The sequence below is a fragment of the Amblyraja radiata genome, chromosome 3 (genome assembly GCF_010909765.2).
Source record: "Amblyraja radiata isolate CabotCenter1 chromosome 3, sAmbRad1.1.pri, whole genome shotgun sequence".
NCBI lineage: Eukaryota > Metazoa > Chordata > Chondrichthyes > Rajiformes > Rajidae > Amblyraja > Amblyraja radiata.
In genome coordinates this window covers 125,854,780-125,926,868 of record NC_045958.1, presented here as the reverse complement: position 1 = coordinate 125,926,868, position 72,089 = coordinate 125,854,780, and the positions used below count along the sequence as shown (strand labels likewise).

The window sequence follows — 72,089 nt, the reverse complement described above, 5'->3', positions numbered from 1 at the left end:
GTTACTCCTCATAAAATAATGATCAAACTTCAAACTGGTAAATTCTCGTTTAATCTTACTATTATATTGTACCTGTATATCTGATCAGATAGCATGCAAAACAAAGCTTTTGACTCTTAGAAAGGGTCCCAACTGGAAACGTCACCTATCCATGTTCTCCACAGATGCTGCCTGACCTGCTGAGTTACTGCAGCACTCTGTGAAACGTCACCTATCCATGTTCTCCACAGATGCTGCCTGACCCGCTGAGTTACTCCAGCACTCTGTGAAACGTCACCTATCCATGTTCTCCACAGATGCTGCCTGACCTGCTGAGTTACTGCAGCACTCTGTGAAACGTCACCTATCCATGTTCTCCACAGATGCTGCCTGACCCGCTGAGTTACTCCAGCACTCTGTGAAACGTCACCTATCCATGTTCTCCCCTCCCCCGTGTCTTTGTGCAGGATAACAGCAGCAGAGAAACTGAGAATCCAGAGACGTTTGATGTCGTCAATACTGGTCCATCAGGGAATGAGTTGATAGTTTCCTGATCGTACTCCACCTCTGTACAAAGCCAAGCTGGAGGAAATACCCTGGTGATCTCTGTCTGGGCCTGATTGCAAGCCGGCCCTCTGGGACAATGCTTCACAAACTCTGCCAGACGGCAATAGCAAGCAGCTTTACAGCAGTGAAGCGCAATAAACGGTGCAGACAGCTCGCAAACACCTCTTTACCATTCACTGGTTGGGGAAATATGAATCGGGTTACACCAGCGTACAGAGGAAATATTAAACACAGTGACTGAGGGCGGACTGGACACTAATGTGCCCAACAGCAAACATTCTTCACTGTGCAGGAACGCTAGATTCATAATGTGTATTGATTACTTTATTAATCCACTGGGGTCTGGGAGCTCAGTGGAACATACACTGTCTGCAGTCTAACTGAGGATAGACACAGAAAGCTGGAGTAACTCAGAGGGACAGGCAGCATCTCTGGTGAGATGGAATGGGTGACGTTTCGGGTGGAGACCTTTCTTCAGACTAATATGCTGCAGAAATCACTGGAGTATTTTTAGCCGGTCAACAATGGTATGCGGCTCTCTGACCTTGAAAGGCTGCCGGGTCTCCCCCAGCTCTCCATGGTCCACAACAGCGGCCGGCTGGTGTCTGCTATAAACACCTCCAGCAGCATGTGTACGGAGCAACAACCCGCATTCTCTTACAGCAGGGGAATTACAGGGACATTAGTATCATCACAAGAAAATATATCGGCATTAGTATTATTCCAGATTCACGGACAGTTTCTTCCCAGCTGTTATCAGGCAACTGAATCATCCTACCACAACCAGAGAGCGGTCCTGAACTACTATCTACCTCATTAGTGACCCTCGGACTATCCTTGATCAAACCTGGTGCAGGCTGCAAGGGCCGAATGGCCTCCTCCTGAACCTATTTTCTACGTTAACCTTTCTAGCTTTACCTTGCACTAAACGTTATTCCCTTATCATGTATCTGTACACTGTGGACGGCTCGATTGTAATCATGTATTGTCTTTCTGCTGACTGGATAGCACGCAACAAAAGCTTTTCACTGTACCTCGGTACACGTGACAATAAACTGAAGTGAACTAGATAAAGTAAACATGCTCTGCGTTATCGTGGCTGAGATACGTGATGTACAAGCTTGCTGCTACATCAGCAAAGTCGAGGTCAGGGTGACTTTCAACTTCCTACCCGATGGGTTATGAAGACCACAGAAGTTGCCATCACTACAATCTCCTGATCCCCTGCCCATAGCTACACAGGCAAGCTGGCCGCCACCCCCCCCACACACAGGCACCGCCCCACACACAGGCAAGCTGGCCGCCACACCACCCCACACACAGGCAAGCTGGCCGCCACGCTGCCCCACACACAGGCAAGCTGGCCGCCACGCTGCCCCACACACAGGCAAGCTGGCCGCCACACTGCCCCACACACAGGCAAGCTGGCCGCCACACACACAGGCAAGCTGGCCGCCACACACACTGCCCCACACACAGGCAAGCTGGCCGCCACACACACTGCCCCACACACAGGCAAGCTGGCCGCCACACACACTGCCCCACACACAGGCAAGCTGGCCGCCACACACACTGCCCCACACACAGGCAAGCTGGCCGCCACACTGCCCCACACACAGGCAAACTGGCCGCCACACTGCCCCACACACAGGCAAGCTTGCTGCCACATTGCCCCACACACAGGCAAGCTTGCCGCCACATTGCCCCACACACAGGCAAGCTTGCCGCCACATTGCCCCACACACAGGCAAGCTGGCCGCCACACACACAGGCAAGCTGGCCGCCACACTGCCCCACACACAGGCAAGCTTGCCGCCACACACACTGCCCCACACACAGGCAAGCTGGCCGCCACACACACTGCCCCACACACAGGCAAGCTGGCCGCCACACTGCCCGACACACAGGCAAGCTCACAATAGACAATAGGTGCAGGAGTAGGCCATTCGGCCCTTCGAGCCAGCACTCCCATTCAATGCAGTGACGGAAATCACTATCAAAATATGGAGGGGACCGGGGGACAGGGGGGACACAATTTCTTGGTGGCCGCGCGCGCATGCGCACACTCACACACACACATGTGAGGCTTCGGAGGCTCAATCCAGCGCTAAATGCAGCTCAACTCTGCCTGTCTCACCGGGTTAACCTACAGCTCTGCCTGGACTGACGGGACACCAGCGCTGCTTCTCCGCGCTGGCTGGAAACCGGGGCCATATTTCCCGCAAGTCCAGGTAGGGCTGTAGGTTAACCTGGCGGGACAGGCAGAGTTGAGCTGGGTTTAGCGCTGCTTCTCTGTGCTGGCTGTGGGCCTGGGGGCACCGCGCCCGTCAGACTCCTGATCTCTCTAGCCACTCCCGGGCGTGGGGCACTCGGGTGGAGGCGGGGATGATCCAGTGGCAGTTTGGCAGCGATTGCAGCGCCGGAGACCCGGGATTGATCTTGGCTGCGGATGAGACGCAGGTCTGTGTCCAGGACTGCCGTTTTAACCCTATGACCTGGGCACTTCCCCCTCTTCCAATCACCGCGCTCTATCCTCAGTTCCACCCCCCTACCTCCCTCCTCCAATCATCGCGCCGAATCATCATGTCCCGCCCCCATTGCCTGCTGACCGACGTCTCTCTAGTCCAATCGGCGCCCTCGATCATCAGTCCCACCCCCACTGTCTCGCGGAAAGCGAAGATTTCACCGGGTTTTAAAATCCAGATTACAAAAAATGGGGATGATCGTCCCCCACCTCTCAAAACATGGAGGGGGGACATGTCCCCCCTGGCCCATCCGGGATTTCCGCCACTGATTTAATGTGATCATGGCTGATCATCTCCAATCAGTACCCCGTTCCTGCCTTCTCCCCATATCCCCTGACTCCGCTATTTTTAAGAGCCCTATCTAGCTCTCTCTTGAAAGCATCCAGAGAACCGGCCTCCACCGCCCTCTGAGGCAGAGAATTCCACAGACTCACAACTCTCTGTGAGAAAAAGTGTTTCCTCGTCTCCGTTCTAAATGGCTTACTCCTTATCCTTAAACTGTGGCCCCTGGTTCTGGACTCCCCCAACATCGGGAACATGTTTCCTGCCTCTGGTGTGTCCAACCCCTTAACAATCTTATATGTTTCAATGAGATCTCCTCTCATCCTTCTAAACTCCAGAGTGTAAAAGCCCAGCCGCTCCATTCTCTCAGCATATGACAGTCCCGCCATCCCAGGAATTAACCTTGTAAACCTACGCTGCACTCCCTCAATAGCAAGAACGTCCTTCCACAAATTAGGGGACCAAAACTGCACACAAGACTCCTGGTGTGGTCTCACTAGGGCTCTGTACAACTGCAGAAGGACCTCTTTGCTCCTATATTCGATTCCTCTTGTTATAAATGCCAACATGCCATTCGCTTTCTTCACTGCCTGCTGTACCTGCATGCTTACTTTCATAGACTGATGACCAAGGACCCCCAGATCCCGTTGTACTTCCCCTTTTCCCAATTTGACGCCATTTAGATAGTAATCTGCCTTCCTGTTTTTGCTGCCAAAGTGGATAACCTCACATTTATCCGCATTAAACTTCATCTGCCATGCTTCTGCCCACTCCCCCAACCTGTCCAAGTCACCCTGCATTCTCATAGCATCCTCCTCACAGTTCACACTGCCACCCAGCTTTGTGTCATCTGCAAATTTGCTAATGTTACTTTGAATCCCTTCATCCAAATCATTGATGTATATTGTAAATAGCTGCGGTCCCAGCACCGAGCCTTGCGGTACCCCACTAGTCACTGCCTGCCATTCTGAAAGGGACCCGTTAATCCCTACTCTTTGTTTCCTGTCTGCCAACCAATTCTCTATCCATGTCAGCACTCTACCCCCAATACCATGTGCCCTAATGTTGCCCACTAATCTCCTATGTGGGACATTATCACCGCCACACCGCCCCCAGACACAGGCAAACTCATCGCCGCACCCCCACCTGAACCGTGACCTCATCTCCATCTCTGGGCCTTTGCAGGTCTCTGTAAAACACACACAACTATTCACTGCATTCATGGGCTCATTCAAGCTCCCTTCACAGAGCATAGACATAGAACACTGAACACAGATCATAGAACATAGGACAGTACAGGAACAGGCCCTTCGGCCCACAATGTCCGTGCCTAACATGAGGTCAAGACCAATTCTTATCTGCCTGCACTTGATCCATATCCCTCTATTCCCTGCATATCCATATGCCTATCTTAAACACCACTATCGTATCTGCATCCACTACCACCCCCGGCAGCACGTTCCAGGCACCCACCACCCTCTGTGTAAAACACTTGCCCCGCACGTCTCCTTTAAACTTTGCCCCTCTCACCTTAAACCTACGCCCTCTAGTGCTGGACATCTCCACCCTGCTGAAAAGGTTCTGAGTGTCAACCCTATCTCTGCCTCTTATAGTTTTAAATAATTCTTTCAGGTTCTCCCGCTGACATTCCAGAGATATATTAGCGTGCTGAATCTGTTGCCCAAAACACAGCCGGTCATCCAACATGGCCAGAATATGGCGATGGTCAGTTCTTCAATCCTGGAACATCTTCAACCCCTTTGGCCTGAGGGAGTCTGATTGCTGGATCATTGTAGAGCCGCACTGACCAGGGGGATGGGATGTGGACTGGACACGTGGACCACACTGGCCAGAATGATGGGACATGGACTGGACATATAGACTGCACTGGCCAGGGGGATGGGACCACGGCTGCACTCCACTGTTCCGGAGTCCAATCACCACATTGGATCAGTGATGAAACAAGGGTCACATTAATATCAGGGTCATCGTAGGAAACACCCACAGGTTTAGACTTATTATGCTCACATTATTCCCTTTAACCTGTATCTGTACACTGTGGACAGATCGATTGTAATCATGTATTGTCTTTCCGCCGAGTGGATAGCACGCAACAAAAGCTTCTCACTGTACCCCAGTACACGTGACAATAAACTAAACTGAACTACAACTGAAGTGGAGATGTGAGAGGGTGGAAGTGCAAAGGGACGAACAACGAGCGAGGTACACGTGACAATAAACTAGTCAAACTCAACTCAAGCCTTAACTTACCATGACAGAGTCATACAGGTTGGAAACAGGCCTTTCGGCCCAACTTGCCCACACCGACCAACATGTCCCAGCTACACTAGTTTGGGCCACATCCCTCTAAACTGGTCCTATCCATGTACCTGTCTAATTGCTTCTTAATGGACCAGTCCCACAGGTGATTTTTCAGTGGACTGCCGGCAACTGTCAAACACACAAATCGCTTCCTTCATCAGCCCGTTATGCAGGCGGGGGCCAGGGCAAGCGCGGTGAGCGCTGTCCGTGTGAAATTCACACGGTGCAAAGCCAAGGTGATACAGACACACACCACGATGAACAGGTAGGTTGGCGCTGTCATTAAGACAGCTAAAGCACAGTTTATGGTAAGTCCTTGAGAGGGGGGGAGAAGGAGTGGAGACAACTTTTAAGAAGCCAGAGATACACGGCTGTGAAGCTCGGCGGACATTAACACTCTCGGTTATCCTTAATTCTGAAAACTACTGCTTACCTTTTTTTCCCAATGAGCCAATGAAATTCACCGGTCAGCACCGGCTACAACCTACGAGAACCTCCGACCTCCTGGCGACCCACCTACGGCTCGAGAATTCTCGCTGCTCTCCATGGCGGCTTCATTCTAGTCGTCGCTAATATTTCAACATATTGTAAAATTTGCGGCGACCACAATGAGGCCGTGACTAGTTCCCAGAATGCGGGAACTCCTCACGACCGTGAAGGCGACTCCCCGGCAACCACCCGCGAACATGTGGCGACTGCAGTCTCCTGCTGTCGCCTAAGTGCGACAGGCCCATAAACGTCACGATAGTCCTCAACTACCTCCTCCGACAGCTTGTTCCATACACCCACCACCCTGTGTGAAAACGTCACCCCTCAGATTCCTATTAAATCTTTCCCCCCTCTCCTTAAACCCGTGTCCTCTGCTTCTCAAATTCCTTACTCTGGGCAAGACTATGTGTTTACCTGATCCATTCCTCTCATAGAAACATAGAAAATAGGTGCAGGAGTAGGCCATTCGGTCCTTCGAGCCTGCACCGCCATTCAATATGATCATGGCTGATCATCCAACATGATTTTGTACACCTCTATAAGATCACCCCTCATCCTCCTGCATTCCAATGAAATCCCAGCCTAATAACCTCTCCCTGTAGCTCAGGCCGTCGAGTCCTGGCAACATCCTCGTAAATCTTCTTTCCAGCTTGACAGCATCTTTCCTATAACGCGGTGCCCAAAAGTGAACACGATACTTTAAATGCAGCCTCAGTAACGCCTTGAACATGAGTGTTATACTGACCAACTGGGACATGAGTCTTGTACTGAACATTCCTGAGACATTTCCAAAACGTAGAATAGTCAAAACAAAAACATCAGGGGAAGACAAGAAGTAGGAAGGGGAACAGAATCTGGTTGGAAGCCTGTATCCAAACATGTAGTCAATGACACAACTCAACTTGCCTCAAGGACTATCAACTAACTGGCAGATCATACAGTGGCTAAGGTACTCATTCTAACATAAAATCTTTGTCATACATAATAGATCAGGTCCTTCAGGCCCACTTGCCCACACCGACCTACATGCCCCATCTACACTAGTTCCACCTGCCTGCGTTTGGCCCATAGTCCTCTCTGACATTTACAGACAGCTGTTGTCCACATCCTTCTCTCTTCAATCGGGATGCCTCAGTGGGGAAAACATTTTTCTAAAGTCTTCTCCTCCCAGGTCTATATGTCCAGAGAGTTTGAATTGGAAGATGCTGGTGCCTGCAACCATTTCCCAATATTGGTGTTCCAAACAGGTGATGTATTGGGTCGAGACCCTTCTTCAGACTGAATGTCGACCCGAAACGTCGCCTAATCCTTCGCTCCATAGATGCTGCCTCACCCGCTGAGCTTCTCCAGCATTTTTGTCTACCTTCGATGTTTCCAGCATCTGCAGTTCTTTCTTAACATAGGAACCTGAGGGGTAACTTTTCCACACAGAGGGTGGTGAGTGTATGGAACAAGCTGCCAGAGGAGGTAGATGTGGCAGCTACTATAACATCATTTAAAAGACCTTTAGACAGGTACATGGACAGGATAGGTTTAGAAGGGATACATTTAGTTTAGCGATAGTTTCAGCCCAAGGAAACCTCGCTGACCAGTGATTACCACACAAAAACTATCCTACACACACCAGGGACAAATTAATAATGATAGCAATTAACTTACAAACCTGTACGTCTTTGGAGTGTGGAAGGAAACCGGAACATCTGGAGAAAACCCACCAAGGTCATGGGGAAAATGTACAAACTCCGGCTTGAGATCTAACTATTCCTTTGGTTTATGTTTCATTCGCAAGAAGCTTATTGGGAGGGACAGAGCAGGCAAAGGCTGATACAACATCAACAAGTGTGCAAATCGGTCACCGCGGGATCTTATGAAACATTATGTGACAATAGACAATAGGTGCAGGCGGAGGCCATTCGGCCCCTCGAGCCAGCACCGCCATTCAATGTGATCATGGCTGATCATCCCCCATCAGTACCCCATTCCTGCCTTCTCCCCATATCCCCTGACCCCGCTATCTTTAAGAGCCCTATCTAGCTCTCTCTTGAAAGCATCTAGAGAACCGGCCTCCATCGGCGGCAGAGAATTCCAGACTTACAACTCTCTGTGAGAAAAAGTGTTTCCTCGTCTCCGTTCTAAATGGCTTACTCCTTATTCTTAAACTGTGGCACCTGGTTCTGAACTCCCCCAACATCGGGAACATGTTTCCTGCCTCTAGCATGTCCAAACCCATAACAATCTTATATGCTTCAATGAGATGCCCTCTCATCCTTCTAAACACCAGAGTGTAAAAGCCCAGCCGTTCCATTCTCTCAGCATATGACAGTCCCGCCATCCCGGGAATTAACCTTGTAAACCTACGCTGGGCTCCCTCAATAGCAAGAATGTCCTTCCTCAAATTAGGATGTGGGTGCAGTTTTCCTTGAACTGATACGCCCAGTACCATCTAGCCGCCGGGTTTGTCTGTGAAATAATCGCACCACCCACTGGAAAATCTACCTCGCATTTAAGCATTTTAATTATTTATTTGCCATATACCTTTTGAGGTGAAACGGGCAAAGTTTAAAGGAGATATGGGAGGGTGTTGCAGGGACTGAAGGGCCTGAACTCCAGGGAGAGGTTGGGCAGCATAGGACCTTATTCATTGGAGCGCAGGAGGGTGAGGGGTGATCTTATGGACGTGTATAAAATCACGAGGGGAATACATGGAGCCTTTTATTTCCACAGTAGGGGAATATTGAACCAGAGGACAAAGGTTTATGGTGAGAGGGAATTGATTTAATAGGAGCTTAGGGGCAATTTTTTCCACAGGGTGGGTAAATGGAGCTAGCTTCCAGAGGAGGTAGTTGGGGCAGGTATTATATCAACATTTAAGACATTTGGACAGGTACATGGATAGTTCTGTTGGGTTTCAGTGTAGTTTATTGTCACGTGTACCGAGGTACAGTGAGAATTTTTTTTTGCGCGCTATCCTGTCAGCAGAAAGACAATACATAGGAAAGGTTTAAGGGCCTGTCCCACTTAGGCGACTCTTGAGCCAACTGCCAGGGACTAGCTTTAATGGAATTCACCTACAACAACCCACAACACCTGCGTCAAACTACGACAGCAAAAATTGTCACCACTGCCGCCGAAAGTTTTTCAACATGTTGAAAATATTGCGACAGTTGCCTGTAGTCACCCCAAAAATCGCCTAAGTGGGACAGGCCCTTTAGAGGGACAGGGGCCAAGTGTGGGCAGGTGAGACTAGTGTCGAAGGGGCATCTTAGTCAGCGTGGACAAGTTGGGCAGAAGGGCCTGTTTCCGTGCTGTATGACCACAACACTGTTGTTTTTTGCTGCAAGTGAATGCCTTTCCCAAAAGTAACATCATTCTGTCACGTTCCTTGCATCCGAGGGAAATAATTTGCATTCTTCATAGGTTTTCTTTCATAACACAGTAAAAATAATGAGCGCTAACAGCCTCCTTTGTGCCAGATTGCAACGTTACACCTCCGCCTGTAAGGTATTATTATTCAACATTGAACTTCAGCCAATTTTTCTTTGAGAATAAAAGTGAATGAATGCCTCAGCACTTGGACTGACTGCAAATCAACAAATGGCAAAAGAGGTGCACTAGTTTAGTTTAGAGATTCAGCACGGAAACAGGCCCTTCGGCCCACTGGATCATCCCGTGACCAGTACTCACCCTGCACACTCACACTATCCTACACACTAGCGACCATTTATAATTCACCTACCAACCAGCACCTTTGGAGTGTGGGACGAAACTGGAGGGTAAATGAAATAGCTTCCGGAGGAGATACGCTGAGGGAACCCACGCAGTCACGGGGAGAACATACAAACTCCGTACAGACAACACACGTAGTCGGGATCGATCCCAGGTCTCTGGCGCTGGGAGGCAGCAACTCTACCGCTGCACCACCGTGCTGCCCATCCCGCTAATCTACAGTGTAATCTGAATGTCAGAGTTAACCTGCACTCCACTTCAATCATCCCTCACAACTCTTCTTGCTTTTGCTTCAAGATTTAAGAGCCAGAATAGACTAGAATAAACAAAGTGATATGGTGGATACCAAGGGGTGAAATAGCCTGCTTCAAATCCCAGCATCAGATAACTACACGAAAGCTTTCTCCAGATGCCAAGTGGCTTATCTCAAACAGATTTGCTCTTGTGATAACACACTCTACCGACAAAACTAAGGAGAAAATGATTGGAATTCCAACACAAGTCATTATCAGCATCTTACAAACTACCTCAAGCCACTGGAACATAGATCAGTACAGCACGGACACACTGGCCCAAACTCGGCCATGGTCCATCAAGCCCCATCCACGCTAGATTCAGTCATTGAGTTAAACAGCACAGCAACATGGCCTTTGGCCCACCCTGCCTAAAGTGCCCCATCTATACTACACCCATTTGTCCCATATCCCCCAGCTTTGGACAATATTCCTCTACATCTTTCCTATTCATGTACCTGCCCAAATGCCTTTTAAATGTTACAATACTTGCCTCAACTACCTCCTGTGGCAGTTCATTCCATATGCCAATCTAGTGATGCTGGGTGACCCACGGAGTTACTCCAGCACTCTGTGGAATGTCACCTATCCATGTTCTCCAGATGGAGCAGCTCCTGAGGACTGGAGGGTAGCTAATGTAACCCCACTTTTTAAAAAGGGAGGGAGAGAGAAAACAGGGAATTACAGACCAGTTAGTCTAACATCGGTAGTGGGGAAAATTCTGGAGTCAGTTTTGAAAGATGGGATAGCAGCACATTTGGAAAGTGGTGAATTCATTGGACAAAGTCAGCATGGATTTATGAAAGGTAAATCATGTCTGACGAATCTTATAGAATTTTTCGAGGATGTAACTAGTAGAGTGGATAAGGGAGAACCAGTGGATGTGTTATATCTGGACTTTCAGAAGGCTTTCGACAAGGTCCCACATAAGAGATTAGTATGCAAACTTAAAGCACATGGTATTGGGGGTTCAGTGTGGATAGAGAACTGGCTGGCAGACAGGAAGCAAAGAGTAGGAGTAAACGGGTCCTTTTCAGAATGGCAGGCAGTGACTAGTGGGGAACCGCAAGGCTCAGTGCTGGGATCCCAGCTATTTACAATATATATTAATGATCTGGATGAGGGAATTGAATACAACATCTCCAAGTTTGCGGATGACACGAAGCTGGGGGCAGTGTTAGCTGTGAGGAGGATGCTAGGAGGCTGCAAGGTGACTTGGATAGGTTGGGTGAGTGGGCAAATGCATGACAGATGCAGTATAATGTGGATAAATGTGAGGTTATCCACTTTGGTGGCAAAAACAGGAAAGTAGACTATTATCTGAATGGTGGCCGATTAGGAAAAGGTGAGATGCAACGAGACCTGGGTGTCATGGTACACCAGTCATTGAAAGTAGGAATGCAGGTGCAGCAGGCAGTGAAGAAAGCAAATGGTATGTTAGCATTCATAGCAAAAGGATTTGAGTATAAGAGCAGGGAGGTTCTACTGCAGTTGTACAGGGTCTTGGTGAGACCACACCTGGAGTATTGCGTACAGTTTTGGTCTCCTAATCTGAGGAAAGACATTCTTGCCAGAGGGAGTACAGAGAAGGTTCACTAGACTGATTCCTGGGATGGCAGGACTTTAATATGAAGACTGGATAGACTCGGCTTGTACACGCTAGAATTTAGAAGATTGAGGGGGGGATCTTATAGAAACTTACAAAATTCTTAAGGGGTTGGACAGGCTAGATGCAGGAAGATTATTCCCGATGTTGGGGAAGTCCAGAAGTAGGGGTCACAGTTTAAGGATAAGAGGGAAGTCTTTTAGGACCGAGATGAGAAAATCATTTTTTACACAGAGAGTGGTGAATCTGTGGAATTCTCTGCCACAGAAGGTAGTTGAGGCCAGTTCGTTGGCCATATTTAAGAGGGAGTTAGATGTGGCTAAAGGGATCAGGGGGTATGGAGAGAAGGCAGGGATGGGATACCGAGTTGGATGATCAGCCATGATCATATCGAATGGCGGTGCAGGCTCGAAGGGCCGAATGGCCTACTCCTGCACCTATTTTCTATGTTTCTATGCTGCCTGACCCGCTGAGTTACTCCAGCACTCTGTGAAATGTCACCTATCCATGTTCTCCACAGATGCTGCCTGACCCGCTGTGTTATTCCGGCATGCAGTTCCTTGTGTTTGCTTTTTAAAAACCCTTCGAACATCAACGCCCGCCCCATGTTGTGTTACTAACCATAAAATGAACACACCACGAGGAGGATTCCATGTATTCTGTTCCACAGAATATGCACATTGCTGTATTTGATGTTACCATTCACAGTAATTATAAAAGCAAATGTGCTGCAAGGTACAAGCAAGGCTTGGTCTCCACCAGAGGACATCTCCAAAACACTTGGTATAAATACTCATGCTTCAATTCACTGTGTGTGGTGTTTTAAAGGTACAGCAAATAATAAAGCCAGAACAAAAATAATCAATGGAACAAGCTTGCTGACATTAGAGGAATAGGATGGGATTCTTTTGCATAGTAAATAAAATCTTGCAATGAGCATAATAAATGTCATGACTAAGGCTTTAGCAGTTGGAGGGGGAATTAGTAGCATAATTAATAAGGAGACCATCATTTTCTTCAATGATACAAAGAGAGTGAAGTGACCTTTAGATTCAGGGCAGACACAGCAGGGTAGTTCACACATGGTTTGTCCTCACAGTACCATCAGACTGCTGTTGCAGGCAATGTAGTAATGTAGAAATAAATGATTTTAAAAAGACTAAAGATATGGCAGTCATAGTACAATCCGTACATTGCCAGTGTAAGGGGACAGCAAGACAACACCTTATGGACAAGGGGGGGAGATTTCCCGGGGATCAGGCAACATCTTCACATGTCTCACATCGCATGTGGAGAGAACGGTTTCTCTGCTCAGCCCAAATAATCCAACACATCATAGAACGGGTTCAAATACAAACTCAAAGAGACAATTACAAAGCAACATTTCCTGTGCGCCCATTAGAAAAAAATACAAAAACAGTCACCCATTTTTAATTTCAATCGGGGCAATGTTCAGATTGTTTCCCCCCAGCCACGCAGACATGATACTTGGATATAAAAATACCTTCTGAGTTATCAGCTTCAAATTACAATGACAGTAAAAGGGAATATCACAAAGGCAAGAGTCAAGAGTTCAGTAGCTTTTGGTCATCTCGTAGGATTGTGGGAATGCTGCGGAGTAGTGTCCTGAGCCCATGATGAGAGGCAGGATGCCGGCGTTGGGGACCACGTTCCACGACAGCGACAGGGTGATGTTCTCATTACCCCTGAAAACAGAGAGCACCACGGATCACTTTTACAGCCAGACAACCACTCACATACAGATGATTAGAATCATATAACCTTAGTGTGGAAACAGGCCCAACTTGCCCACACGCCCCATTTACACTAATCCCACCTGCCTGTGTTTATCCCTCTCAACCTGCCCTATATCCCATAAACCCACATCCCTCTAAACCTGTCCTATCCATGAACCTGCTTCAATGTTTCTTAATAGGTCCTGCCTCAACGACCTGTCGCCAGCTCATTGTTACCCCTGTGCAAATGTTACCCCTCAAGTTCCTATTTCATCTTTCCCCCCTCACCATAAATCCACGTCCTCTTGTTCTGGATAATCCCCACACTCTGGGCAAGAGACTCTATGCATCTACCCAATCTATTCCTCTCCTGATTTTATACACCTCTATAAGATCACCCCTCATCCTCCTGCGCTCCAAGGAGTAGAAACCCAACCTGCTCAACCTCTCCCTGTAGCTCACACCTTCGAATCCTGGCAACATCCTCGTAAATCTTCCACTTTCCAGCTTGACAACATCCTTTTGGTGCCCAAAACTGACCCCAATATTCTAAATGTTCCCCACCGATGTCTGATACAACTGCAACATGGCCTGACAGCGTCTGTACTCAACACTCTGACTGATGACGGGCAATTATGACCACCCTATCTACCTGTTGATGCCACTTAACAAACTATTCACCTGCACTCCTAGACCCCTCTGCTCTACAACACTACACAGAGGCCTGCCATTCACTGTGTAGGTCCTGCCCTTGTTAGACTTCCCAAAATGCAACACCTCACACTTCTCTGTATTAAATTCCATCAACCATTCCTCCGCCCACCTGGCCAATCGATCCAGATCCTGCTGCAATCGTTCACAACCATCTTCACTATCTGCAAAACCACCAACTTTTGTATCATCAGCAAACTTGCTAATCTTGCCCTGTATGTTCTCATCCAAATCATTAATGTAGATGACAAACAGTAACGGGCCCAGCACCGAACCCTGAGGCACACCGCTAGTCACAGGCCTCCAGTCCAAGAAGCAACCTTCCACCATCACCCACTGCTTCCTTCCATGGAGCAACCTTCCACCATCACCCTCTGCTTCCTTCCATGGAGCAACCTTCCACCATCACCCTCTGCTTCCTTCCATGCAGATCATTTTCCATCCAACCGTCATGACGGAACCGTTAACACGGTCAGTATACTGCTCACTCAAGCCCTTTTACTCACCAATCAACACTGGGTCCCAAACCAATAACACATTTTAGGTAACCTCGAACACCCCACCATTTCTCCCCCCACACCCCACTACTCTCTCCTCTCACCCCCCTCCCACCCCTGTGTCCCACCAGGACTGCCACCTATTGCACCCCTACTTTCCTCCCTCTGGCTTCAAAACCCACTACTCTTCAAACCTGTCTCACACATTATGTTTTTACCTCTGGCCTTTATTGTAACCAATAAAATATTGTAACCCTCACCTGTGACGACCTATTCCCTGCCACACGTTGTCCTGCCTCTCGCCTTTTCCAGCGATCTTCTCCTCTCCCCCCCCCCTAAATCTAAAGAAGGGTCTTGACTGAATCATCACCTATCCATGTTCTCCACAGATGCTGCCTGACCCGCTGAGTTACTCCAGCACTCTGTGAAACGTCACCTATCCATGTTCTCCACAGATGCTGCCTGACCCGCTGAGTTACTCCAGCACTTGTGTTCTTTTGTGTATTAACCAGTATCTGCAGTTTGTTCTAACACTTTGACTTCACATTTCTTGTGTTCAGGGTCAGGTTTTTTATCGTCAAGTGTACTGAGGAACAGTGAAAAGCTTTGTTTTACACGCTATCCAACCAGATCAGATATGCCATACAAGTAGATACAATCGAGTCAAGCTCAAGTACAAGAAGCAGAGCAAAGGGGAAGAAACAGAGTGCAGGATATAGTTGCCAGCATTGTAGAATATTCTGATGTGATACAGTCAAATGTTCTCATGGTGGCACCGTGTGGCGGATGGTGGAGCCGTTGCTTCACAGCATCATAGATCCGGGTTCACTCCTGATCTCGGCTGTTGTGTGGAGTTGCACATTCTTTATATGAACTACTATATGGAGTCTGCACATTCTCCCAGTTTGAGCGGCACGGTGGTGCAGCGGTAGAGTTGCTGCCTCACAGCGCCAGTGACCCGGGTTCAATCCTGACTACAGGTGCTGTCTGTAGAGAGTTTGTACGTTCTCCCTGTGACCGTGTGGGTTTTCTCGGAGATCTTCGGTTTCATCCCACACAGACGTACAGGTTTGTAGATTAATTGGCTTGGTGCAAGTGTAAATTGTTCCTGGTGTGTGTAGGATAGTGTTAAAGTGCGAGGGTCGCTGGTTGGTGCGGACTCGGTGGGCCGAAGGGCCTGTTTCTACCCTGTATCTCTAAACTAAACTAGACCAAGTGGGTTTCTTTTTGGTGTTCATACGGTCATGTTCTCGGAGCAGAATTAGGCCATTTGGCCCATCGAGTCTACTCCACCATTCAGTCATGGCTGATCTATCTCTATCTCTCAACCCCATTCTCCTGCCTTCTCCCCATAACCCCCGACACCCGTACTAATCAACAATCTGTCAATCTCCACTTTTAAAATGGCCATTGACGGCCTCCACAGCCGTCTGCGGCCAAGAATTCCACGGCCGCTCCGTTTACCTCCCACATCCCACGAAGGGGCACGGATTGGCAGGTTAGTTGGCTCCAGGTGTAGGTGAGAGGTGGAATCAGGGGGAGACTGCAGGAATTTGGGGAGAATGGGATTAGTGTAGGATCAGTGTAAGTGGGTCAGCATGGACATGGACGGGGGAAGGGCCTGTCTCCGTGCTGCAACACTGACATTAACCGACTATCCTCTATTTTACAGAGGTTTGCCGCCAACAAGTAGTCCCGTGTATTCCAGACTTTCTTCACCGCAAATGCTGGCATAATGTTTCCAACCTCTCGCCACTTCCTCAAGGCCCATTGCCTGAAGGTTTGGTCACCCGCCCCAAAGTCTACACTCTACAGATCCACCCTGGCCAAGTCAATGGGGATGTTTAAGGCGGAGGGAGACTGAGCGTTTCTTGATCAGTACGGGTGTCAGGGGTTATGGGGAGACGGCAGGAGAATGGGGTTAGGAGGGAGAAATAGATCATGATCATTGAATGGCGGAGATGGGCCGAATGGCCTCATTCTACCCCTGGAAGCTATGAACATACAGATCATTGCTGAAATGTACAGATTATGCAAAGGTTCACCATCTACTGGAGTTGCAAAATAAATAGTCACGGGGCCTGTACGATTTAATACACATGACCAACACACAGGGAACATGCATCCAACACGTCAACAGCTAGCAGGAAGAAGATTATTATGTGGTATGTGGAGTGTCTTGGTTCAGCATATGTTAACCAACTGCTGTAGCTGCTCAGAAAGGAGACGTCATAAGCTCAACATTGACACCTGGAGACTCTTCATGGTACTGCGGGAATCAATCTGTTTTTTTATCTCTATAAAATGCTGGAGTAACAGCATGTCAGGCAGCATTACTGGAGAACAAGGATGTGACGTTTCGGGTCGGGACCCTTCCTCAGGCTCAGTTCTGAACTGTTCATTCTCCTTGGCTATTAGCTCCCTTCAAGCAAAGGCACTGCGATGAATGCATAATGCCACACGTCTGGTGGCAAGATGCACACATTCCCCACGTCAGTAGTCAACAGAATGAGGTCAAGCTGTAGAAATTGGGGGGTAAACAACCTCAGAAGATGCACCACCTCTGCACGTTCTCCCTGTGACCAGGTGGATTCCTCTGGTTTCCACCCATGCTAGATGCAGGAAAAATGTTCCCAATGTTGGGAGAGTACAGAACCAAGGGCCACAGTCTTAGAATAAAGGGGAGGTCATTTAAGACTGAGGTGAGAAAAAAACTTTTTCACCCAGAGAGTTGTGAATTTGTGGAATTCCCTGCCACAGAGGGCAGTTGAGGCCAAATCACTGGATGGATTTAAGAGAGAGTTAGATAGAGCTCTAGGGGCTAGTGGAGTCAAGGGATATGGGGAGAAGGCAGGCACGGGTTATTGATAGGGGACGATCAGCCATGATCACAATGAATGGAGGTGCTGGCTCGAAGGGCCGAATGGCCTCCTCCTGCACCCATTTTCTATGTTTCTATATCCCAATATATTCTATATGCGTGTTTATCGGTTCATTGTCCTGTGTAAATTGCCCCTAGTGTGCAGGGAGTGGATGAGAAAGTGGGAGTAACATAGAACTGGTGTGAAGGGGTGATCGATGGTCGGCGTGGAGTCGGTGGTCCGCAGGGCGTTTCCCCTGCTATATCTTCCAATCATTGTACCGTGAGGTGTGCGGCAGTAACGCTGAGTGCTGGGTCCCAACATCAGTCACCCAGACATCCTCATGTTATCATAGATCTCTTAACACGATGAACGATGGCAACACACAGGAGTGTTAAGCCTAAGGCACAGCATTTAAATGCTAAAACTGTGTAGTGTAAAAACACAATCTTACAATATCTATTGCACTTCTCTGGGTAATTTGGTGAAAGATAAATTTGAAGTAAAGTTTTCCAAATTCATGAACTAATTCTAGGTGTAACTAACAAAGACCAAGTACATAGATCAGCACAGCACAGGAACAGGCCCTTCAGCCCACTATGTCTGTGCCCAACATGATGCTTTCAAGAGAGAGCTAGATAGGGCTCTTAAAAATAGCGGTGTCAGGGATATGGGGAGAAGGCAGGAACGGGGTACTGATTGGGGATGATCAGCAATGATCACAGTGAATGGTGGTGCTGGCTCGAAGGGCCGAATGGCCTACTCCTGCACCTATTGTCTATTGATACCAAGACCATCTCTTACCTGCCTGCAAATATCACTCCATTCCCTGCATATCCTTGTGGCCATCCACAAGTCTCTTAAACACCTGACTCCACCACCACCACCACCCCTGCAGCACATTCCAGGCACCCTTCACCCTCTACGTAACATACATTTGCCCTGTACATCACCTTTAAACTTTGCCTCTCTCACCTTAAAGCGACACCCTCTAGTATTTGATTTTTCCATCATAGGAATAAAGATTCTGGCCATCTACCAATCTGTGCCACTCATCATTTCATATATTTCTATCAGGTCTCCCTGCAAACTCGAGCGTTGCAGAGAAAACAATCTAAATGTGTCCAACTCTCCCGGTAGCTAATACCCACGAATCCCAGCAGCATTCTGGTAAACCACCTCTGCACCCTCTCCAAAGCCTCCACATCCTTGCTGTAATGGGGCGACCAGAACTGCACACAATACTCCAAATACAGCCTAGGTAAAGTTCTATAAAGCTGCATCGTAACTCCCTGACTTGTACTCAGACAAGCTTATTCTCAAGATGTAAAGATTCTGGGGAGGATTGAATGAGAGGGAGCAGACTATATCCCTGTTTCACTCCCCACCCTTCAACCCTGTTACTAAACTAACTCCGGGGACTGACAATTGCATTCATACATTCAGTAATTCACAGCAACTAATCATATCAAAAGGAATCTTAAAATGCCAACCATCAACATTCAAACCTCTTAAAACCAGTAAATGGCCCAGAGAACACACAAACGCCTCGACTTCCTTAGAAGGCGTAGGAAGTTTGGCATGACCCCAACAACTTTCACCAGCTTCCACAGATGCGACATAGAAAGCATTTTTTCGGGATGCATCACAGCACGGTTTGGGAACAGCTCCATCCAAGACCGCAAGAAATTGCAGTGAATTTTTGACGCAGCCCAGACCATCACACAAACCAACCTCCCTTCCATTGACACCTCACGCTGCCTTGGCAAGGCCAGCAATATAATCGAGGGTGATTTGCACCCTGGCCACTCCCTCTTCTCCCCTCTCCCATCAGGCACGAGGTACAGAAGTGTGAAAACGCACACCTCCAGATTCAGGGACAGTTTCTTCCCGGCTGTTATCAGGCAACTGAACCATCCTACCAACAACTACAGAGCTGTCCTGAACTACTATCCACCTTATCAGGGACCCTCAGACTATCTTTACGGCCTTTATCTTGCACCAAATGCTATTCACGTTATTCCCTTCATCATGTATCTGTACACCGTGGACGGCTCGATTGTAATCATGTATTGTCTTTCTGCTGGCTGGACAGCACGCAACAAAAGCTTGTCACTGTACCTTGGTACACGTGACAATAAACTAAACTCAAATTCAGTACTACATCAATACATGTCTGGTTTTAAGTAAGAGTAACATGCTGTCCATTTATCATTTGTTAAGTTCCACACTAAATGTTAGTGCAAATTAATGCCAATGAATAAATGACAAATATTTGAACATCAGAATAAAAGGGCTTTTCTTGTTTGCCCTGTGGCCGTTACAAATCCACGTCTTTGGAAGTGGCCAGATGTAATAATCAGATGGTGCCAGGTCTCACATGACTTGGTTTGGAGAGTGTTCGCCAGTCAAAAAACTGTAGGTTCCCTTTCAGCGAATGGGAGCACAAAACTCCAGAACAGCACACAGGGAGTGTTGTAATCCCACACAAGCCAGCATCTCAACCATCTATCACTGAGGTACCACCTTGTCTGCCAATATCATTTATTTATAAATCCATGTTTCAAGTCTCACGTCTGCCTGCTTCTGTGTCAAGTTATTCATTTCATCTCACACTGTGATCACTCTATCACACGATGCAGGCAGCTTTCAAACCCCTAGTTTAAGAAGGAACTGCAGATGCTGGAAAATCGAAGCTAGACAAAAATGCTGGAGAAACTCAGTGGGTGAGGCAGCATATATGGAGGGAAGGAAATAGGCAACGTTTCGGGTCGAAACCCTTCTTCAAACCCCTAGAATGGTTTACTGTGAGATTAATTAAAGCTGTTTCATGAAGATAAAAGTTCAGTGGATAAACAAGCATATATTGTTTACCTCAGGCCGTTTCCATCATCAAAGAAGAAATACTTTGACTTCACATCTTTCATTTCCAGCTTGGTGTGGTCGCCACGAAGTACAATCTTGTCCCAGAGAACAACCTGGTTCAATGCCTGTATTTACAGTAAGAGTTAACATCACTGGAAAGCAGAAAACCAGTCGCAGCAGTACACACATAACACAGACCGTCAGCTGCTGGAAACCTAGATAATACATTGCTGCAAAATGCTACCAACAGTATTAACAAAGTGGGTAGAATATAGACAGTGAAGATGGTTATCAAATATGCCAGCAGGATCTTGATCAGCTGGGCAAGCAGGCCAAGGAATGGTAATGGAGTTTCATGCAGATAAATGCGAGGCGTTGTATTTTGGGAAGTGTAACCAGGGGAAGATATTCACACTAAATGTCAGGGACTAGGGGAGTGTTAGCAGTTAGGGGGGCACGGTGGCACAGCTATTGCCACAGACCTGGGCTTGATCCTTGAACATCTTATTTTTTTCTCTATGTACTATGTTTACATATTATGTAATGTACTATGTTTACATATTCACATCTTCTGTTGTGCTGCAGCAAGTAAGAATTTCCTTGTCCCATCTGGGACATATGACAATAAAACACTCTTGACTCGACTACGGGTGCTGTCTGTACGCAGTTTGTACGTTCTCCCCCTGGGTTTTCTCCGAGATTGTCAGTTTCCTCCCACACTCCAATGGTGTACAGGTTTGTAGATTAATTGGCTTGGTATAAATGTAAAATTTTCACTAGTGTGTGTAGGATAGTGTTAGTGTGCGGGGATCGCTGGACAGCACGGACTCGGTGGGCCGAAGGGCCTGAATCCGCGCTGTAGCTCTAAACACCTAAATACTCCAACAGTGGCCTGATCAAAGTCCTATAAACCTGCATAACTTGCTGCCTGCTGCGCTGAATATCTCGACCAATGAAGGCAAACATACCATATGCCTTCATTGGTCGAGGGAAAGGGAAAATAGATTATGAAAGAAAACTGGCAGGGAACATAAAAACTGACTGCAAAAGTTTTTATAGATATGTGAAGAGAAAAAGATTAGTTAAAACAAATGTAGGTCCATTGCAGTCAGAAACAGGTGAATTGATCATGGGGTACAAGGACATGGCAGACCAATTGAATAACTACTTTGGTTCTGTCTTCACTATGGAAGACATAAATAATCTGCCGGAAATAGCAGGGGACCGGGGGTCAAAAGAGATGGCGGAACCGAGTGAAATTCAGGTTAGCCGGGAAATGGTGTTAGGTAAATTGAATGGATTAAAGGCCGATAAATCCCCAGGGCCAGATAGGCTGCATCCCAGAGTACTTAAGGAAGTAGCCGCAGAAATAGTGGATGCATTAGTGATAATTTTTCAAAACTCATTAGATTCTGGAGTAGTTCCTGAGGATTGGAGGGTAGCTAATGTAACCCCACTAAAAAGGGAGGGAGAGAGAAAATGGGGAATTACAGACCAGTTAGTCTAACATGGGTAGTGGGGAAACTGCTAGAGTCAGTTATTAAAGATGGGATAGCAGCACATTTGGAAAGTGGTGAAATCATTGGACAAAGTCAGCATGGATTTATGAAAGGTAAATCATGTCTGACGAATCTTATAGAATCGAGGATGTAACTAGTAGAGTGGATAAGGGAGAACCAGTGTATGTGTTATATCTGGACTTTCAGAAGGCTTTCGACAAGGTCCCACATAAGAGATTAGTATACAAACTTAAAGCACACGGTATTGGGGGTTCAGTATTGATGTGGATAGAGAACTGGCTGGTAGACAGGATGAAGAGTAGGAGTAAACGGGTCCTTTTCACAATGGCAGGCAGTGACTAGTGGGGTACCGCAAGGCTCAGTGCTGGGACCCCAGCTATTTACAATATATATTAATGATTTGGACGAGGGAATTGAATGCAACATCTCCAAGTTTGCGGATGACACGAAGCTGGAGGACAGTGTTAGCTGTGAGGAGGATGCTAGGAGGCTGCAAGGTGACTTGGATAGGCTGGGTGAGTGGGCAAATGCATGGCAGATGCAGTATAATGTGGATAAATGTGAGGTTATCCACTTTGGTGGCAAAAACAGGAAAGTAGACTATTATCTGAATGGTGGCCCATTAGGAAAAGGGGAGATGCAACGAGACCTGGGTGTCATGGTACACCAGTCATTGAAAGTAGGCATGCAGGTGCAGCAGGCAGTGAAGAAAGCAAATGGTATGTTAGCATTCATAGCAAAAGGATTTGAGTATAGGAGCAGGGAGGTTCTACTGAAGTTGTACAGGGTCTTGGTGAGACCACACCTCGAGTATTGCGTACAGTTTTGGTCTCCTAATCTGAGGAAAAACATTCTTGCCATAGAGGGAGTACAGAGAAGGTTCGCCAGACTGATTCCTGGGATGTCAGGACTTTCATATGAAGAAAGACTGGATAGACTCGGCTTGCACTCGTTAAAATTTAGAAGATTGAGGGGGGATCTTATAGAAACTTACAAAATTCTTAAGGGGTTGGACAGGCTAGATGCAGGAAGATTGTTCCCGATGTTGGGGAAGTCCAGAACAAGGGGTCACAGTTTAAGGATAAGGGGGAAATCTTTTAGGACCGAGATGAGAAAAACATTTTTCACACAGAGAGTGGTGAATCTCTGGAATTCTCTGCCACAGAAGGTAGTTGAGGCCAGTTCATTGACTATATTTAAGAGGGAGTTAGATGTGGCCCTTGTAGCTAAAGGGATCAGGGGGTATGGAGAGAAGGCAGGTACAGGACACTGAGTTGGATGATCAGCCATGATCATATTGAATGGCGGTGCAGGCTCGAAGGGCCGAATGGCCTACTCCTGCACCTATTTTCTATGTTTCTCTGCCGTAGAGAACATACTTACGTTATTTCTTGTTTTGTACTCTGCTGATAAATAAAGGAACAGCTGCTTGACATTCCAGTCAAAGATCGGCTTCAGATGTAGAAAGCAGTTAAAGAAAAGGCAGAGCAAGGCAGGATTACAGGACTGCAGCAAGCTGCTGCTTAGATTACCGTTCCTGCGGCCCAAACCAGCAGTCGTGGAGGAAGTTGCTCATTCCCTCCTGCTTTGCACAGACAACGTTTGCAGCTGCAATTCCTGCAAAATCTTTGGTAAAGTCTCTGGAAAACAGTGAGAAATATTTCCCCAGAGGGCTGACAGATATGAAGGATGACCCAGAAAACTATAAATTCCAATGGTTGCATGGTGGTGCAGCGGTAGAGTTGCTGCCTCACAGCGCCAGAGACCCAGGGTCCATCCTGACTACGGGTGCTATCTGTACGGAGTTTGCACGTTCTCCCCGTGACCGAGTGGGTTTTCTCCGAGAACTTTGGTTTCCTCCCACACTCCAAAGACATACAGGTTTGTAGGTGAATTGGCTCGGTATATATGTAAAATTTGTTCCTAGCGTAGGATGGTGTTAATGTGCGGGGATCGCTGGTCGGTGTGGACTCGGTGGGCCGAAGGGCCTGTTTCCGCACTCTATCTCTAAACTAAGCTAGTAGCCAGCTGCTTGTAGCAAGCACGAGAAACAACACAGAACTGTATTCCATGGTTCCTTTTCCTATATTTATTTACATTTTGCCTATTCGGGCGAGTATAGCAGAGAAAGTATACGACAAATATCGGAATATGAAGACAATCAACATACAACTGATGGGTGGACAGCTCATTTCTGACCAACTCACGGTGGTGCAGCGGTAGAGTTGCTGCCTCACAGCGCCAGAGACCCAGGGTTCCATCCTGACTATCGGTGCTGCCTGTACGGAGTGTGCATGTTATCCCCGTGCCTGGCATGTGTATTCTTCGGGTGATCCGGTTTCCTCCCACACTCCAAAGATGTACAGGTCAGTAGGTTAATTGGCTTTGGTAAAAATTGTAAATTGTCCCCAGTGTGTGTAAGATAGTTAGTGTGCAGGGATTGCTGGTCGGGGGGGGCTCGGTGGGGCGAAGGGCCTGTTTCCACCCTGTATCTCTAAACTAAACTAAGCTCAAACGTGGTTTGAATTGGTCTTCAGCAGACTGATAAATTTTCATTGATTCTACAAAGAGTTTTCAGCTCGGCTGCACGAGTAACTACAAAATAAACAACCTGACATTTTCTTTACTTTAGACTTTTTCACAGCGTGGAAACAGGCCATTCGGCCCATTGACTGCGCCGACCAGCAATAACCCAGTGCACTAGTACTATCACACACTAGGGGGTAATTTTATAACTTGCCATAGCCAATTAACCTACAAACCCGCACGACTTTGGAGTGTGGGCGGAAACTGGAGCACTCGGGGCAAACCCACACTGGGAGAACATACAAACTCCATACAGACAGCACCCGCAGTCAGGATGGAACCCGGGTCTCTGGTGCTGTGAGGCAGCAACTCTATCGCTGAGCCACCGTGCCGCCCCTAAATCTGTATTCTGCAGTAATCAATATAAAAATTGCTGAGAGTTTGAGAACCACAGGTAGTTACTGACAAGCTCCTGAACACTTGCTATATTCATTAAATACAGGAATTATTTGGACACTAATCAATGTCCCAAACTTCACATGTTGTGCTTCCTTGATGCAAGAATATTCAAAGGATATCTGCAGACAGATCAAACGTGATCAATCCCAAGTCACTTCTTTCTCGGGGTCCCGTGAAATCTTCCACATTTTTCCTGCAACAGAAATGATCTGATTAGTTATTCAATAAAGCGTATTAGAGATCATTATTAAATGATTAAAGTCAGCTGCAGGCTGGTGCAGCAACACAATCAGGTTTTAACCGCATCTCTTGGGAGCGCCGTCATGAAGCCGGTGGTTTCCAAACTCATTACAGCTGATGATGATATTTTATTCTCACTTGTACCTAGCCAGATGCAGTGAAAGTCTTTGTTTTTGCATTCAAAAGAGTCACCACAAAGTGACAAAAAGTACGCATCCCTCCTGTCCCCGACCCCCACCACCCTCCCCGGCCCCCCCACCCACAGGGTTCCCCTTAGTAGAGCTAGATAGAGCTCTTGAAGATAGCGGAGTCAGGGGACATGGGAAGAAGGCAGGAACGGGATACTGATTGGGGATGATCAGCCATTGAATGACGGTGCTGGCTCGAAGGGCCGAATGGCCTACTCCTGCACCTAATATCTATTGAATCAACTAAAGAACAGGCTATTTCAGGGTAGACACAAAATGCTGGAGTAACTCACTGGGACAGGCAGCATCTCTGGGGAGAAGGAATGGGTGACGTTTTGGGTCGAGACCCTTCTTCAGACTGATGTGAGGGGAGTGGGCGGGACAGAGATAGAATGTAGTCGGAGATCAGGTAAGTTAAGACGCACTGAGCGGAGGTGTTCAGCGAAACGATCGCCGAGCCTGCGCTTGGTCTCGCCGATGTAGAGAAGTTAACACCTGGAGCAGCGGACACAGTAGATGAGGTTGGAGGAGATGCAAGTGAACCTCTGCCTCACCTGGAAAGACTGTCAGGGTCCTTGGATGGAGTCGAGGGGGGAGGTAAAGGGTCAGGTGTTGCATCAGGGAAAATTACCTGGGGAGTTTCGGAGGGAACAGTCTCTGCGAAAAGCAGAAAGGGGTGGAGATGTGGCCAGTAGTGGGATCCTGTTGGAGGTGGCAAAAATGTCGGAGGATTATGAGCTGTATGCGACGGCTGATGGGGTGGAAGGTGAGGACAAGGTGGGCTCTGTCCTTGTTACGAATGAGGGGAGGAGGAGCAAGAGCGGAGCTGCAGGATATCGAGGAGACCCCAGTGTAGCCTCATATATAATAGAAGAGGGAAACCCCATTTCCTAAAGAATCCGATGCCCTGGTTTGGAACACCTCATCCTGGGTGCAGATGGAGGAATTGGGAGTAGGGGATAGAGTCTTTACAGAAAGCAGGGTGGGAAGAAGTGTAATCAAGATAGCTATGGGAGAGCAGGTTTGTAGCAGATGTCAATCAATAGTCTGTTTCCTGTGATGAAGGCTATTTGTAGATTTTGCGGCTTTAGGGAAATTGCCATAATGTCAAGATGTATTAAGATAGTCATTTAGTTCAGCATATTCTGTTGTACTGGTGCAAGTAAGGATTTCATTGTTTTTTTGGGACATCTGACAATAAAACACTCCTGCGCTCCTGATTGAAATCAGGAGCGCAAGAGTATGAGGGGTGATCTTATAGAGGTGTATAAAATCATGAGAGGAATAGATCGGGTAGGCGCAAAGAGTCTCTTGCCCATATTTGATGTATTGAGGACCAGAGGACATAAGTTTAAGGTGAAAGGGAAAATATTCTATAGGAATCTGAGGGGTAACTATTTCACACAAAGAGTGGTGGGTGTACGGAACAAGCTGCCAGATGAGGTAATCGAGGCTGGGACTATCCTGACGTTTAAGAAACAGTTGGACAGGTACATGGATAGGACAGGTTTGGAAGGGTATGGACTAAATGTGGGCAGGTGGGACTCGTGTAGCTGGGACATGTTGGTCAGTGTGGGCAAGTTGGGCTGAAGGGCCTGTTCCCATGCTGTATCACTCCATGACTCTATAACTCTATCTGGGTCATAAATCTAAATTATAACAGCTTGAGGCACAAGTTGGTTATGGTAGATTAAGGTAAACAAGCAAAAGCTACCACTTAATGGATTCATACATCATTAATTACAAACGGTCTTCTGTTTTTGGAAATAATCCAACAGAAAAAGTCGACCGACTGTAGTTACCAAGTATAAGAGGCAGGAAGTCATGAAGCAGCCTTGTTAGTTAGGCTGCATGTGGAATATTGTGTGCATTCTGGTCACTCCATTACAGGACCTGTGTGGAGGCTTTGGAGAGTGTGCAGATGAGGTTTACCAGAATGATGCCTGGATTAGGTGGTTTTAGCTACATGGACAAATCAAACAGACTTGGATTGTTTTCTCTGTAAAAAAAGGATGCGGGGAGACAACAAAAGTATATTTATCGGGATACATCATAGTTTGTTTTGGGAATCGTTCCACGCAAGATGGGAAGAAATTCCAGAGAATTGTGAAGGCAACCCAGACCATCACACAAACCAACCACCCTTCCATCGGGGTTAGGGTTAATGACGTCTCTAACTTCAGATAGCCCTTGCTTTCTCTCTCCATCCCCTCCCCCCCTTCCCAGTTCTCCCACTAGTCTTATTGTCTCCGACTACATTCTATCTCTGTCCTGCCCCCTCCCCTGACATCAGTCTGAAGAAGGGTCTCGACCCGAAACGTCGCCCATTCCTTCTCTCCAGAGATGCTGCCTGTCCCGCTGAGTTACTCCAGCATTTTGTGTCTACCACCCTTCCATTGACTCCATTCAGTGTATAAAGTAGTGCAGTTCCATTCCTATAGCTTTCTCGTATGCTTTGCAAATGTTGCCTTTCCCCAGGTTGCGCGTTTCGTTAGTGATCAGTATTGAATGTGCACCGATTCGCAGCTCAAACATTATCATAAAATGTAATCAAACTAAATTCTGAGACGGGCAAGGAAAATAAGTAACTCGTCAAAAAATCTGACATTATTACAACGTACAAAATCTGTCGATACTAACCATCCTAAATTAAATTAGCTCTTTTGCAAACTAAATAATAGACACAAGACGAAGGAACAGCAAACCCTGAGGCTATAGTTTTCTTCAATTATCGAGATCTCTGCATGTGGCAACGTTACAACTGTATTCACATTAAACATTGTCTTCCAGTAATTACTACCTTGCATTTTACTCACACTCACACATCAACAATGTTGTTCTACTCTCAATACAACAGCAATTACACAGCAAGGCAACAATACCGGCCCTTGTCACAGAGGCAACATCGGAACAATACGGGACTGCCAACATTGGGTGACAGTTAGAGTGAAAAACTGCGAGGGAGCATAGCGACCGAGGGGGGGGGGGGGGGGGGGGGGGGGGGGGGAGGTTATGGGAGGGGAGGGTGTGGGAGGAGTGTGCCCCCGCTCCCACGGTAAGGAGCCTTCACATTTTTCAGCTTGAAATTGTGCAATCTGGTGCATACTGTAGCGAGTCTTTTAGCTAACACTTGAATGCAACATTTATGCTTTAAATTGGATTAGGTATGAATAAGGTTAGGCTAAATTACATTCCTAATTATATTCCACAGTAGAGCCAGGCTCTGATCAACAGGTGCAGTACATGAATGACTATATTCATGTATGGAAATCAGATTATAATTCATGCTGTTATGCATGTATATATATTATATATAGGAAAAAAACCCAGAGAAGCAAGGCAAGAGTCTGCACAAATAAATCAATCAACCTTACATAGAAAATAGGTGCAGGAGGAGGCCATTCGGCCCTTCGAGCCAGCACCGCCATTCATTGTGATCATGGCTGATCGTCCCCTATCAATAACCCGTGCCTGCCTTCTCCCCATATCCCTTGACTCCACTAGCCCCTAGAGCTCTATCTAACTCTCTCTTAAATCCATCCAGTGACTTGGCCTCCACTGCCGTCTGTGGCAGGGAATTCCATAAATTCACAACTCTCTGGGTGAAAACGTTTTTGTCACCTCAGTCTTAAATGACCTCCCCTTTATTCTAAGACTGTGGCTGCTGGTTCTGGAATTGCCCAACATTGGGAACATTTTTCCTGCATCTAGCTTGGCCAGTCCTTTTATAATTTTATGTTTCTATAAGATACCCCCTCATCCTTCAAAACTCCAGTGAATACAAGCCTAGTCTTTTCAACCTTTCCTCATATGACAGTCCCACCATCCTAGGGATCAATCTTGTGAACCTACGCTGCACTGCCTCAATCACAAGGATGTCCTTCCTCAAATTAGGAGACCAAAACTGTACACAATACTCCAGATGTGGTCTCACCAAAGCCTTATACAACTGCAGAAGAACCTCTTTACTCCTATGCTGAAATCCTCTTGTTATGAAGGCCAACATTCCATTAGCTTTCTTCTCTGCCTGCTGTACCTGTAAGCCATCTTTCAGTGACCGGTGTACAAGGACGCCCAGGTCTCGCTGCACCTCCCCCTTACCTAACCTAACCCCATTGAGATAATAATCTGCCCCCTTGTTTTTGCCGCCAAAGTGGATAACCTCACATTTATCTATATTATACTGCATCTGCCACGCATCTGCCCACCCACTCAACCTGTCCAGGTCACCCTGCAACCTCCTAACATCCTCTTCACAGTTCACACTGCCACCCAGCTTTGTGTCATCCGCAAACTTGCTAGTATTGCTCCTAATTCCCTCTTCCAAATCATTAATATATATGGTAAACAGTTGCAGCCCCAACACCGAGCCTTGCGGCACTCCACTCGCCACTGCCTGCCATTCTGATAAGGACCCGTTCACTCCTACTCTTTGCTACCGGTCTGCCAATCAACACCCTACCCCCAATACCATGTGCTCTAATTTTAGTCACCAGTCTCCCGTGCGGGACCTTATCAAAGACTTTCTTAAAGTCTAGATACACTACATCCACTGGCACCCCTTCATCCATTTTACTTATCACATCCTCAAAAAATTCTAGAAGATTAGTCAAGCATGATTTTCCTTTCATAAATCCATGTTGACTTGGACTAATCATTTTACTGCTATCCAAATGCCCCATTATTACCTGTTTAATAATTGACTCCAGCATCTTTCCCACCACCGAAGTCAGGCTAACTGGTCTGTAATTCCCCGTTTTCTCTCTCGCTCCTTTCTTGAAAAGTGGGATAACATTAGCTATCCTCCAATCCACAGGAACTGATCCTGAACTTACCCTTTGACTAGAAGCAAGACGAAAATAATGCCACATATTCAATCACATGTGGGATTGAATATGGACCGGGACCGTACATCACCTGGCGCAGCTTCATGGCCGTGGGACTCATCATCGCCCGTGGGGGCTCCAACCTTGTACTTCAGACCGGGAGCGGGGCCGTAAATCGCCCCGCGCGGCCTAAAATGGCCGTGGGACTTATCATCACCCGCCTGGGGCTTGGACATCGGGAGAGACATGGCGAGCAGGGGAGAGAAAAGACTTTGCCTTCCATCACAGTGGGTTCACTGTGATGGATGTTTGTGTGAATTTAATTGTGTGTATGTCTGTAGGACATTGTCTTTGTTTGTATGGCTGTGTAAACAAAATTTCGTTTGAGTCTCAGAGGCTCAAATGACAATAAATTTGTATTGTATTGTACATATGGTTCAATGAAATTAAGATATATATGTAAAACATATATATGGAAACAGGCCCTTCAGCCCGCCAAGTCCACACCGACCAGCAATCTATCATACACCAGTTCCATCCTACATGCCAGGGACGATTTACAGAAGCCATTTAACCTACACACCTGCACTTCTTTCGGATGTGGGACAAACCGGAATATCCAGAGGAAACCCATGTGGTAGTAAGGGAGCAACTCTACCGCTGCGCCACTGTGCCACCCCATTAAATTATTTTTTCTTTAATGTAATTATTATGGTGTCACATCAATAAAGATGAACACATGATTCTGATTTCTGCCCTTAGTTGGATAACACAAATCACCAGTCATTGTGTTTTATGGCTGGTTTTCGACCTCTTCAGTCTGAAGGTCTCGACCCGAAACATCACCCAATTCTTTCTCTCCAGAGATGCTGCCTGTCCTACTGAGATTTTCTAGTTTTTAGTGTCTATCTTCAGTTTAAACTAGCATCTGCAGTTCTTTCCTACACTCTTTCTTAAGCGTAACAGGTCCTATTCTCATATTATTCACCTCTACTAAGTTTTTTCTTCACCTCCATTGCTGCAGAGAATATAATCCCAGTTATTAAATCTTTCTTCAAAGTGAAAAAAGAATTCCAGCCCTGCCAACATCTTCACAAATCTCCCCTGGATCCTCTCCAGAGCAATTGCACCCTTTCTACAATGTGTCATAGTCTTACAACATGGAAACAGGCCCTTCATCCCAACTTGTTCATGCAGATCGAGATGCCCCCATCTAAACTAGTCCCATTTATCCGCATTTGGCCCATATCTCTTTAAACCTTGTGTGTGCCAGGGTGTGTGTGAGAGTGCGTGTCAGTGAAGCGGCGACAACATCCAGAGTGAACGGAGACTTGGCGATGCCCAGGGAGTGTTTCCGTCTCCCCCCCCCATCTCTTACCCCCCCCCCCCCCCCCACTCTGGGAAATGCGGGCCGGTCCAGGTGCTCTGTGTCCATCTGGGGTCCGTGGGAGGTGAGGGTCACTGGCCCGGGGGCCAGGCATCGGAGCGGAGCCTTAGCCCGAGATTCATTCCCGCGGCTCCGGAGATGGCACCGACACCCCCACTCACCCGGTCCGCTCCTGGCTCCAGGCTGCAGTTAAAACTCCATGGGGTGTGGACAGAGCGGCCGATGGACACAGAGCTGCCGGAGATGAGGGTGGGAGGGGTGAGCGGTGCCTGGGGGGGGGGGGGGGTCAGTGCTGGGACCGCCGCCGTGTCTCACCTTTCCCCAAAAACATCCGGCGGGCCGGTAGTTTGACAGCCCTGCCCTCTAATGCTTGAATCACACATCCTGGGAAAAAGACTAGGCATTCACTTTATATTCCCCTCATGGTTTTTACTCACCTCTAAAACAATTTTTTGCTTTAGTTTGAACTTCCAACACCTGCAGATTTTTGAGCATGAGAAATTTGTGATCAGCGTGAGTGTGAGAATTTTGTCAAATGTGTGACTCTCACGTTCATTGCGTGAGAGTTGGCAGCCCTGACAATATATCTCCACTACTTCTCACATTTCAAGAATTCATATCTACTCCCTTACTAACAATAAAATCTGTCATTACATAGAAGTCAGAGCATTATGGTGGTGCAGCAGGAGAGCTAACGCCAGAGACCCGGGTTCCATCCTGACTACGAGTGCTGTCTGTACGTAGTTTGTACATTCTCCCCATGACCTGCGTGGATTTTCTCCGGGATCTCCAGTTTCCTCCCACATTCCAAAGATGTACAGGTTTGTCGGTTAATTGGCTTGGTGCAAATGTAAATGTGTCCCTAGTGTGTGTAGGATAGTCTTAATGTGTGGGGATTGCTAGTTGGTGCGGACTCGGTGGGCAAAAAAAATACCCCGTTTCCACGCTGTTTCTCTAAACTAAAGTAAAATTTCCACCAGAAAATATTGGTAATGCTTGTCAGCATCAAGAGTTTTTGTCCGATTTAATAAAGCAGAACTGAGAACTCAGTGTTCAAGGCTGCAAGGTGCTCCAACAGATTGTTTGTTGCTCCAGATTCCAGGATCCACTCTCTCCGTTCCAGACAGGAAGTTTACACAAATAAAGAAAAGGCACATGGTGGGTGTGGCGTGTTACTAACACGCTGGATTCTGTGTGGCTTTACACAGGTGTGAGAGCTGAAGGCATACACTGGTGTTGATGTCATTGAGAGAGAGCAGAACCATTTCTCCATGACTCCACTCGGCTCGCTTTCGTTTTACACAGCAGTGGCTGCCAGGAGTGGCGGTGGGGGCGCTGCGAATCGGCTGCCCTGTCAGCAGCGTGTCCGTTATTTTGACATTTTTTTTTTTTTTTTGGTTTGGCTACAAGTGTTTGCTTTGGGTGTGTCTTGTGTGGGAGTGGTGGGGAGGGACAGGGGGAAACCAATCTTCAGTCACCCTCGACGGAGAGGCGACTTTTTCCATGTCGCTTCTCTGCCTCCCATCTTGTGGCCGAACAGCTTGGATTGGAGCGGCCTTTCCTGGAGTCGGGCCTGGAGCATCAGCAGCGGGCGCAGCGTGGACTTTTTCCATCGCGGAGCGGGCGAACCCTTGCCGGGGGTCGCCAGAGAGGAGTGCTCCGATCGCTGGCCCGCAGACTACGACATCCTGAAGCCGCGGTCTGCGGAGCTTCTAACCGGGGGCACGGCATGGACTTTCCATCGCGGAATCTGGGATCCCTTGCCGGGGATCGTTGGAGAAGAGCGCCCACTGCCGGTCTACAGCCTATAACATCCTGAAGCCGCAGACTCTGGTAGGAAAGTGCCGATTCAGAGCACTCCAAGCCGCGGAGTGTGTTCGACCGTTCATGGCCCCGACCACGGGTGAATAAAAGAGGAGGACTGGCTGAACTTTGTGCCTTCCACCACAGTGAAGAATGCTGTGGTGGATGTTTGTGTTAAATCTTATTGTGTATTGTGCGCTCTTTTTAAGTGTATCGCTGCTGGCAAATTCATTTCACTGCACCTTTGGGTGCATGTTACGAATATAATTGACTGATACGATAGTGGTGTTTAAGAGGCTTTTTCATAGGCATGGATACGCAGGGAACGGAGGGATATGTTCATGTGCAGGCAGAGGAGACTAGTTTAAACTTGGCATCATGTTCGGCAGACATTGTGGGCCGAAGGGCCTGTTCCTGTGCTGTGTTGTTCTATTTTTCCTGTTTCCGCCAAGTCCCAATGATGTCTGTTACTGCTGTTTACTTCCCATGCTTATTAGTTCAAGCTTTTGGTAGTTATTATCAGTTAATTCTATATTATTTACAAGTAGTTACATTGTCACACCAGGTATTGTATTCAGGAGTGGTGCAGTGGTAGAGTTGTTGCCTCACAGCACCAGAGAGCGGGATTCAATCCTGACTACGGCTGCTGTCTGTACCAACTTTGTAAACTCTCCCTGGTTTTCTCCGGGTTCCTCTCGCACTCCAAAGTACGGGTTTGTAGGTTAATTGGCTTTGATAAAATTGTTAAATTGGCCCTAGTGTGTAGGATCGTACCAGTGTACGGGTGATCGCTGGTCAGCATGGACTCGATGGGCCGAACAGCCTATTTACCTGCTAGATCTCTAAAAGTAGAAGGTAGTACCTGTACATTATTACCATCAGTCCAATCATCATCCAATGAAAGGTAGACAAAAAATGCTGGAGAAACTCAGCGGGTGAGGCAGGGAGAGAAGGAATTGGCGACATTTCGGGTCAAGACCCTTCTTCAGTCAGAGATACAGCGCAGAAACAGGCTCTTCGGCCCACCGAGTCCATGCTGACCAGAAATCCCCGTACACTAACATTGTCCTACACACTAGGGAAAGTTTACAATTTTACCAAAGCCAATTAACCTACAGACGTGCAAGTCTTTGGAGTGTGGGAGGAAATCGGAGCACCTGGAGAAAACCCACGCGGTCACTGGGAGATCGTACAAACTCCGTACAGAGAGCACCCGAAGTCAGGATCGAACCACTCTACCGCTGCGCCATTGTGCTGCCAAGTGTTGTGTTCTCTCACAGGGTTGAACTAAGAGTACTGCTCCTATATGGTAAATGTTCCCACGTTAAAGTCCAGCTATCCCCATTACGTGCCCAAGTCCACAGTGAACTTTACGCTGGCTGGTGCCATGTAACAGCTGGGTTACACAAATAGTTCCTCGTACCTTGAGCTATGCTACCTCCCTCGATCACCGTCCGGTGGGTTTTCCAAAATATATCCCCATTTTTTCCACTTGCTCATAAGACTTTGAACCACTCAGAGTTGGAATGGAAACAACATTAGCAAACAGCTGCAGACTTTAAATAAAAGCCGATCAGCGACTCCCCACAGATGACCTCGAGAACAGGCTAGGCAAAGTAAAAAACACAAACGACGGCACTCTGAGGCACCTCCTGCTTCCACAGCAAGACCAGTGTGTGAGAGAGCTGAATACCACGAGGGAATAGGGCTATGGAGATGAGACACTGGATGTAACAAACAAATCCCACGAGGATAATGTAATGTGTTGTATAAGAAAGAACTGCAGATGCTGGTTTAAATGGAAGGTAGACACAAAATGTTGGAGTAACTCAGTGGGTGAGGCAGCATCTCTGGAGGGAAAGAATGGGCAACGTTTCTGTAATGTGTTGTGATGTACTTGCACTGATGGCGACACAGTGGAGGAGCCGCTGCCTCACAGCATCAGATCAATCTTACCCTTGGGTACTCTCTGTTTGGAGTTTGCACGTTCTTCCTGTGACTGCATGGGCTTTCCCTGGGTGGTCCGGTTTCCTCCCACATCCCAAAGACGTGCGGGTTTGTAGTCTGTAGTCTGTTTGTAGACTGGCTGTCTGTAATTGTGCCTAGTGTGTAGGTGGTGGTGTAAAAGTGGGATAGCATTGGACCAGTGTGATTGACGGTCAGCCTGGGCTCGATGGGCTGAAGAGCCCATCTACAAACTGTGTCAATTCAACAAGGCTTTTGATATTTTCTCATCTCCCAGGTGCGATGAAGGGCTTCCAACCCAACACATTATCTCCGTTTCTCTTTCCACAGATACTGCCCGACCCGCTGAGTGTTTCCGGTATTTTCTGGCTGTATTTAGGGTGCATCAATTAGGTGCTTACGTAAAAATGCAAGAAACAAGAGCAGTAGCAGGCAGGTCAGAACAAGGCTGGTCGATCTCCGTGGCACCCGTTTCACCTCACTTTCCACTGGAAAGGCCATTCGACCCACCAAGCCCTGCCTGTTGGGCCATGCAGCTCACATCCCTCGATTCCCTTTAAAAGGGATCCTTTGTAAAATCCCTTATTAAAAATATGTCGATCCCCACCTTGAATATACTAAGTGATCTTAGTCATAGAGCTGAACAGCACGGAAACAGGCTCTTCGGCCCACCTTGCCTTGTCCATGCCAGCTAAGTTGGTATATTGGGCTCATCCCATTAACCAGTTATATACCTGAAATATATATATTAGAGGGATATCTCCAATATCCCTCTTAGAAAGATATTCTTTGTCCTTATATAGGATCCCTTATATCCCTCAGTCTATAAGGGATATACCATTACATCTACCTCATTGGGCATCCTCAGACTATCTTTGATCGGACTTTACTGGCTTTACCTTTTAGTAAATGCTATTCCCCTATCATGTATTGGTACACTGTAAATGGATTGATTGTGATCATGTATTGTCTTTCTGCTGACTGGCTAGCACGCAACAAAGGCTTTTCACTGTACCTCGGTACACGTGACAATAAACTACACTGAACTGAACCTTCAGTCTGAAGAAGGGTCTCGACCCGAACCGTCACCCATTCCTTCTCTCGAGATGCTGCATGTCCCGCTGAGTTACTCCAGCTTTTTGTGTCTACCTGGTTTAAATCAGCATCTGCAGTTCCTTCCTACACACTTACAGTTTTGTAAATCCTGGCCAAAATAGAGCCAGCAGTGGATTCATGCATTACAAGGCCTTTTTGGCCAAGTCTGTATTTCTGTATAAGAAGCCACAGGCTGCTGGCTGGTGCCGGGAAGTCTAGGTCCCAGATCAGTGCTTCAGATAAGAAAGGTATAAGTATCTTTGTAATTGTTAGTATGTATGAGAATCTTGCAGAGGAGCTCCAAGGTGTTATAAATGCATGAGTTTGATTGGATTGCTGCAAAGGAATTGTAAATAATGTTTGCAAGACAGTTACCCTGCTGTTTGTTGATTGGCCAAAGTGTTAAGCCCTGGCAGAATTGTTTTGTGTTCCAGGGTAAATGTTGCATTATTCGGTTGACTAGCTTCCTTCCAGAAGCTTCTGTAAGAAACATTGTTTTAGACGCTCTGTAATTGGATTGGGGAACTGTCAATAATGTATTGATGTAATTGATATGTTTGATTGGATTGTAGGGGGACCACCCCTATGTAGTTCGGCCCCTTAATGTTTGTGGACCTATAAAAGGTTACAATGTTAGACCGGTGTCGATCTTCTGGAAGGGCGCTTGGGACTGCGTGACCGTTTGGGCAGTGTCTGCTTGCACGAGGCTGACGGACTTGGCCAGACAGAGACGAGGATCGAACCCGCGGTGGTTTAGGTATTGTATAGAGGAATTTGCGGTCCATTCTAAAAATAAAGATTAGTTGGTCCAGTGCTTGAGGCAGTGTTTTTTACTGAACTAGACTAGGGGGGTAAGCTTTAGGAGTGTATTTACAGTATAATATATATATACTAAAGGATATAGATATATCCGCTAAATGATATATTCCGCTAAATCCTTCCTATCCATATATCTGCCCAAATGCCTTTTAAAAGTCATTATAATATACGTGCTTCTGTAGCGTCCTCCGACAGCTCATTCCAGATACGGCTACCCTCCGAGTGAAAAATGTGTTCTCGTTGCTGCAGCCTCGTCGAGAACTCTAAACATTTACTGCTCTGCGGGTGAAGACATTTCTCATCTCTGACTCAATGGCAAACTATTTATTTTGAACAGTGACTCCTGCTTTCCCCCTGAAAAAGGTAATCAAACTCTGCCTCTCCCAGATAAGGCCTATTAGGAATTGTGCACTTTTCAATTGTGTTCCAGTTCGGCCGCAGCTCGAGCTCTGCACACATTAGTGGAGGGAATGAACTGGCGAGTGCAAAAGAGATGTACAAAGATGTCATCAGAACGGCAATTTGTAGTCATAAATAAATAATTGGATAAGGATTGGCCTTTTTGAAACGTGGAGGCCAAGGGGAGACAACGGAGTTGTTTACAATGAGTACATTTTTTGTGATGGTATGTGTGGTGTGGCATGCCAGCCTCTAACATTAAAAGCTGAACTTTCACATTTTTAGAATAGTTGTTGATTTCATACTTTTTAGCTATCAGTTTATTAAATTAGAAGTTGATTGGTCACAAACTGAAAACAGCTGAGGGGGTATATTTATGGACAAGAATTGTTGATAAATGTAGCTTCATAATTGATAAGGGTACTGTAACCTTTTGTATACAGAAGCAGCACAATATACAACCATGAGAGGCCTAGATACATTAAATACAAAGATCTCTTACAGGAGATAGATTTGAAATATACAACGTGGAAACAGACCCTTTGTTCCACGCCGACCATCACTCACCCGTTCACACTATTTCTGTGTTATCCCACTTTCTCATCCACGCCCTACACACTAGGGGCAATTTACAGAGGCTAATTAGCCTACATATTTGTACATCATTTGGGATGTGGAGGGTAACAGGAGCACCTGGAGAAAACCCATGTCGTCACAGTGAGAACATGCAAACTCCACACAGACAGCAGCTGAGGTGGGGATCGAACCAGGAGCTCGGGAATTGTGAGGCAGTAGCTCTATCAGCTGTGCCAGAATACCAACCAGGGAGTTGTGAATCTGTGGAATTCTCTGCCACAGAAGGCAGTGGAGGCCTATGCACTGGATGTTTTCAAGAGAGTTAGATTTTGCTCTTGTGGCTAAAGGAATCAAGGGATATGAGGAAAAAGCAGGAACGGGGTATTTATTTTGGATGATCAGCCATGATCATATTGAATGGCGGTGCTGGGTCGAAGGGCCGAATGGCCTGCTCCTGCATCTATTTTCTATGTTTCTATATACATACAACCAGAGATGGCGGTGGGTCTGGGGCATTTTGGCCCACAATGTCTGTTTAGTCAAGATGCCACCCCTATCCCATCTGCCTGTACATGAACCATATCCTTCTAAACCCTGGCTAGTCACGTCATAGCCACAAACAGGCCCAATGCCTCAAATCGTTCATGGTGACCAAACACTCCATCTAAACTAGTCCCTCTGAACCATGCCTATTCATGTACCTGTCCAAGTGCCTTTTAAATGTTGCTGTAGTCCCTGCCTCAACTACCTCCTCCAACAGTCCTATACCCACCCAGTCCAAATGCCTCTCAAACATTGCCGCCACATCTGTCTCCACCACGTCCACTACCAACCAGCTCCAAGCACCCACCATGTCCTGGATTAAAGACTTGCTTTGCATATCTCCTTTCAACTTTCTCCCTCTCAGGGTAAACCTGTCCCGTGTGGTATTTTGCGTTGGATAGGTGCCTCTTTTGTTTTTTTGGTCTGTCCTCTGTGTTGAATGCTTGGCTGCCAGCTGAGTACTGCAGTTTCCCCCTCAGGTCTCAAGTAAAGTGGCACTGAGACTACACTGACATGCATGACTCAGGTTACCATTGATACATCAAAGTCCCCGTTGGTTCAGGGCGATTGGAGCCATTTTCCAACACAAAGCACATTCCATTCCCACGTGGTGAGGAGGATAACTAGCCCTTCCTGCCTTGGTTGGCAGAGACAGAGGCGCCAAAGCTCTGAGGGGCCAAATAATCTGTTCCTGCTTCTCAGAGTCAGCATGGAACTAGGCCCTTCAGCCCAACTTGCCCACACCGACCAACATGACCCATTGACACTGGTCCCACCTGCCTGCGTTTGGCCCTCATCCCTCTAAACCTGTCCTATCCACGTACCTGTCTAATTGTTTCTTAAACTTTGCAATGGTCCTAGCCTCAACTACCTCCTCTGGTAGCTTGTCCATACACCCACCACCCTTTGCGTAAAAAAGTTACCCCTCAGGTTCCTATTGGGGGTAGAGTGCTGACATGGATAGAGAAGTGGTTGGCAGACAGGAAACAAAGTAGGGATTAACGGGACCCTTTCAGAATGGCAGGCAGTGACTAGTGGGGTACTGCAAGGCTCGGTGCTGGGACTGCAGCTATTTACAATGTACATCAATGAGTTGGATGTAGGGATTAAAAGTAACATTAGCAAATTTGCAGATGGCTCAAAGCTGGGTGGCAGTGTGAACTGTGAGGAGGATGCTATGAGAATGCAGGGTGACTTGGACAGGTTGGGGGAGTGGGCAGATGAAGTTTAATGCGGATAAATATGACGTTATCCACTTTGGTAGCAAAAACAGGAAGGCAGATTACTATCTAAATGGTGTCAAATTGGTAAAAGGGGAAGTACAACGGGATCTGGAGGTCCTTGTACATCAGTCTATGAAAATAAGCATGCAGGTACAGCAGGCAGTGAAGAAATCAAATGGCATGTTGGCCTTTATAACAAGAGGAATCGAATATAGGAGCAAAGAGGTCCTTCTGCAGTTGTACAGAGCCCTAGTGAGACCACACCTGGAGTATTGTGTGCAGTTTTGGTCCCCTAATTTGAGGAAGGACATTCTTGCTATTGAGGGAGTGCAGCGTAGGTTTACAAGGTTAATTTCCGGGATGGCGGGACTGTCATATGCTGAGAGAATGGAGCAGCTGGGCTTGTACACTCTGGAGTTTAGAAGGATGAGAGGGTATCTCATTGAAACATATAAGATTGTTAAGGGGTTTGACACGCTAGAGGCAGGAAACAAGTTCCCGATGTTGGGGGAGTCCAGAACCAGGGGCCAGTTTAAGAATAAGGAGTAAGCCATTTAGAACGGAGACGAGGAAACACTTTTTTCTCTGCCTCAGAGGGCGGTGGAGGCAGGTTCTCTGGATGCTTTCAAGAGAGAGCTAGATAGGGCTCTTAAAATAGTGGAGTCAGGGGATTATGGGGAGAAGGCAGGAACGGGGTACTGATTGGGGAAGATCAGCCACGATCACATTGAATGGCGGTGCTGGCTCGAAGGGCCGAATGGCCTACTCCTGCACCTATTGTCTATAAATCTTTCCCCTCTCACCTTAAACTTATATCCTCTGGTTCCCGATTCCCCTACTTTGGGCAACAGACTGTGCATCTACCCGATCTATTCCTCTCATGATTTTACACACCAGTGTAAGATTACCCCTCACCCTCCTGCGCCCCAAGGCTGCCTGTCCAACCCCTCCCTATAGCTCAGTTTCTTGAATCTTTCTGTAACTACCTGTGGGCAAATGGGACTAGCTTAGATGGGGCCTCTTGGTCAGCATGGACGAGTTGGGCCGAAGGGCCTGTTTCCGTGCCTAATGAGTCTATAACACCTGCATGCCAAGCACTGGGACATAACATTAGACAGCAGAGTTCCATTCTGACTTACAGACAGGACAGCTCAAAGATCTGCATCATTAAAGTTCCGATCTCAACATTATTGTGCCAATTCCATTTCCCAAATTACCCATTCCACTGGCAGCTCTGTGCAAGCTTCATTAAGTCCTAAATTAAATGTATTTTACCACCAGGAGACAGATGTGTATCTCCATCCATCAGTGAACCACATCTACATTCTTTTATAGATCTTTCCACTGAACTTAGTGGAACTAAAGCTTTCTGATTTTTACCTTAGATTTTAGAGATACTACGTGGAAACAGGCCCATCGGACCATCAAGTCCGCGCTGACCAGCGAATACCTTCACATTAACACTATCCAACACACCAGGGATTATTTTTTTGTAAACAACTTACAGAACACCTACAAACCTGTACGTCTTTGGAGTGTAGGAGGAAACCGGAGCACCTAGAGAAAACCCACGCAGTCACAGGGAGAACGTACAAAATCCGTACAGACAGCACCCGTAGACAGATTGAAGAATTATGTTGACCCAAAATGTCACCCATTCCTTCTATCCAGAGAAACATAGAAAATAGGTGGAGTAGGCCATTCGGCACTTCAAGCCAGCACAGCCATTCAATACAATCATGGCAGATCAACCAGAATCAGTACCTCGTTCCTGATTTTTCCCCCATATGTGTGGGACAAACCCTAACAATGTAGCATTGGAGGCAGCACCAGACTAATGTCTGGGAGGAGAGGCAGGTCTTTTCTTGGAAGACTTGGTGATCTTGTTGAAACATACAAAATGGTACAGGGGCATCTAAATACTATACATTTTGAGATATTTTAATTAGTGGGAGAAAACCAAAGGAGGGCGATAATTGCAAGACAAGGAAGGGGCTGGTCATTTATAAACAAAGCAGAGACATTTCATCCTGCATAGAATAGAGGCTAGCTCCAGTGACATGTTTTAAAGTGGCGATAAGTAAAAGATTGGGGAACTGGTGACAGGAGTTCTGCACACAGGAGGAGTTGAAGCCTGGGGAAATTGAGACATGGAGAAACAAGGAACTAGAGATGCTGGGATCTTGAGCAAAACACAAAGTGCTGGAGTAAGCCAGAAGATCATGCACCATTTCTGGAGGACGTGGATAGTTGATGTTTCAGGCAGGGACTCTTCGTGTATTTTTCGGGCTGATTAACCTGTCCCTGATTTTGTCTCCAATACCATTCTGACAAGTTGTTTGTCTCCCAATTATTCCTCAGTTAAGAATCTACACTACGTTTCAAGTTTGTGTATACCTTGTGTGTATGCAGACCAATCTCCCTCCGCTGATGAATAAAGTTCGATCGTATCGTAAGCTTATTCTGTTCCATTTGGAAACATGAAAGAAATACTCCAGATGATATCTAATCAAAGTTTTGTTCAACTGAGACATGACTTCCTCATTTCTGAATTTACATCCGATGTATTAACATTTTTGCAATATGTGCCCTTTATATTGATATTGTTTTGTGAAAAACATACCTTTGCAATACATAGACACAAAATGCTGGAGTAACTCAGCGGGTCAGGCAGCATCTCGGGGGAAAAATATTATGTGACGTTGTGAGTCAGTCCCCGTTTCAAAACGTCACCTATTCTTCTGGGGATGCTGCCTGCCGCGCTGAGTTACTCCAGCGCTCTGTGAAACGTCACCTATCCATGTTCTCCACAGATGCTGCCTGACCCGCTGAGTTACTCCAGCACTCTGTGAAACGTCACCTATCCATGTTCTCCAGAGATGCTGCCTGACCCGCTGAGTTACTCCAGCACTCTGTGAAACGTCACCTATCCATGTTCTCCACAGATGCTGCCTGACCCGCTGAGTTACTCCAGCACTCTGTGAAACGTCACCTATCCATGTTCTCCACAGATGCTGCCTGACCCGCTGAGTTACTCCAGCACTCTGTGAAACGTCACCTGTCCATGTTCTCCACAGATGCTGCCTGACCCGCTGAGTTACTCCAGCACTTTGTGTCTATCTTCTGCCATGTTTATATATCTGTTATACTTTTGAAAGTATTAATCTCATTGCTATATAGGTAACGTTCTGCGGCAGGACCCTTATTCTATGCAGTTGAGAGACAATAGGTGCAGGAGTAGGCCATTCAGCCCTTCAAGCCAGCACCGCCATTCAATGTGATCATGGATGATCATCCCCAATCAGTACTCCATTCCTGCCTTCTCCCCATATCCCCTGACTCTGTTATTTTTAAGAGCCCTATCTAGCTCTTGAAAGTATCCAGAGAACTGGCCTCCACCAGGCAGAGGATTCCACAGACTCACAACTCTTTGTGAGAAAAGTGTTTCCTCGTCTCTGTTCTAAATGGCTTACCCCTTATTCTTAAACTGTGACCCCGGGTTCTGGACTCCCCCAACATCGGAAACCTGTTTCCTGCCTCTAGCGTGTCCAAACCCGTAATAATTTTATACGTTTCAATAAGATCCCTTCTCATCCTTCTAAACTCCAGAGTACACAAGCCTAGCCACTCCATTCTTTCAGCATGACAGTCCCGCCATCCCGGGAATTAACCTTGTAAACCTACGCTGCACTCAATAGTAAGAATGTCCTTCCTCAAATTAGGGGACCAAACCTGCACACAATACTCCAGGTGTGATCTCATTAGGGCCCTGTACAACTGCAGAAGGACCTCATTGGTCCTATACTCAACTCCTAGTTTGTAGTATTTAACTAGACTAAGTGGGACCCGTTGGGTCCCAGCATCACACGGGAGGGCTGGTCACCAACGCAATATTCCACCTCTCCACCAAATCCAATATTGCTTGCCAGTGGGGGGGCTGTCTGTTGCGCTAGTATGGGTGTTGCAGGCCGAAGGTACTGGTTTCCAGAGGGCTAGTATAGACATTGTGGGCCGAATGGATTCTGGGGCTGGCATCCAACTGTTGCAACGATTTTAAAAGCCAAGCCAAGGCAAACAATTGGGCTGCAGCCACCTGACAACTAAAATTCATTTTGTGAACACAAACTTTTTAAAAAGGCGAGGTAAACAATTGGGTTGCAGCCACCTGACAAGCAAAATTCATTTTGTGAACACAAACTTTTAAAAAAGGCGAGGCAAACAATTGGGCAGCAGCCACTTTACAGCCGCATCGAGGGGACTCACTGTGGAGTAGGCGTGCGTTCAGTGTTATTCGCAGCTCAGAGAGCCGTGACCCTCTTGCTTCCTGGGTCTGGCAGAGACTGAGGGACTACACTTCCAGGTTTTATAGTCCCTCCCTCCTGCCGCCAGCGGGGACAGCAGAGAGAATGGCAAATTTAAAAAAAAAACATTAATATCTCTCTGATTTTTCATCGATGGGAAAAATCCTCTGGTCCCGGAAGGTGGAGGGGGGCTCTGACTGAGGTGGTCAAAAATTACGGCTGTAGGTGGCGGCGTTCTCTCGGAAATCGCAGCACAGTGGGCCAAAAGCGGTCAAGATCAGACTTTTAGTAATATAGATAGATAACCTAAGATAGACACAAAAAGCTGGAGTAACCCAGCGGGACAGACAGCATCTCTGGAGAGAAGGAATGAGTGACGTTTCGGGCCGAGACCTTTCTTCAGACGTATTTAATAGCCTGATGCTTGTAGAGAGGATGCTGCTTCTAAACCTGGGTGTTACAGTTTTCAGGCTTCACGTTCTAACTCTCTGTTCTTCCACCGGCTGCATTCTTATAGCTGCACAAGGTTGCTGGCACAATAATTATGTGGCTCATTTGCAATACCTCACAGCTCTATGAAGCATAAAAGAGCCTGGTGCAGGAGAGAGTGGAGTCTAGAAATTAGTGAAAAACAGGCTCTTCGGTCCGACTGACCAGCGATCAGCCTATTACACCAGCACACACTAAGGACAATTTACTATTTTTACCCAAGCCAATTAACCTACAAACGTGTACGTCTTTGGAATGTGTGAGAAAACCAGAGCACCCGGAGAAAACCCACTGTCACAGGGAGAACATACAAACTCTGTAGACATCTTCCGCAGTCAGGATCGAAACCGGGTCTCTAGCGTTGTAAGGCAGCAACTCTCCACTACACCACCGTGCCACCCCACGTACCAGTAGACGTCTAGCAGGAGGGTCACTGAGCTTAAACAGGCCCCACAGCCCACCTTGTCCATACCAAACTGCATATTGAGCTAGTCCCATTTGTCTGCATTTAGCCTCTATTTCTCTGAACCCTGTAATGAAAGGTAACGTGACAATGTGAGCTGCTGAGGATATGCCAGGAACCTTAGCTGAGGAGGGTGTGGAGACTGATCAAACTGTATACAGAACTGATATTAAAATTACTAGGTCCCTTCTGTGAAAACCACAGGAGGATCAAACACCTGAGAAACATGCAAGCAAATCTTAATGCAAATGAAATGATAAACTGTACTTTAGAGAGAGTAAAAACAGATCAGGGGTAAGGGTAATAATAAAAGCTGTTGTTTTCGGTAGCACAAGGACACAGTGGGTAGAGCAGCTGCCTCACAACGCCAGAGATCCGGGTTCAATCCTGACCTCAGATGTTGACTGTTTGGGAGTTTGCACATTCTCCCTGTGACCGCATGGGATTCCGCCTGGTGCTCCGGTTTCCTCCCACATCGAAAAGACTGCAGATTTGCACGTTAACTGGCCTGTGTAAAGTATCCACCGTGTGTAGGGGGTGGATGAGAAAGTGGGATAACATAGAACTGCTGTGAATGGCTGATGGATGGTCGGCCTGGACTTGATGGGCCAAAGGCCCTGTTTCAATGCTCTACCATTCAATCAAACAGAGACATTAATGCTTAAGATGCTGAAAGGTTCAAAGGCTATAGACTAACGTAGTGACTAATCAGTCAACATATTATTCACAAAGGCATCAGAAGGCAAGGGCCATGTTCTAAATGGACACCATCAAAATGTTTGACTGCCCAACCCCATTAATGGTTTAGTTTTAATTTAGTTTAGAAATACAACGCAGAAACAGGCCCTTCGGCCCACCGAGTCCGTACTGACCAGCAATCCCCGCACATTAACACCATCCTACACACACTAGGGACAATTTTTACATTTATCAAGCCAATTAACCTACATACTTGCACTTCTTTGGCGTGTGGGAGGAAACCGAAGATCTCGGAGAAACCCCACGCGGTCACGGGGAGAACGTACAGACAGAACCCGTAATCGGGATTGAACCCGGGTCTCCGGCGCTGCATTAGCTGCAGGCAGCAACTCTACCGCTGCGCCACTGTGACCGGGGTCAGGGGTTATGGGGTTGAGAGGGAAAGATAGATCAGCCATGATTGAATGGTAGAGTAGATTTGATGGGGCGAATGGCCTAATTTTGCTGCGATGACTTATGAACCTTCTTAAATGAATTTTAACAAGTGAACAAAGTTCACATTCTCAATTAACCCTAACATTCTTCAAATCTCCATGCAAGTTTTGTAGGTAACTCACTGTAACAGACTGACAAGTTCTGTTTGCTGAATTAGAAGATGACAAAGGACATTAAGTTTCCTGTTTTAGTTTTAAATGTGCGTCATTTAATGATGCAACACTATATTTATTCTGCATTCTGATTATTTTCTTTTTTGCATTCCCTAATGTGAAGTATGATTTGCCTGGATATCAGGCAAAACAAAGCTTTTCATCGTATCTCAGGACATAGAAACATAGAAAAATAGGTGGAGTAGGCCATTCAGCCCTTCCAGCCAGCACTGCCATTCAATATGATCATGGCTGATCATCTAAAATCAGTACCCTGTTCCTGCTTTTTCCCCATATCCCTTGATTCCTTTAGCTCAAAGAACTAAATCCAACTCTTTCTTGAAAACATCCAGTGAATTAGCCTCCACTCCCTTCTGTGGCAGAGAATTCCACAGATTCACAACTCTCTGGGTGAAACAGTTTTTCCTCATCTCAGTCCTAAATGGCTTACCCCTTATTCTTAAACCATGACCTCTGGTTCTGGACTCCCCCAACATCAGGACCATTTTTTGTGCCTCGAGCCTGTCCAATCCTTTATGAATTTTATAAGATCCCCTCGCATCCTTCTAAATTCCAGTGAATACAAGCCCCGTCGACCCATTCTTTCATCATATGTCAGACCGGCCATCCCGGGAAATATACCTGGTGAACCTACGCTGCACTCCCTCAATAGCAATAATGTCCTTCCTCAAATTAGGAGACCAAAATTACACACAATACTGCGGTCTCACCAGGACCCTGTAAAACTGCAGTAGGACCTCCTTGCTCCTAAACTCAAATCCTCGCGCAATGAAGGCCAACATGCCATTAGCTTTCTTCACTGCCTGCTGTACCTGCATGCTTACTTCCAGTGACTGATGTACAAGCATATCCAGGTCTCATTGCACCTCCCCTTTTCCTAATCTGACACCATTCAGATAATAATCTGCCTTCCTGTTCTTGCCACCAAAGTGGATAACCTCACATTTATCCACATTATACTGCATCTGCTATGCATCTGCCCACTCACCCAACCTATCCAAGTCACCCTGCAGCCTCATAGTATCCTCATCGTTGCTCACACTGCCACCCAGCTTCGTGTCGTCCGCAAATTTGGAGATGTTACATTTAATTCCCTCGTCTAAATCGTTAATATATGTTGTAAATTCTGAAAAGGACCTGTTGATTCCTACTCTTTGCTTCCTGTCTGCCAAACAGTTCTCTATCCATGTCAATACTCTACCCCCAATACCATGTGCTGTAATTTTGCACACTAATCTCTTGTGTGGGACCTTCAAAGGCTTTTTGAAAGTCCTGGCTCTCCCTCATCCATCCTACTTGTTGCATCCTCGAAAAATTGCAGATGTCAAGCATGATTTCCCCTTCATAACTCCATGCTGACATTGACCAATCCTGTCACTGCTTTCCAAATGCGCTGCTATAACATCTTTAACAATCGACTCAAGCAACTTCCCCACTACCGATGTCAGGCTAACTGGTCTATAATTCCCCGTTTTCTCTCTCTCTCCTTTCTTAAAAAGTGGAGTTACATTGGCTACCCTCCAGTCCACAGGAACTGATCCAGAGTAGAGAGAACATTGCAAAATGATCACCAAAGCATCCACGATTTCTAGGGCCACCTCCTTGAGTACTCTGGGATGCAGACATCAGGCCCTGGAGATTTATCTGCCTTCAGTCCCAACAGTTTACCGAACACCATTTCTTGTCTAATGTGGATTCCCTTCAGTTCCTCCCTTCCTCTAGATCCTCGATCCCCTAGTATTTCTGGGAGATTGTTTGTGTCTTCCTTAGTGAAGACAGAACCAAAGTACTTGTTTCCCATTATATATTCACCTGTCTCTGATTGTAAGGGACCTGCATTTGTCTTCACTAATCTTTTCCTTTTCACATATCTAAAGAAGCTTTTAGAGTCAGTTTTTGGTTCATGTTACAATAATAAGCCAAAGACAAGCCATGACTAACCATTAAAAATAAACAACACACTCATCTTGAGTGGCGTGATATGCAGGCATTTATATGTGCGAATTTATGGCACTCTGCATCAATGCAGTTATGCCTTTTCTTTTCTTAGTTAAGCAAATTAAAGAACACTATGAGACAGAGCGTATCACTACTGCTCATCTTCATCCATAGCACGCAGTAACCTCCATGAGGGTCAGGCAGGCAGCCATCCGCAGCAGCGTTGTTGCCTGCTCTGTGCATACGTGGACCACACTGATTCGCAGCAACTACAACGGAAATGAAACCTCTCGTCTTTTAACCGCCGACTACGGAAAACAATAGCGGAAAAAAATGCAATTCTGGTTAGCATCGACCTCATAGAATGAGAGCAGGTCTAGTTTTTCGTTGTTGAACAGCTACAACAAAGGGTAGCACTCCAGTTACAAAGTCAGCGCTGCCATATGGAACAAGGCAAAGAAACCTTAACGCAGTTTTCAAGCCCCTGGTATAAACTTGATTAATTTATGGAACTTTAATTTTACACGTGCCTTTCCTCAGCCAAATCCATTCGACATATAAAACGCGTCGGTACAAAAAGGTACACGTATCCTTGAAGCAAATATGTCAGATCATGTCCTGCACCTAATTTCTATGTTTCTATCACACCCAGTAAAATGAATGAACTCGCGGCACAAAGTACACACAAAGGGAAAGTGATCGAGCCCCACACACACACACGAGGCAATATAGTGGGTGCGAGGCAGATACACAGACAGACGGACGGGTCGTAGCGGAGAGTCTCAATGAATGTTCAGCAGACAGAAGAGACACAAAGAACAAACAGGGCGTCGGGAGGAAGAACAAGAAGCGTGAGGTCGATGGGAAGAAATTAAGGATCCTTCAGGACAAAGAGAAAGCCTGGCCCCGAGAACAAAGTCAATGCAACCCGCCACCGGCGCTCAGTCCCCCCCACAAACCCCCCGCCCACCAACATTCACACAGACACCAGCAAAGGACACCAGCCTGCTTCACACCGTGGTACACACACACGTGTACACACAGGGACACACACTCATACACACACTCATACACACATACACACTCATACACATACACACACACACTCATACACACACACACTCATACACATATACACACACTCATACACACACACACGCTCATACACACACTCATACACACACAAACACACACTCATACACACACACTCATACACATACACACTCATACACACTCATACACATACACACACATACACACACACTCATACACACACACACTCATATACACACACTCATACACACACTCATACACACACTCATACACACACAAACACACACTCATACACACACACTCATACACATACACATACACACACTCATACACACACACTCATATACACACACTCATACACATACACACTCATACACACTCATACACATACACACACATACACACACTCATACACACAGCGGCCTCCCCCAGCCCGCCCTCTACATCACCCTCTCACCCCGAGTACTCCACTACAACCCCCTCTCCCCAGCCCCACCCCCGCCATGGAACCAACCCCTCTACACACACCCCCAGTACCCCACTACACCCCCTCTCCTCTATCCCCAGTCCCCACCCCCCCCCCACTCACAGCACGACTTTGGAGACGTGGATGCGGACGGGGACGCTGCGCTGCTTGAAGGCGGTGGAGAGGAAGCAGCCGAGGGTCAGCGCCGCCATCACACTCAGCGAGAAGGCGAACAGCGAGTTGGCGCGCGACAGCGCCGTGTTCATGGCGGCGGCGGCGGCGGCGGGTGGATGGATGGATGTAGCGGCGGCACCGGCCGGGACAGGACAGGGCAGGACGGGACAAGATGGGCCGGGGCCGGGGCCGGGGGACGAGCAGCTGCCGGGCACCGCAGCGGTTGGGGAAGGGAGAGCGGGCGGACCGAGCGCGTCACCGCACCAAAGGCCCCACCCACCCGGCAACACGCGCCGCCTCGAGCGTTCCGGCCGATAGAGAGGGTACAGGGAGGGAGAGGGTACAGGGAGGGAGAGGGTACAGGGAGGGAGAGGGTACAGGGAGGGAGAGGGTACAGGGAGGGAGAGGGTACAGGGAGGGAGAGGGTACAGGGAGGGAGAGGGTACAGGGAGGGAGGGGGGGCAGGGGGAGAGGGGACAGGGAGAGAGGGGGTATAGAGAGAGAGGGTACAGGGAGGGAGAGGGTACAGGGAGAGAGGGGGTATAGAGAGAGAGGGTACAGGGAGGGAGAGGGTACAGGGAGAGAGGGGGTATAGAGAGAGAGGGTACAGGGAGGGAGAGGGTACAGGGAGGGAGAGGGTACAGGGAGAGAGGGTACAGGGAGAGAGGGGGTATAGAGAGAGAGGGTACAGGGAGGGAGAGGGTACAGGGAGAGAGGGTACAGGGAGAGAGAGGGTACAGGGAGAGAGGGGGTATAGAGAGAGAGGGTACAGGTAGGGAGAGGGTACAGGGAGGGGGGGTACAGGGAGAGGGGTTGTGCTGCTTTAATGGGGGTGGGAGGGGGGTTATAGGAGAGAGTGGAGGGGTGGCTTTGATGGAGGGGGTTATAGGCCGTGGGGGGGGGGGGGGGGTGGTGTTGCCTGATTTAATGTGGGGGAGAAGGAGGGGTGGCGCTACAGGTCTTCTTATCGAGTCCACAACACAAGGTGAGAAATTGTTCAGCCAGAGCTGAATGCACTTCTCGGCATCTGCATACAATGGTGTCTTGTGCCTGGTGGTGGAAACAGGGCCGCTCTTTTGCTTGACCCCAAGCTAGGGGTGCCCTGCCGCATGGAAGGGTGTCAGGGTACTCTGGCAGCTTGTTCCATACACCCACCACCCTTTCTGTGAAAAAGTTACCCCTCAGATTCCTATTAAATCTTTTCCACTTCACCTTAAACCTATGTCCTCTGGTCCTCGATTCCCCAACTCTGGGCAAGAAACTCTGTGCATCTACCCGATCTATTCCTCTCATGATTTTGTACACGTCTAGAAGATCTCCCCTCATCCTCCTGCGCTCCAAGGAATAGAGTCCCAGCCTACTCAACCTCTCCCTATAGGGTGATTTCACGAAAGGTCACTGGAGCGTAAATCCCCACTCACGTGACCGAAAATTTTAACTGGGGGACAAGCGTCACTTCCGGTACATGTTAGTGGATGGGAAAACACGCACTTTCACACCCGTTAAAAACATCGAAAACGGCCAGGTTTTGAGCTGTAGGGAGGAAGTTGATTGCGGACATTTTTCGTGGAGATTTAAAGATCCAAAATATCGGGAATTATCGCGTTTGCTCGCTGCATTTCATCAAAAGTGGCATTATTGGCTTTGTTATCTTTATTCATTTGTTATATGAAAAGTATTAAAAGTTAGAAATCCGTCAGTAAAATTGCAAAATCGCCCATGGTTCTCGGGTGGGTTTTAACATGCAAAATGAACACGCTTCTGAAGCTCCATTTACCATTTAAATAATCGTAAACTCTCAATGCGTTTGGAAATCAATTTTACTCAGATGCAAGCTTACGATTATTTAAATGGTAAATGGAGCTTCAGAAGCGTGTTCATTTTGCATGTTAAAACCCACCCGAAAACAATGGGCGATTTTGCAATTTTACTGACGGGTTTCTAACTTTTAATACTTTTCATATAACAAATGAATAAAGATAACAAAGTCAATAATGCCACTTTTGATGAAATGCAGCGAGCAAACGCGATAAATCCCGATATTTTGGATCTTTAAATCTCCACGAAACATGTCCGCAATCAACTTCCGCCTTTTTGGCCCCTTCAGCTCCCTCTTGTATTTACCTTAGTTTCTATCTTTTTTTTGGACTGTAAATTTAGGTAGCTGTTCCTCACGGTCACCCCTCAGTAAATTGCAGCTCAAAACCTGGCCGTTTTCGATGTTTTTAACGGGTGTGAAAGTGCGTGTTTTCCCATCCACTAACATGTACCGGAAGTGACGCTTGTCCCCCAGTTAAAATTTTCGGTCACGTGAGTGGGGATTTACGCTCCAGTGACCTTTCGTGAAATCACCCTATAGCTCACACCCTCGAGTCCTGACATCTTTGTAATTTTCTGAACCCTTTCAAGCTTGTCAATATCTACTTTTTTTGTTTTTTTTAGTGTCCAAATGTTTGTTTAAAAGTCTCTCAGTGTGTCTTGTGTGGGGGGTGGTGAGGGAGGAAAGGGGGAAACCGTTTTCGGTCGCCTCCTCCACGGAGAGGCGACTTTTTCCATGTCGCCTCCCTCGCGGCCTAACACCATGGATTGGTGCGGCCTTTCCCGGAGTCGAGCCCGGAGCTTCAGCAGTAGGCACAGCGTGGACTTTTTCCGATCGCTGGCCTGCGGACTGTTCAGACTGAAGCCGCAGTCTACAGAGCTCCAGCTGGTGCATCGTCCGGAGCCTGGGATCCCTCATTAGGGACCCCCGGGAAAGAAGAGTTCCGACTGCCGGCCTTCAACATCCTGAAGCCGCGGACTGCGGAGCTTCTAGCCGCGGGTGCGGCGTGGACTTAACATTCGGAGCGGGATCCCTCGCTGGGGATCCCTGGAGAAGAGCTCTGACCGCCGGCCTGCGGCCTACATCATCTTGAAGCCGCGGTCTACAGTAGGGAAGCACCGATTCAGGACTTACCTTCCAGAAGAGAGGGCCTGTACATCTGGTCGCCCGTAGCGGCGATTGCGAAACGCCATGGCCCCAACCATAGTGAAGAATGCTGTGGTGGATGTTTGTGTTAAATATTATTGTGTATTGTGTGTTCTTTTTTATTGTACCGCTGCTTGCAAGTTCATTTCACTGCACTTTATTGTGTCTGTGATGAATAAATTTGATTAATTGATTGATCTTTCTTATAACGGTGCTCAGAACTGAACACAATATTCTAAATGCGGTCTCACCAACATCTTATACAACTGCAACATGACCTCCCAACTTCTGTACTCAATACTCTAACTGATGAAGGTCAATGTGCCAAAAGCCTTTTTGACCACCTTATCCACCTGCGACTCGACCTTCAAGGAACCATGCACCTGTACTCCTAGATCCCTCTGCTCTACAACACTCCCCAGAGGCCGACCATTCACTGTGTAAGGCCTGCCCTTGTTCGACGTCCCCGAATGCAACACCTCACACTTTGTATTAAATTCAATCAACCATTCCTCCGCCCACCTGGCCAATCGATCCAGATCCTGCTGCAATCATTCACAACCATCTTCACTATCTGCAAAACCACTCACTTTTGTATCATCTGCAAACTTGCTAATATTGCCCTGTATGTTCTCATCCAAATCATTGATGTAGATGACAAACAATAACAGGCTCAGCACCGAACCCTGAGGCACACCACTAGTCACAGGCCTCAGGTCCGAGAAGCAACCTCCCACCATCACCCTCTGCTTCCTTCCATGGAGCCAATTTGCTATCCATTCAGCTATCTGTCCTTGGATCCCATGCCATCTAACCTTCCAGAGCAGCCTACCATGCGGAACCTTGTGTGTGTGTGTGTGTGTGGGGCGGGTGTGAGGGTGTATGTCTGTGAGTGTGAGGGTTTATGTGTGTGTGTGAGGGGGTACATATGTGTGCGTGTGACGGCGTGTGTGTGAGAAGGATGTGGGAGCATATATGTATATGTGTGAGGATGTGTTTGTGGTGTGGGTATATACATGTGTGAGTATATATGTGCGAGGGTGTGTGAGTGTTTATGTGTGTGTGTGAGAGTGTGTCTATGAGTGAGTGGCTGCGAGTGAGTGTGAGTGTATACATGTGTGAGTGTATGTGAGTGAGCGTGTATGTGTGTGTGTGTGAGTATGTGTGTGTATGTGTGAGTGTTGAGGGGGTGGGGAAGGTTGAGGGAGTTCAGGGGGAGGTTGAGGGGGTGGGGTAGAGGGAGGAGATTACATTGAGGGGGAGTATGAGAGATTGAGGAGGTGTTTATGGATGGTGGGAGAGAGAGGAGAATGAGGGAGGGGGTTGGGGCGAGAGGGACAGCATATCACTGTTTTTGATGTTGTTCCTGTATTCCTTCTCATTGTTTCTGCACGTTGTAACGGTGAGAGTTCAATGTTGGTCAGACCTGGTAAGGAATGACAGCACAATGCTGCCCTTAATTGGCATTGGTGAATGATATCTTCTGCAGTTGTATAGGGCTCTGGTGAGACCACATCTGGAGTATTGGGTACAGTTTTGGTCTCCTAATTTGAGGAAGTACATCCTTGTGATTGAGGGAGTGCAGCGTAGGTTCACGAGATTGATCCCTGGGATGGCGGGACTGCCATTGAGGAAAGATTGAAAAGACTGGGCTTGTATTCACTGGAGTTTAGAAGGATGAGGGGGTGCTTATAGAAACATATAAAATTATAAAAGGACTGGACAAGGAAATGCTAGATGCAGGAAAAATGTTCCCAATGTTGGGCGAGTCCAGAACCAGGGGCCACACAATCTTAGAATAAAGGGGAGGCCATTTAAGAGTGAGGTGAGAAAAAACTTTTTCTCCCAGAGAGTTGTGAAATTGTGGAATTCCCTGCCACAGAGGGCAGTGGAGGCCAAGTCACTGGATGGATTTAAGAGAGAGTTAGATAGAGCTCTAGGGGCTGGTGCAGGGGTGGGGAACATTTTCATGTCGGAATGCCCCATTAAGTTAGCTGTAATCTAATAAGGCCGCATCCAAGAAACTTCAATTAGATATATTTCAAAATGTACATTATTTTGTTAAAATAGCCCTTTTGACTTACTAATGTTTGTAATTGTGGCCGTCAGTCGGGGAGGATTATTTTGTTGAATCTTCTTTTACTCTTTAGTATTTTAAATACATTCATTTTATGATTAAAATTAAAATAATAAAGACGAACAAAAACATATTAATAAAAATGAAATGATTTTTTCTACAAAATTTGGATTCATTCAAAAGGCCGCACTTAATGGCCTAGAAGGCCGCATGTGGCCTTAAGGCCGCAGGTTCCCCACCCCTGGGCTAGTGGAATCAAGGAATATGGGGAGAAGGCAGGCACGGGTTATTGATTAGGGACGATCAGCCATGATCACAATGAATGGCAGTGCTGGCTCGAAGGGCCGAATGGCCTACTCCTGCACCTATTTTCTATGTTTCTTTATCAGTGAGCCAGGTGGGTTTTCATGACAATCAGTAGCTTCTTGGTTATCCATTGTGAGACTGGCTTTTTATTGAGGCATTGAAGTTCAATGCCAGCCTCTTTTTTTATTTTCCATGGCTTAATTTGTATGACCAAAGATGTCCCATGTCTAAAGACTGTGGAATGTATATACCCATGACACATACGCTGTTGTGAGCGGAGTGATGGTGTTTACCAATTGTAGACATTTGACTCATTTTGTGATTTATGTGACTTTATCATCCATTTGCCAACAAATTAATTGTTGGCGGGATCGGAATCTGTGTTGCCTTCAACAGCTGGCAATCTGATACAGATAGTAGGAAACTATTTTGTTGGGTAAAGTCAAATGCTATTAAAACTTAATGCCGAGTGATTTTCTGGAAAAGATTGCAAAAGGACAGCTAAAAAAAGTAATAGGGCAAATATAGATACTGTAATATATCCCCCTCGATGACACTTCCATCGGCTATTGTAGTGGAGAATCTATTTTTATTTTGTCTGAATTTAGGTCCGATACACTGCCAATGTACAACTGAGCAGCTAAGAAATGCTGAGTCGTTGATCCCTGTTAGCGCATGGTAATACCTCTTCATTCTGCTGCCTCCATAACTCGGAATTGTTGCTTAAGCCAACTGTTGTCTTGTATCAAAGTGAAATTCTAAATTTGCCTAAAAGTAAGGAGGTCTGTGTTCAATATAATAAAACGTACAGAAGCTAATATCTCTGCCTCAGAGGGCGGTGGAGGCAGGTTCTCTGGATGCTTTCAAGAGAGAGCTAGATAGGGCTCTTAAAAATAGCGGAGTCAGGGGATATGGGGAGAAGGCAGGAACGGGGTACTGATTGTGGATGATCAGCCATGATCACATTAAATGACGGTGCTGGCTCGAAGGGCCGAATGGCCTACTCCTGCACCTATTGTCTGTTGAATGCATAATTATGTTCAGGACGGCTGTATTTGAATCTTTGCTGCTGTGCTGCGTGCAAAATGTTGCCACCAAAAGGTGTTATTTAGGTTTATTTTCCTGTTATTGGGGTCTGAAAGCTGTAACGTTACTTACTCCACCCACTTGCCATTCATCCCCTTCACCTGTATCCACCTATCACTTGCCAGGCTTTGTCCCTTTTCTACCTCTCTTTTACAGCTTCCTCCCCTCCTACTCCCATCAGTTTGAAGAAGGGTCCTAACCCGAAACACCATCTGTCCATTGCCTCCATAGATGCTGTCTGACAGGTTGAGTTCCTCCAGCACTGGTCATTTCTGAGCTACACTGCAGCAATGGAATGTCAGATGGCCCCTGCTTCTACCACTATGAAAGCTGACTCCAATGCTGTAATATTGGTAGGACCACATGTGGTCCCTTGGAAGGAGCAGGCTTCAGGTTGTGAAAGGTCAGTGTTTGACTCTTGCTCCTTGATGTCAATATCTGATGGGCATGGCAATTCATTGTTCGATGTATTACTTTTTCAGGATGTTGACATCACTGGCTCAGCTCGGATCCCTAATTTTTAATCCCAAAAATAAACATAATTCAGAATAAAACATATATACAAAAACTCTTCCGGCTTTCTCAGCGGCTATACATATTCATTAACGTTGCATTTGGTGGTGTTCACAAATATATCATTTTCCCCTTGCCACTCATGTGGCCTCCTGGAATGATAACACTTCCCTCATTTTGTGGGGTGTCTCCACCACACCCTGCTCCCCAATGTGCATCAGCAGAAGGACCCTAGACTGTGGTCCTCCCCCACAGAGCCTTGGCTTTGGCTGCACCGAGCTTCAGTGCGTCCCTCAGCACGTGCCCCTGCAGTCTGGAATGGGCCAGTCGGCAACATTCCCCGACGGACATCTTGCTCTGCTGGGAGATCATCAAAGGATCTTAATGTTGTGTTTTATTTTTATTGGTGTGCTGCAACGGCAACTCAAGTTTCATTACACCAATTGGTGTGTGACAATAAATGTCCTTTGTCCTTTACTTGCTAGGCTATTACAGAGTGAATGAAAGGCCATAGGTCATGTGTCTCACATAAGTTGTCGGAGCAGAATTAGGCCATTCGGCCCATCGTCTACTCCGCCATTCAATCATGGCTGATCTAACTCTCCCATTCAACTCCATTCTCCTGCCTTCTCCACATAACCCCTGACACCCGTTCTAATCAAAAATCTATCTATCTCTGCCTTAAATATATCCATTGACGGCCTCCACAGCCTTCTGTGGCAATGAATTCCACAGATTCACCACCCTCTGACTGACGAAATTCCTCCTCATCTCCTTTCTTTAACGTACGTCCTTTAATTCTGAGGCTATGTCCTCTGGTCCTAGCTTCTCCTGCTATGTTGTCCAGTGATGTTGCCTGACCCACTGTTACTCCAGCATTATGTGTCCATCTGCATTTCCTTGTTTCTGTGCCCAATAACCTGACTGATGGTCAATATACCAACAGCCTTTTTTCTCACTATCCACTTCTGATGCCACTTTCAAGGAATTATATACCTACACTCCTGGATCCCTTTGCTCTTCAACATTCCCTAACAATTCCTGGGAAGGTCCTGCCCTGGTTTGGCTTTCCAACACCTCACACCCATCTCCATCAAAGCTTTCTCCTCACGCTTTGTCCTGCCTCTCCACTCTCCCAGCTTTCTTCTACCCCCCACCCCACAATCATTATGAAGAAGGGTCCCGATCCAAAACATCACCTGTCCATGTTCTCCACAGATGCTGCCTGACCCGCTGAGTTACTCCAGCACTCTGTGTCCAGCTTTGGTGTAAATCAGCATCTTCAGTTCCTTTTCACACACTTTGTGTCCCTTTGTGTATTAGCATCTGCAATTCCTCATTTCTAAACGTATAGAATTATTCTAGATGTGATTGGAATTGTGTTGGATCTCTACACTGCTTGTTCCTCCAATTAAAGCTTTTCTAATAGTCCACTAACAAGTGTTAAAAGCTCTTCACCACTGTAAATCGCTTGTTTGTATAATGCTTAGCACCATTCTCTGCTCTCGACATGTGAAGATGACTCAGTCCATTCTTGATTTTACAACTGTGAATATCATGTGGGGAGTGGTAAAAATAGTCACTTGTGTTGTACAAATTGTTTGATCAGATGAGCAGCCCAGTGCCAGCGAGCATTATTAGTACAGTGTATCCACCAAATCATAAACTCCATGACCAGTCTGCCTCAAATAGACTGAAGCTGGCACCATCACAAGCAACTGATGCTTATTTTGTCAGGAGCCACCCGCCTGTTTAAAGCAGCTTCAAGACACAGTCGGTGTGTTCACATCAAAAGAGTTACATTAGCTGAGTGGAAGCAATGACGGCGGTGGAAAACTACCGTTTCTCCCAGCACTTGGCCAATGTCTACTTCACCATATTCGCCCTCTTCTGCTTCAAACTGTTTGTGAAGATCAGCCTTGGCATCCTGAGCCACTTCTACATAGTGAAGGGGAACCGTGCGGAGGCAGCCCGGATAGCTGCAGAGTTTTACGGTGCCACTCCAGCTCAAGGTCAGTCTGCATTTGTGTGATCGGCCCAATCTGTTCTCTCTTCCCTCACTATCATTTTCTTGGATTCCATTGGCTTAACAATAAGCAGCAAAATTAGGTATTTCCAGCTTTTTCTGTTCTAATTTCAAATTTCCACCTTCTGCAGATTTTTATTTGTATTTTCTGATCACTGATTTTGCCGTGAGTTCTTGCCATCTTCCTTGGGGTCACACCTCGTCTCTCTGTTTCAGCACGAAAGAGAACCCTCTGAGTTTGTGCAAAGTTTCCAACTGAGGTCTGGCATTTGTTTTTGACATTCAATATTCCTGCTGTGGTGCCAAATGTTAGCCCTGATCTCGGCTGCAAATCCGGCTGCGTTTGATACTGTGGTTGACATCCCCTCCCTTACAAACCCTTTGGAAATGATGCGTTACTTTCTGTGTATGATCCTTGCAATCATCATAAGAATACAGAGGCTAACTAACGTGTGTAGAACCGTAATATAGTGTTCATTGGTCCATCAAGTCAAGTCAACTTTATTTGTCACTTACACATACAAGATGTGCAGTGAAATGAAAGTGGCAATGCCTGCAGATTGTGCAAAACTACAGAACAGAACATAACCAGTATTTACATTTTAATAAAAGTTAATAAAACAATTTGTGAGTGTCAGGAACCAGCATTAAATCACATTTAATAGTAATTGAGTTATTAACTTTGATTATGTCAAATATAAATGATTCATTGCAGCTCCTGTTTTTGTTCTTGATAGGTACTGAAGTTTATTATAGTAAACATATTATGCAACAACATATCAAAACAAATTGAAATCAATGTTTAAAGCTTTTGGGAATGCACATTGGAGAGTACTAACAGAGCTTGGATCCAGGTCAAATAAGATTCTATTTTAAACTGATACGCAGAGGAACCTGTTGAACTGTGGTGTGCTTCAACACCAAACTGCCGTATGTACCCGCAAATGTGGAAGTTAGCATTAAGGACTCGGACTGAATGGTCTGCACAAAGGTCACTGGGGACAGGGCAGTGTTGTTGCAGGTTTATATTGTCACGTATACCGAACTACAGTTGAAAGCTTTGTTCAGCATGCTGTCCAAACAGATCAAACACACATAGGTATAATTATGTCAAACTCCAGTACAATAGATAGAGCAAATGGGAAGATACAGAGTGCAGAATATAGTTCTCAGCATTGTAGCGCATCAGTTCTATAATCCAAGTCCAATGTCCGCAATAGGGTAGAGGTGATTCAGATGGTACCCTGGCTTATGGAAGGACTGTTTTGATTATGTTGGCTGCTTTCCCGAGGAAGCGTAAAATGTAGATGGAGTTAATGGTGGGGAGTGTGGTCTGTGTGATGGACTGGGCTACATCTACAATGGTGGGGAGTGTGGTCTGTGTGATGGACTGGGCTACATCTACAATGGTGGGAAGTGTGGTCTGTGTGATGGACTGGGCTACATCTACAATGGTGGGGAGTGTGGTCTGTGTGATGGACTGAGCTACATCTACAATGGTGGGGAGTGTGGTCTGTGTGATGGACTGGGCTACATCTACAATGGTGGGGAGTGTGGTGTGTGTGATGGACTGGGCTACATCTACAATGGTGGGGAGTGTGGTCTGTGTGATGGACTGAGCTACATCTACAATGGTGGGGAGTGTGGTCTGTGTGATGGACTGGGTTACATCTACAACTCTTTGCAAGAGAGTCTATGGTCTGGGGCAGAACCGTTTCCAAACCGAGCTGAGATGCAACCGACAGTATGCTTTCTGTGGTGCATCTATAGAAGTTTGTAAGACTCACTGGAGACATGCCCCATTTCCTCATTCTCCTGAAGTAGACTGTATGCCTTCTAGGCTGTCGCATCAATGTGGTTAGTCCACAATAGATCATCAGTAATATTAACACCAAGAAACTTGAAGTTCTCAACCATTTCCACTTTTACACCATTGATGTAAACGAGGCATGTCCTCCACCATGCTTCCTGAAGCGGTGCACTGCTACCACGTGTTTGCTTGTGTACGATGAGATCCCCAGAAGAAGCCAGCTGAGGATGTACAATGATATAGTGATGGTGCAGAGGATTAGTTGGCCTGAGGTCTGGAGTGGCAGTACAGTAATTAACAGCTGATTTAGCCCACTCACTGATGCTAAACACAATAAATGAGACAATGATTAGGGCAGATCTTGCCAGCAGGTCTGCTTGGCTTTGCTGATTTTTAAGCACATTTCTGGGGAGAAGCTCTGTTCGTGCAGCTATTTGGGCAGCACAGTGGTGCAGCGGTAGAGTTGCTGCCTCACATCGCTAAAGACCCGGGTTGATCCAGACTACGGGTGCTGTCCGTACGGAGTTTGTACGTTCTCCCTGTGACCGCGTGGGTTTTCTCTTGGTGCTCCGGTTTCCTTTCACATTCTAAAGAGGTGCAGGCTTGTAGGTTAATTGGCTTCTATAAATTGTCCTTAGTGTGTAGGATAAAACTGGTGTACGGGTTGGTGATTGCTGGTTGGTGCGGGCCTGATAGGCCAAATGTTCTGGCTCCACTTCTTCTTCTTGCGTATGGCGTACACAGCCTAAAGTTGTTGGACAACTTGTTCTATTTGATCTTATTTGATTGTGCACGCCGGGCTGATTGCATTCGTCAAAACAGGGTGGACCACGTGAAGGTTGCAATCTCCCACCCCCTCCGGCTCCACTCAGTATCTTTAACATAAACTCAACTAAACTCAGGACCCTGAATGTAACTAGAGATGAAGCTCGGTGTCCCAACCTCGCTGGGACATCTGACTTGTGCAAGGGACTCCGCGGAGTGCAAAGGGTCTGCACAGGTTTCAACAGAGCTGTCTGTTGGGGAAATCCAGTCCCAGAATTGTTTCTTTAATCCTTGACTTTTAAAAAGAGTGCAGCTTTATAAGACTTTGGTTAGGCCGCATTTGGAGTATGACATGCAGTTCTAGTCAACCATTTATAGAAAGGACGTTGAAGCTTTACAAAGGGTGTAGAGGAGGTTTACCAGCATGTTGTCTGTATTAGGCAGTATTAGCTACAGAGAGAGGTTGGTCAGTCAGACTTGGATTGATTACTCTGGAACACTGGAGGTTGAGGGGCATACAAAATTATGAGAGGCATAGATAGGATAGACAGTCTGAACCTTTTCCCCAGGATGGCAGAATAAAATGCTAGAGGGCACATCTTTAGGGTGAGAGGGGAAAAGTTTAAAGGAGATGTGCGGGCCAAGTTTTTTTACAATGAGGCTGGTGAGCTCCCAGAACGCTGCCAGGGGTAGTGGTGGAGGCAAATACTATGCTGGTGTTTAGGAGACTTTTGTTTAAGCACATGGATATGCAGATACTGGAGGGATATGGATCATGTACAGGCAGATACGAGTTGGTCTTGGCATCATGTTGAGCACAGACATTGAGGCCTGAAGAGCCTGTGCATGTGCTGTGTTCTATGTTCTATATACTTTTCAGTTTTGGGTATATTTCAAATCATGCATATAGCACTCCAATCCCTCAACCATTGATCGATTCCAATTTAGTTGCCAAGGGCCTAAGCTATAGAATTATTACAGGAAGTTTGTGGAGGCTTTGAAGTGGTACAGAAGAGATTTACCAGAATAAGAGGAAAGCCATTTAGAACGGAGATGGGGAAACACTTTTTTCTCACAGAGAGTTGTGAGTCTGTGGAATTCTCTGCCTCAGAAGGCGGTGGAGGCCGGTTCTCTGGATACTTTCAAGAGAGAGCTAGATAGGGCTCTTAAAAATAGCGGAGACAGGGGATATGTGGAGAAGGCAGGAACGGGGTACAGATTGTGGATGATCAGCCATGATCACATTGAATGGCGGTGCTGGCTCGAATTGCCGAATTTCTCCTGAGGTTGAGAAAGGAACTCACTTGGAGGCTTCTCGGATATAGAACCCCCTCCCCTCCCGAAAGCTCGTTGGATGTGGAATGGAGTCGCTGGAAACATCAGGCATGGAGAGCATGGGCCAGTAAGAGGGTGAAAGGGGCTAATGCCTCCAGTGCCTTTACATAGGCTGCAGGAGGTTGCCCTGATGACACACGGTGGCCGACATGAGGAAGAGAGGGAGGACAGTTCACGGGCCGAGCCACTCTTCGGCGACAGAGGGGATCGTGAGCTGCTCTGGTGGAATGAACACACGGGAATCTGGACATTGAACATGATAAAATGGTGCCACACATGGTGCCGGGACTGGCATTATATACAAAAAGAATGTCACTATGTAATGTTTAATTGCATATGTGACAAATACCCATTGAACCATTGACCTGATAAAGTTAAAATGATGGGAAGCAGAGATAGGGTAGATATTCAGAACCTGTATTCCTTGGGGGGAAATGATAAAGACTAGAGGGCATAGAGATAAGATGATGATAGACAATAGGTGCAGGAGAAGGCCATTCGGCCCTTCGAGCCAGCACCGCCATTCAATGTGATCCTGGCTGATCATCCCCAATCAGTACCCCGTTCCTGCCTTCTCCCCATATCCCCTGACTCCGCTATCTTTAAGAGCCCTATCTAGCTCTCTCTTGAAAGCATCCAGAGAACCGGCCTCCACCGCCCTCTGACGCAGAGAATTCCACAGATTCGCAACTCTCTATGTGAAAACGTTTTTCCTCATCTCCGTTCTAAATGGCTTACCCCTTATTCTGAAACTGTGGCCCCTGGTTCTGGACTCCCCCAACATCGGGAACATGTTTCCCACCTCTAGCGTGTCCAAACCCTTAATAATCTTATATGTTTCAATAAGATCCCCTCTCATCCTAAATTCCAGAGATTACAAGCCCAGCTGCTCCATTCAATCAACATATGACAGTCCCGCCATCCCGGGAATTAACCTCGTGAACCTACGCTGCACTCCCTCAATAGCAAGAATGCCCTTCCACAAAAATGGAGACCAAAACTGCACACAATACTCCAGGGTCATGTACAACTGCAGAAGGACCTCTTTGCTCCTATACTCAACTCATGTTATGAAGGCCAACATGCCATTCGCTTTCTTCACTGCCTGCATGCTTACTTTCAGTGACTGATGAACAATTCACACTGCATCCTCATAGCATCCTCCTCACAGTTCACACTGCCACCCAGCTTTGTGTCATCTGCAAATTTGCTAATGTTACTTTTAATCCCGTCATCTAAATCATTAATATATATTGTTAACAGATGCGGTCCCAGCACCGAGCCTTTCGGTACCCCACTAGTCACTGCCTGCCATTCTGAAAGGGACCCGTTATACCCTACTCTTTACCTATGCACGACACCTGGAGGCTGCAGCGAATCGTCCGATCAGCAGAGAGGATTGTTGGCTGCAACCTTCCCTCCATTGATGAACTGTACACTGCAAGTGCCAGGAAGCGAGCGGGCAAGATCATCTCTGACCCCTCTCACCCTGGCCACAAACTCTTTGAATCACTTCCCTCTAGAAGGCGACTCCGGACTGTCAAAGCTGCCACAACCAGACATAAAAACAGTTTTTATCCACGAGTAATTGCTCTACTCAACAGCCAAAAATCTGTAGCCTCCCTTTGATCTGGTAGTTTGTTGGTTCACATGCTTGATCAATGGTGTTTTATCATTAATGTTTTTTATTATTAATGTTTAGTGTTTTCTGAGTCATTTGTAACTGTCACTGTATGTCATGTTGTTACTTGTGGGCGGAGCACCAAGGCAAATTCCTTGTATGTGAATACTTGGCCAATAAACTTACTTTGTTTCCTGCCTGCCAACCAATTTTCTATCCTTGTCAGCACTCTACCCCCAATACTATGTGCTCTAATTTTGCCCACTAATCTCCTATGTGGGACCTTATCAAATGCTTTCTGAAAGTCCAGGTACACTACATCCACTGGCTCTCCCTTGTCCATTTTCCTAGTTACATCTTCAAAACATTCCAGAAGATTAGTCAAGCATGATTTCCCCTTCATAAATCCATGCTGACTCGGACCGATCCTGTTACTGCTATCCAAATGTGCCGCTATTTCATCTTTTATAATTGACTTCAGCATCTTCCCCACCACTGATGTCAGGCTAACGGGTCCATAATTCCCTGTTTTTTCTCTCTCCCGCCTTTCTTAAAAAGTCGGATAACATTAGCTACCCTCCAATCCACAGGAACTGATCCTGAATCTATAGAACATTGGAAAATTATCACCAATGCGTCCACGATTTCTAGAGCCACCTCCTTAAGTACCCTAGGATGCAGACCATCAGGCCCTGGGGATTTATCAGCCTTCAGTCCCATCAGTCTACCCAACACCATTTCCTGCCTAATGTGGATTTCCTTCAGTTCCTCTGGCACCCCAGATCCTCTGGCCACAAGTACATCTGGGAGATTGTTTGTGTCCTCCTTAGTGAAGTCGGATCCAAATTACCTGTTCAGCCCGTCTGCCATTTCCTAGATCCCCATAATAAAGTTTGAATGAGATGTGGTTGGGCAGGTTTTGTTACTGAGGGTGGTGGATGCCTGGAATGGCCGCACAGGGCAGTGGTGCAAACACTTGATAAGGGCTTTTAGATAGACACAAAGATACCCATGCGATTGAGAGATATTGGATCACGTGCAGGCTGACACATCAGTTTGGCACAGACTTTTTCGGCTAAAGGGGCTAATCCTGTGCTGAACTTTTCTTTGTTCTATGTCCTGCCCTATGCTTCTCAACCTCCTTTCAGCCATTATGATGCTGCTTTATCAAGCCTTTGGTCATCTGCCTCAATGATTCATGAGAGTCGGTCAATCAGTCAAAGTCTCACCGATAAATCACAGGATTGTCGAGTGAATTCCCAATCGATGGGAAGGGACATCTTAAATGATGCTTCAATGCAGCTTTGCATTCTTATGATGTAGGAAGGACCTGCAGATGCTGGATTAAACCGAAGATAGACACAAAAAGCTGGAGTAGGACAGGCAGCATCTCTGGAGAGAAGGTATGATTGACGTTTTGGGTCAAGACCCTTCTTCAGACTGCCTTGATTTACTGCTAGACTTACTGTCTTTCAAATGAGTTGTTAATCTGAGGTTGGGTCTTGCTTGATGGATTTATCATGATATTTTGGAAAGACTCAGGAAATATTCTGGTGCCCTGCCCTTGTGTTTAACATTTCCAAGAAAAATAGATCTTGTGATAATGATCCCATTCTTATTGATGCAAGGTTGTGTGAAAATGAGCTGCTGCCTTCTGATTCAAATGTGTTTACTGTCATCTCCTCCAGGATGCAATGGATTTGCTTGTTGACATGAAACTCATACAGTAAACTAGGAGTCACAGCATGGAAATAAGCATTCGGCCCAACTCATCGATGCTGACCAGACTCTTCTTTCTCAGCTAAAATACTGATGGAATACATAAGAGTGATTTTTGTATTAAAATCTGCACCTGTGGCAATGGCACGATTGTAATCATATATTGTCTTTCTGCTGACTGGTTAGCACGCAACAAAGGCTTTTTACTGTACCATGGTACACGTGACAATAAATTAAACTAAGATTTGTATATAGCTTTGCATTGAAATAGTAATGGTATCATTTCTGGGAAGGGTGTATTGACTGACTTAGGAGGAGCAGAGGCTTTGGGGTGGACATGTTTGTATTTTAATTGATTTATCATTGTCACGTATATCAAGGGACGAGTTTTACTTGGTCTACATCCCCTTTGTCCTGTTTTCACACCTTACACTTCCTTATCTATGTATCTCCCTCTCCCCTGACATCAGTCTGAAGAAGGGTCTCGACCCGAAACGTCACCCATTCCTTCACTCCAGAGATGCTGCCTGTCCCGCTGAGTTACTCCAGCATGTTGTGTCCAACATCTGCAGTTCCGTGTTTCTACATAGTGATTCTCACTTTGTATTGAGGTTAATTTAAATTATCCCGCTGTTCGGGTGGTATTGAAATGTTGTCTCGTGGTCCAGTCTCCCAGAACTTCAGATGCTTGTCTCGTCATTGGACTGGTATGTTCCATCGCTCAGGCTGCACTTGCCCCATAACTCAACTCATTAAAAACTTCCGACTGACAGACATATATCCAGATATGTCGATGGTTTAATCTCGATAACTCAGTAAGCTATCAATGTGACACGAGCAGTGAGTCAGTCACTCAGCAATTCTTTCCCGGATACTCACTCACCACCAATGCCCACATTCTATTCTCCGACACAGTTGTTGGGTCAGCGAGCCAGTCTCATATTACAGGTTGGTCACCAGTCTATAGAAGGAAGCTTGACTTTTTCCAGCAAAGAATTTAAAAAAAAATCCACTTGGAATCTAAAAATGTTTTATCCGAGCTATTAAAGGACAATTTGACCACTGATAAGATGAACCTTGTAGAGTTCACTGTAATATGGGTCAGAGCACATTTCTGGAGAAACTCAGCAGGTCAAGCAGCATGTGTAGGAAGGAACTGCAGATGCAGGTTCACACCGAATATAGACACAAAATGCTGGAGTAACTCAGCTGTGGACAGGCAGCATCTCTGGAGAGAAGGAACTGGTGATGTTTCAGGTCTCGAGTGTCGCAGCATGTGTGGAGGGAATGGACAGACACCATTTTGGGGTTGGGACCTTGCTTTAGACAGGTGGAGCAGTGGAAGGAAAAGCTGGAAACCAGAGGTAATGATGGGGCAAAGCCTGGCAAGTGATCGGTGGATACTGGTAAGATGAGAGAGGTGATTGGCAGATGGGTGGGGTAAGTGATAAAGGTGGGAGGTGAAAAGGAGATAAGAAAGAAGTGGAGGAGTGGTTTAAAGCTAGGTTCCGACCCACAACGTAGCCTTCCATTCCCTCCGCAAATGCTGCCTGAGTCGCTAAGTTGCACCAATTATTTGTATATTTGCAAGTTGAATCGGAAGTAAAGAAAGCAAACTCAATGCTAGCATTTATTTCAAGAGGGCTCGTGTACAAAAACAGGGATGTAATGCTGAGGCTCTATAAGGCGCTGGTCAGGCCGCATTTGGAATATTGTGAGCAAATATGGGCACCATATCTGAGGAAGGATGTGCTGGCTCTGGAGAGGGTCCAGAGGAGGTTTATGAGAATGATCCCAGGAATTAGTAAGTTAACCTATGATGAGCATGTGTCGGCACTGGGCCTGTACTCGCTGGAGTTTAGAAATATGAGGGGGGACCTGAAACATACAGAATAGTGAAAGGCTTGGATAGAGTGGATGTGGAGAGGATGTTTCCACTATTGGGAGAGTCTAGGACTAGAGGTCACAGACTCAGAATTAAAGGACGTTCTCTTAGGAAGTAGACGAGGAGAAATTTCTTTAGTCAGAGGGTGGTGAATCAGTGGAATTCCTTGCCACAGAGGCCAAGTCAGTGGATATTTTTACGGCAGAGATAGATTCTTGATTAGTACAGGTGTCAGAGGTTATGAGGAGAAGGCAGGAGAATGGGGTTAGGAGGGATAAATAGATCAGCCATGATTGAATGGTGGAGTAGACTTGATGGGCTGAATGGCCTAATTCTGCTCCTATCACAGGACCTTATGGCCTCAAGCTTCCAGCATCTTCATTTTCTTCCTTCTCTATAACATGGGTCATGTACGCTGAGGATTATTTACTGCTTTGAACCCCAGATAATGATGTTGGCGATGTCCACTGATATGCAAGTTCTTTGTGCATTTTCTGGAATGTTATGCGATATCCAAACGGTGTTTCCGCTTGTATACATATTTATCTCTTGTCCTATTTAATTCTAGTAATCCTGCAGCAGAGAGACACAAAAAATTAATTCTGAAGAAGGGTCCTGACCTGAAATGCCAACTAGCCATGTCCATCTCTGTGGAATTCTCTGCCTCAAAGGACGGTGGAGGCCGGTTCTCTAGATACTTTCAAGAGAGAGCTAGATAGGGCTCTTAAAGATAGCGGAGTCAGGGGATATGGGGAGAAGGCAGGAACAGGGTACTGATTGTGGATGAACAGCCATGACCACAGTAAATGGCGGTGCTGGCTCAAAGGGCCGAATGGCCTACTCCTGCACCTATTGTCTATTGTCCTCCAGAGACCAGTTTGCCCTGCTGCCTGACCCTCTGAGGTGCTCCAGCACTTTGTGTGCTTTTGTGTGAACCAATGTGTGCAGTTATTTGTTTGTACATTGTATGTACAATATTAGGTGGCCATGCTTCCAGCTGGAGGGAGCTCTGTTGTTTCTGTGCATGAGCAGGAGAAATCATTTGGCGTACAAATTGAATGCAAAATCAGTTTCAGAAGGTTCAGTTTAGTTTCATGTCACGTGTACTGAGGTACAGTGAAAGCTGAAAATACAGAGAGTGTCACCCACCGTGGGCCTCGAACCCACGACCTTGGGTTTAAGAGTCTCATGCTCTAGCCGAGCTGTCTTCCTGCATATCTAGAGTGAGGGGTAGTGCTGTCTGCACGCACTGAATCAGATCTTCAGCAATGGGTACAGAAAGGAATGGAAGTTTGGGAGACAAGGCTTTGTATGAGACGATTAAACATTTCCACAGATTTACTCATCATAAGGAAGTCTTGCAACTTGATGCTGCAGTTGGAAGCTCCAGGGTTCATGGTGAGCATTATGGCTGCTAGCTCTCGGGATATTATGGCAGGGATTGGCACAAGAAGGCAATCTCTGAGGTCAGAGGTGTAAACAATGCCACGCAGATGCTTTTTCACCTCCCCCTCCCCCCTAATGTTTGCCTGAAGAAGGTCCCCACCCAAAATGTCCCCCATCCTGTTTCTCCAGAGGTACTTCCTGACCAGCTGAGGCACTCCAGCAGTTTGTGTCTATCTTTGGTATAAACCAACACCTGTGAAAAATATACATCTTCTAGATGTATAGCTGGGACGCATCCTCAGTGATGTGACCTGGGGTCATTGGGTGTTTCGAGTCTCACAACATCAGACACCCTCGCCCAGGCGACCCAGCCGGGGTTGATCAGGCCCCGACTTGCGTCCTAGCAGCAACCGCCCACGGATCAGCCATCTTAGTAACCACTCTGCAGGGGTTGGGAGACTCTAGTGCGTGGAGGGACTGGGCACTGTGGGGTGAGTCCTGGCCGGGTTCCTCCTGCATCTCACCAGGTTCAAGGCCTGTGCGCTGCACCTCTTTCTCCTTCTCTGAGCATTTCATTCGCCCCTGATGGATTTTTAGGCCATGATGGTTCATTAGGTCTTTCCGTAGCTTTGTTGGGTGTCTTTCTCACGAAAGACACAGACTAGGGGGTGCCAACTCAGCCCGTCCCGGGTGCCGTCTTTCCGTGCCGTCAACTGTCTCTGCGGTTCTTTGTATCTTCAAAGTAGGAGGCTTATGGCCAAGTGATTTGGCTTACAGCTAGCACAATGTCCGTGGGCCAATGGGGCCATCAATGCCTCTACTTCCTCAGATGATTGAGAGATTCAATACCTCGACGAATACTCTCTTGAATGTCTACAGGTGTACGGTAGAGAACAGTCCAACACAGGTACTGACCTGACCATCCCACCAACAAAGGTGGAATCAAAAAGGCATCCAGCATCATCAGACTCACACTAGCCTGGCCACGCTCTCAATTCACTCCTACCATCAGGAGAAGATGCAGGAACCTGACAACCATGACCTCCAGGTTCAAGAACAGCTTCTTCTCAACAACCATCAGGCTCTTCAACCAACTAATCAATGAACTATGAACTGCGTTGGTTGCACTAAGGCTTTGTTCTTTTTATTTTGCACTACTGTTGTTTTTTGTGTAATTTGTTTGACCATTTTTTTGTTTATTCTACTATCTGTGAATACTGTGTTTACAGACGTGTCAAGCTGCCTCAAGTAAAACATTTTGTTTTTCTGTTTTTGGTACATATGACAATCTAGACACTGGACTTTTGAATGTCACAGGAACAAGAAGCTGTTTCATTTTAATGAAGTCGACCAAAAGTTAGCAATTTGTTTTAAATTCCAAGGCAGCTGAGATTACAAGGTTTACGAGGTTTACAAGGTTAATTCCCGGGATGGCGGGACTGTCATATGCTGGGAGAATGGAGCGGCTAGACTTGTACACTCTGGAGTTTAGAAGGATGAGAGGGAATCGTATTGAAACATAAAAGATTATTGAGGGTTTGGACACGCTAGAGGCAGGAAACATGTTCCCGATGTTGGGGGAGGCCTGAACCAGGGGCCACAGTTTAAGAATAAGGGGTAAGCCATTTAGAACGGAGACGAGGAAACACTTTTTCTCACAGAGAGTTGTGACTATGTGGAATTCTCTGCCTCAGAGTGCAGTGGAGGCCGGTTCTCTGGATACTTTCAAGAGAGAGCTAGATAGGGCTCTTAAAGATAGCGGAGTCAGGGGATATGGGGAGAAGGCAGGAACGAGGTACTGATTGTGGATGATCAGCCATGACCACATTGAATAGGTCGAAGGGTTGAATAGCCTACTCCTGCACCAATTGCCTATTGTCTATTGTGGTGACCTACAATTTTTGTCATGTATAATCAGGTCAGTTGAGAGAAATGACCCGGTGAGTACAATCAGTGAGTACAAATGGCCCGATTACTGATCTGCCACTGCAATGCACATTCAGTGGATTAATAGGCCCATTCGCCATGTGACAAGCTTGTCGTTCAATCGATGAGTGCTTCACTCTGAGTTATTATACACACAATCATACATCTGAAATCTGTGACACTCATGGAGATGGAACCATAAAATTCCAAGGAGTTTCATCGAGAGGGCAGCACAGTGGCGCAGCGGTCGAGTTGCTGTCTTACAGCGCCAGAGGCCTGGGTTCCATCCTGACTACGGGTGCTGTCTGTACGGAGTTTGGACATTCTCTCTGCAACAGTGTGGGTTTTTTTCCGGGTGCTCCGGTTTCCTCCCACACTCCAAAGACACAA

General features: G+C 46.7%; 2 protein-coding genes across 3 annotated transcripts in view; one reads left to right on the top strand and one right to left on the bottom strand.

The window, feature by feature from the left end:
* Positions 1 to 12,437: 12,437 nt before the first annotated feature.
* On the bottom strand, positions 12,438 to 50,513 carry spcs3 (signal peptidase complex subunit 3). The gene is made up of 6 exons (XM_033018754.1): positions 50,452 to 50,513; positions 50,229 to 50,394; positions 25,084 to 25,157; positions 23,363 to 23,439; positions 20,469 to 20,584; positions 12,438 to 13,495 (listed from the first exon to the last, which is right to left on the bottom strand). The coding sequence occupies exons 2-6, from the start codon at positions 50,369 to 50,371 to the stop codon at positions 13,363 to 13,365; spliced, it is 543 nt and encodes a 180-aa protein (XP_032874645.1). The 5' UTR covers positions 50,372 to 50,394; positions 50,452 to 50,513; the 3' UTR covers positions 12,438 to 13,362.
* Positions 50,514 to 56,736: 6,223 nt separating this feature from the next.
* The window catches only part of asb5 (ankyrin repeat and SOCS box containing 5), a 71,454-nt gene continuing 56,101 nt past the window's right edge, over positions 56,737 to 72,089 (top strand). Inside the window, exon 1 of one of the 2 annotated variants that reach the window (XM_033018753.1) lies at positions 56,737 to 57,116. In XM_033018753.1, coding sequence (XP_032874644.1) covers positions 57,077 to 57,116 — 40 coding nt within the window. In that variant the 5' untranslated portion in view covers positions 56,737 to 57,076. Of the gene's footprint in view, positions 57,117 to 58,532; positions 59,239 to 72,089 lie in introns of those variants that run through there. The other variant, XM_033018748.1, reaches the window with a different exon arrangement.

Coding starts and splice junctions, on each gene's coding strand:
- spcs3 (XM_033018754.1), bottom strand. CDS start 50,371: ATGAACACGGCGCTGTCGCGCGCCAACTCGCTGTTCGCCTTCTCGCTG. Junction 23,440..25,083: donor CACGTTTGATCTGTCTGCAG/ATATCCTTTGAA, acceptor ACTGCTTTCTAC/ATCTGAAGCCGATCTTTGAC. Junction 20,585..23,362: donor AGTACAAAACAAGAAATAAC/GTAAGTATGTTC, acceptor CTGTAAATACAG/GCATTGAACCAGGTTGTTCT.